Here is a 72,089-nt window from a genome sequence, read left to right on the forward strand (position 1 = left end):
GCACTTTATTAATTCACGTGGTGGGATTCAAGTGGATAATTAATTAGTAATTGAATCCCAGCACAACAGTATATATAGATGCACATTTTAAACATACTCGTGGTTGGGTGTTCGGTGAGTGGAGAACGGGATTGGAGACGGAGGAAATAATAAGTATAATAATAATAACAACAACAACAACAACAACAACAACAACGTAAAGTATCTGCTCACCGTATTTTTGTTTAGTACTAGTCAGTTTTTGTTTGTCTTTTTATTTTGGCATACAGTGCCGTGTCCTGTGTTTGTTTGTACAACCTTTTTATTTTCTGTTCTGTTTATTAAATGCTGAGCGGAACATTCATTCAGCTCCACCAAACCACACTTCTCTGTCGTTCATTCCTTCTCCTGGTTCTGACGCCGCCCACTTCGGCCGTCTCTGTGACAATACTTTACAGAATGCACAAAGAAGAATCTACCAAGGAGAGAATATATTTTACAGTTAGCACATGAACTTCGCATTTGGAAAAGAGGGAGACTGCCAAGCTTGTACCCACAGCTGAACCTGGCAACCCTGCCGCTTACAGTAGAGTTTCATATGAATTAAAACCATGTTTGTATTACTTTTTTGAAGTATTAATGCTATTAACCCTGTAAAGGCACAGGATCGGCCAGATCGCTTATTACTTGGGATTTACTGTGGTCTGCGCAACCAACCAATCAATTCAATTCTGTGTGTCTGTGTGATTTTCTTGATTATTAAAAAGTTGTCTGGACATATAGCATGTTCAGAGCATAAACAAGACCACTTACAGGAGTTTAAAACATCTATGTCCTCCTTAAATGTCTCCCCTTAGTTTAAGAGTGTGCACAGAGCGCGTGCACACACGCACATATATATATATATAAATAAAGGTATGTGCAATTCTGACAGTGTGCAATCTGAGTAGTGTCGTGTACATAAAATCTATTATTATTTCCAAGCAATCCAGCCAGTTAAAACTGGACTCTTATCTTATTGGCTATTCTGACTATATTTCTCATTAGTCCTGGGCCCCCTTGTAGCTTCACAGTGCTGTTATTTATTATCTCTTACTGTACTTGTGATCCTCCTGGTCCACTGTGCTTTGCATTCTAAAAATCAAAGCACATACCTCCAGGAGTTTCAGTCACACGTGTTGGCAGTGCCACTGTTTGATTTTTATGTCTGTGAGCCCCATGCCAACTCAAAAACATTTAAAAAGAAAGAAAGAAGAGCTGTCTAAAGCGGCAGCAAAGTGTTCAGATTTACCTAATGTTCAGGTAAACAATGGATGTACAACAATTCATCCTAATAATAATAATAATAATAATAATAATAATAATAATAATAATAATAATAATAATAATGTGAATTTACAGTTGTCAAATAAAGTACTATAGAAAGGTCAAGATAAGACAGAATTAAATTGAATTATGACAGAACGGGATCAAAATTGCAATACTTAAAAAAGCGACAATGTGCAATACACATTCTGACTACTTTTGGTCTTCAGTGTATCAATTGATAATTTATATAGACATTTGAATGACTGTTGCTGTTTTGTAATTCAGTGTTATTCCCCCCAAGAACACCAATAAAATAAACTGTGTAAGTAGCTATGACATGGTTCAAGTAGCAGCCTGCGTTATGAAACGAGTAGGAGAAATAACACAATCTTGAGAAATATATTGATTTCTGTTTTCAATTATTTTTTGTAATAATCTCACTGCCTTACATAGTTCTGCTTTTTAACTGTAAAACATGTTAGAATGTGTATGCTTAATAACAGCATACCTTTTTAATCAAGTGTCCAGCACTGCACCATAATAAAACTGTAAATCATTTGCAACTGTAAATTCCAAGAACTGTGCAGCTATATAAAGTCTCTCAAATGTAAACATCTAACTTTTATGGGGTTTACGTGCAGGACAATTTACGCATGAAATGGTGATGCGCATGCACGTTTGGGAGAATTACTTGTGTAAATCAGGTTTGTGGCCAAAAAATAAAAACACCAACGAGAGGGATAGTGTAAATCCATTTACTTGTGTAAATACTTCATTTTATTTTCTTTTTCCTCTCCAACAAAACAAATTATTGTATTTTGTTTCTCTGTATTATTCAGTCATTATGGTAAAATAAAAATAAATAAATACAACTAACTGACTTACTTGCAACTTTTGTTTTTTTAGTTTTAATTTCTAAGCCTTTTAGCTGAGGATTTTTCAGTTGTAAAAGTCCTTTTTGACATTGTGAAAGGTTATTACTATATTAGTGAGTTATTTGGAAAAAACACATAGTATGTTGCGTCTCGTCTTGTCTCGTCTTCAGTTATATATCTATATATATATCTATATATATATATATATATATATATAATATATATATATCTATATATATATATATATATAATAATCCTCTGAAAAGTTGAGGAGGCTTGCCTTCTCTAAGGAGTCTCCACTGGTAGCAGAGCAGAGAGCCGTTAACAAACAACCCAGACTTTACACTTTGGGAGACTGCACCTCTGCAGCCATTGCTTGCATTTCTGAATTATATTTGTGTTTGTATTATAAGTAGGGTTGTATTTTTTTCATAGTAAAACATTGCTTATGTCACAGAAAAGGTATTTCAAGATATTTTATGATTAAACATATTTATTAAAGCACGAAAAAATAGCATTGTCGCATTAAAAATTATTATATAACAAATGTCCCTAAATATTTAAAGGCTTACCTAAAAAAAAGTAAATTGTAGAATTATTATTATTACTTTTATGTCCACCTTGTAAATAAAGCTATAATCAATGTCAGTGTTGACTATAGCGCTTTACAAAACACGTGTGTGGCGGGGTACACCAGCCCCTGTGCGTATTTTGTGTTATATGTATGTATGTATGTATGCATGTATACATTTGTGCACGGGGTGAGTGTATGTGTGGGGAATATAGAGGGGGCAGGGATGGAGTTGAAATCCTCCCTGCAAAAACACATAGGAATGTGGTTGGAGCAGTGATGAATAAATGATAAATAATTAAGGCTCCAGCCAGAAGTATATAAATAAGGTGATCACTGTGCTAGTTTGGCTAGCGTTGGATTTAATGTCGGTGGAGATGTTTTGTGTTGCTATGTCCTGTTTGTTTACGTTTCGTGAATATTTTGTAGTTTTTATTTTGGCCCAATTGAGCCTGTTATTTTGTTAAATGTGTTTTGTTTAGAGTTTCTGTCCAGTGTTAATTTTGTTTGTGTATAATTAAACATGCGCATTAGTGCTTTACTGTATATTCTGTGACTGAGTCTCTCTTCTCTTGTCTAAACACTGCAGTGACATCATCCTATCACAATGTGGTAGTCCAAAATTAGTGCTATTTAGGGTCTCGGAAACCAGCTTCGTACAATAAAATATACTCTTTTACAGCACAGTGAATATTAAGCTTCTATAAGTGTATTCCTGGTCTCATAATAAAAATAAATGTTGCCTATTTATCCTCTAGACATCTTCAAGACAAACACAAAGGCTGAATTAATAACAGAGACACATGTATGTTCAACATGCAAGTACTTGTCGACCTTACAGCGCAAGCTGTGCCTACCTCTTCAGTATTATCTTTCCCAGTACAGGTACTTAATCAAAATCCTTTACATAAATAAGGTATCCCTAATCCCAGAAATGACACCCAGTGTTGGTTTTAAACTTTGATGAGCTTTAATGTCATCTGAGTTTTGGTCGGCTGAGTTCTGATTGACCACAGTGGTCGTTTTGGAGTGGTAACTGCACTTCATCCTGAAAGTCTTTGTGTGCTGGAGTTCCTGCTTGTCCTCCTCTGTCACCGTCACGAACGGGCACCAACGGAATGCCTGTCTGAATCCCGACCGGAATCTGTCGTGAAGAACACAAATAGAAAGTAAGAGGCATTTCTTTTATTATGAACATGCTTCCTTTCTTCTCTTATAATGTGATAAACCATGGTAAAAGCATGGCAAACGTTCTTTATGAATAAATTATCAAAAAGTTTAAACAATACCTGTGAGATGCATTCAAACTTGCTGTTCTTCTGAATATGGGCATAGTTTGACTTGTATATTTCAGGGGGGGCTGAAGTGTAAGGCAATATAGTATATGGTCGGGCCTGGAGGTATAGAGACACTGGGGCAGGGGGAGAGGGAGTTTGGCAGAGTGTCCCACCCCTTTGTATATATTTGTTTATTATTATTAGTTGTTGTTAAGATTTATGTATATATGACGGTGAAAAGCCAATGTATTATTTGTATTTTATTTATATTATATTATTTATATAAATATATTATATAATATATTATTTATATAATTATTTATATTACAATTGCTAAATATGCTGGTTTTGCGAGCAACATACTACTTGTTACTATTTGTTGTTTGTTTGGCCAACGTGTCTTTTTGTTAGAAAGTGTTTTTTTGTTTTGTAAACCTGTTTATTTTCTATTATTTAATAAACACTGAGTGCTGTAGCGTTTCAGTTTCGCCCCGCCATTACTTGTTTTGGTTTAATTTCCCTGGTCTGCGGCCATCCCACTCACAGGGATCTATAGAGATGTTAAGCATGCAAAAGAGCCCTTTCTAAGGACTACATTCACATAATGTGATAAAGTTATACACATAACATAGTCTTGGATTGAACTTGTATACATATTTCACTAATCCATTCACTAAAATTACTAACCAGACAATAACAAAACAAATTATTTATTAAGTCAAATAAAGCAAAGATAAGAAAAGCACAGAATAACACTGGGGCATCGGAGATTGTCTATGGGTCCGAGACAAAGTGAGTTTGGGGGGGGGGCTTAGTCACGCTTCCGAGTTTCAGGCTCACCAGAAATAACTTTATACCTTTAATAACTTTAATACTGTAATCATAAAAACATACATTCAGCAATTGAAAATCATACAAGCTCCATGTAATGTAACATTGCTTGCCATGTGTGATGGGGAGCCCCGCCCCTTTGTATAAAAGTGCACTATGTTATCTGTTAGTATTATTTTCATTCTAATTATGGCTGTTTGTTTTGATACTATAACTGTATTGGCTTTATTATTGCTGTTGTTCTTATTGGTATGATTTATTATTGTTTGGTTTACAATCGTGTATTATTTAAACATGTATTCTTGTTTTGTAATGATTTGTATTTGTAGGTGCAGATGGGTGAAGGCTTGTTTCTGCAGGGAGGAGGTTAATTTCCTTTCTCTGCCTACACGTGTGCAATGCAGGTGGTCAGGAGGGAAGTGATTGCAATTGTCTCATTAGCTCCTGACCACCTGCTATATAAGGTCTCGCTGTCAGAGCATGGGGAGAGAGCGTAGGAAGAGTTTGGAAGAGCTCGGGAGATAAAGTAAGAATCTAAATATACGATTGCTACCAACATGTAGGTACTTGTTTGTTATAGTCTATTTCCACTTTGGGTTGTTTTAGCCCATGTGCCCTATTTTGGTTATAACATGGTGTGAGGATGTGAGGGGTGTGGTGTGGATGGTGACATCAGAACCAGGAAACAGTACACAAACACACCGAAATACAGGGCCAAAACTGCAGCGGCAATGCAGTATCTTTATTAATTATAAACAAAACAAAATAAAACACTTTCAAAATACAAAAGGAATTTTTGTATTTTGAAAGTGTTTTATTTTGTTTTGTTTATAATTAATAAAGATACTGCATTGCCGCTGCAGTTCTGGTCCTGTATTTCGGTGTGTTTGTGTACTGCTTCCTGGTTCTGATGTCACCATCCACACCACACCCCTCACATCCTCACACCATGTTATAACAAATATTGTGCAATGGTAATAATCACCCTCTGATTTGATCAATGGGCTATGGGACATGGTAGCCATGGCGATATATCACGACACTGCCACGGTTCTCTTGAAACCTATTTTTGCTAGTTTTTATAAACTAGCCATCGTCATAGTCACAATATGGCACGCCAGGGTATGTGAGGTTGTGGTTTATCGCATCTAAGGTGTGGAAATATCCCAGAATGACACACACCCAGGTTGTGCCATATTACTTATTTTAAGCATTTTCAATAAGTACAGGACTGAACACAGCTATGGTAAGTAATACATTTCTGAACACCACACAGGAAAGTTTTATACAATACAGTAACCTTAAATTTTGTACAATTATTTACATGTAATATTCTTTTGTAAATCAAGGATACAATGATAATAATGTTCATGCCTTGATTCACACAATAATGCCCCCTGATTGGCACACCTTTGATTGAGGCAGTAGTAGATGATGGGGTTGTACATTGTGGAGCTCATGGCCAGCCAGAAGATAGCCAGGTACACCTGCTGGATGTATTTCTGCTTGTAGATGTCTTTGTTGAAGCTTCCCAGGATAAAGTAGGCATGGAAAGGCAGCCAGCACAAGGCAAATGTCACCACGACAACAATCATCATTTTGACAACCTGTAAAATGGCAGAAGAAAAAGAGATATTAGAAGACACACAGGTCATTCTGCTTTCCCATTGTTGTTGCTGGATAGTTGGATACAACACTCAAACAGTTTATATTGGTTTAGTGATGGTCACAAATTAAATATTTATCAATGAAGTTGTTTCACCTTTAATGGAACTACCACAGGTTATAGTTGCAGATGTGCACAGCATATTGCATCACTGCATCAATCAATTCATTTGCACTTTAGAGAGGGAAGTTGAAAAACCTGGCTTGTCTTAAAGTGTACGGAGCCAGGAGACAACCCTACTTGCAGGCAAAATTCCAACCCTATCCTATCTCCTATGGATATAAAGTACATTTTACATATATATATATATATATATATATATATATATATATATATATATATAATATATAATATATATATATATACATTTCATATTTGTAAAATGCAGGTATTGTAAAGCTATATATTTTAAATGTATAAACCTTATACATTGTATATGCATTTTCATTCCATATGGGATAGACTTTTGTCCTTAGCATGTATTGCATTTTCAAATTTACTTCAATTCTATATTTTTGCTGTCTCAAAGGAATTCCAAACTGTTTTTCACAATTGTAGTTAATAGCCTGAACTCTTTTGAGATTTGGATATTTGGTTTCCAGAGCCCCAACCTTGCGCTTTGCTTGGATCTGATTCTGATAGTGCTCGGACGAGGCACCCGGAATTTCACCTCCCCAGAGCGTCACTCCCACGATGCTGTATGTGACCAACATCACCAGCAGGGGCAGCAGATAGATCAGGATTATTACAGCAATCTGATACCTGGAACACAACAGAACAAATACAGTGAAACCAACAGAGGTGTGATGTTCACAGCAATGTTACAATTTTTAATTAAAACTTTTAGAAATTTTAAAACAGTTTGTGTGAACTCTACGGAGTCCGAGAAGTTGCTCTGCCAAACAAATAAACTTATATTGTGGCAAAGTCGTCGGAGGACGCTACATAAATTATAAGTTGGAGTCTACCTAAATCGCGATTTCACGGAAATTGTGAAATTGAGGGGTCACGGCGAAATTCACCTCTTTTAGGTCCTGTGTGCATTGCACTTAAGCAAAAAAACAAACAAACAACATCCACAAATAACATTTACAAAAAAAAATTCTCCAAAGCAGTTAACGTTGTTGTTTACTATTCATACAAAAATTAAGTTTTCATCAACCTATCAGTGCATCTGTACTGCTTTTCTGTGACCTGTACTGTGCAGTAGGGGGCGAGACAAAGTTGATGCTGCATTGTTTTCATTTAGGTTGCTAAAATCTAGTTTTCAGCATTGGAGATAAAATAGTACAAATGGGCGACAAAAAAAGCAAAGTATATTTCGGCTAATGATCATTTCAAGATATTTCCCAAAGAAACTGTACATGCAGATTGAGGTAATTGTTCTGCATATCTTAATGTGGCTTTGGACGGAATAAGATCGATCACTATTTAGCTAAGAATCACACATTAAACAAAAGGCTACTACAGAGGCTGCTGAACAAAATGTAAAATAAACAGGTTTCAGAAAACAAACTGGAAAGTCATTCTAGACAAAAAGCATTCCTGTCTGCAAGTTAAATAAGTCCTTAAACGATCTAGCACAGCCACCTCGCCTCAACCTGCTGCTTACTTTTTCACAGTTGGAATTTTAGACCCTCAGGCTTTGGTTTCCCACGGTCCCCCCATCTGGGCGTTGGACGCTCACGGTCCCCGTCTGGGTGCTGGACGCACGGGCTCCTCCCACACAGGCATTACTTCCGCCTTTATATATTGCGTGGGGCAGATGGCCAATGTGTGCCCATACGCCCCACAGCCGGGGCACAGCTTCGTCGCAAGGTTCTTTAATAAAACCTCCCAATTGCCATCCCCGACCTCCTCCTGCTGTTGCTGCATCTGCTGTTGCAGATTTTTTCTGCCAATCCTTCTCCTCACCTTCCTCTGCTGGGCCGGTTCCTCCTCCTCCTCCTCTTGAAAGGGTTAGATAGCCACCACGTGCCCGTACACCCCGCAGGCAAGGCACCAGCCTTGGTCCTCCAGACCACTGAGGAGCTCCTCCAGGTCCGTGCAGCCATCTCTCCAGCCTTCCTTTTTTTTTTTTTTTTTGTTTTCTTTAAACAAGAAACTGCGGTTCCTGCTCTGGTCTGAGTCTAGGAGGCACTGGTAATACCACGATGACACCATGTGTCACAAAGACGCCGGAGTTGGGGACGTCAGACCAGAAACAGGAACCAGGAAATAAACGACAGAGAGAGGTGGAGTTTGTGGAGCTGAGCGAATGGTTTCGCTCAGCATTTAATGAGTGAACAGAACAGTAAATAAAAAGGTTGTAACAAAAACAGCACATGGCACATGAGGCCAAAATAAACAGACAAACAAAACTGACTAACACTTAAACAGTGGACTAACAAGGTCAGTGAAAAGAATGGTTATATATATAACTTTGTTTCGTTTTCTTGTTCTTAATTCTCTCCTCTCCACACCCGTTCTCCACTCACCGAACATACAACCACGAGTGGGTGAAAACATGTTGCATTTATGCAGCTGTACCGAGACTCGTTTGCTAATCAATCATTCAATTGGAGTCGCGGTACAACTGCACGTGAATTAATAAAGTGCAATTCCCCGTGCTCACATATTACTTTTTACTTGCACGTGAAGTACTGTGCAATCCTCGTGCCTAGATAAATATACATTTTAAACACTCGTGTTACACAGACTCGTTTATATCCCATGTACCAATGACTACACACCAACATTAACACACAACATATAACACAAAATACACACAGGGGCAGGCACTTTGTCACAGGGATACACTCCTGCCTATTAGTAGGTGTCACTGAGCTCTTTCTGTCAAAGCTGCTGATAGGCCCTCTCCCTTCAGTGACCCCCCCTCAGTCCTACCTCCCGAGGGTACTTAACCGTCACGCAGGGGAGATTCATTCTCTTTCGCCTCGAAACCGTGATGTCGACCGAAGCAACTTCGCGGTTGGTGGCCATCTTCTCTTTCAGGGAACCAGGTTTACAATAGGTAAACGAACGTTCCCTTTCAATTCAAAGATGGCCGCCAAACATTGTGATGGGAAACACGTACCAGAGCCATCGCGAGGGAAGAAAGAATGACAGCATATGAGGGATGCTAAATCCTGCCTGACCAAGGTCAGTGGCGTCAGCGTGCAACCTCGAGGACCCTAGTGCCCACAGACGGCAATAAGGGATCTACCACATTCAGGCAGTAGAAACTGGAAAAAGTATGTGGGATAGCTCAGCTAGCCGCATCACAAATTTTAGCCATGGAGGCACCTCGAAAGAGGGCCCATGACGTAGCCACACCTCTCGTGGAATGTGTGGCTAACCTCCCAGGTGGGGGTAAGCCAGCACCATCATACGCAGCCGAGACTGTGTCCTCAATCCAATGCGACAGTCGTTGCTTTGCCAGGGGCTGTCCAGGGGCTGTGTTCTATGGCAGATGAAGAGCTGGTCAGATTTACGCAGCGTTTTCGTCCTATCCACATAACATCTCAATGCACGTACCGGGCAGAGAAGGTTCAACTTCTTATCCTCCTCTAGCACACAGTGGATGATGAAAGGACTCAAGTTCCACAGACTGATTCAAGTGGAAGGCTGTAACCACCTTGGGGAGAAAAGCAGCGTTTGCTACCATCATCCCAAATACGCATACAGGAGCTATGCACAGACAGCGCCTGCAGCTCACTAACACTTTGTGGAGGTGATAGCCAAGAGGAATACTGTCTTCGATGGAGTATATTGGCTCAAACGAGGCCTGCGTGACAGCCTCCAGTACAATCTCAAGGCTCCATTCGGGGAGAGCGGCCCTCCTAGGAGGGTGCAATCGCTGAGTGTCTCGGATAAACCAGGTAGCCAAAAAATGTGCGCCTGGGGACACTGAGTCAGCGGGGGCATGGCAAGCAGAAATAGCCGCTAGGTAAACCTTCAGTGTGGAAGGTGATCTACCAGCCTCAAGCAGGTCTTGCAGAAACTGCAAGATGACAGGCAGGAGATTGGATCATGACCGTTAGTATGGCACCAATCTTGAAAACATTTCCACATATAGGCATACAGTGACAAAGTGGAATGCGTCCTAGCATTCTGCAGCATACCGGTTACCAAAGTGTGCCTCTCGCCTTACTGAGAAGATCCCAGTGAAGCAGGATTTCCCAGGACGGACCGTTCAATAGCTGACACAGGGATGAAAACCAGATTCTCCTGGGGGCCACTAAGAGAACTGACGCCTTCTCCAACCGGACCTTTTCGAGAAAGGCCGGGAGCGGTGCCTGGAACATGCGTCACCTGAAGGGACAGTGGGGTCTGTTGGGCCCAAATCAAAAGCCTAAAGGCTAGGTGATGCAACCCCGGGGACCGAAGACCACCCTGTTGGTTGACATAAGCCACCACTGATGTATTGTCTGTGCGGATCAGCACATGTCTGTTCCGCACCACGGAAAATGCTGGAGGGCAAGGAACACTACCTGCAGCTCCAGCATGTTGATATGCTGACTCCTCTGCCTTCGCAGACCCGAGTTGGAGGCGTGCGGTTGGAAATTACTCCCATTTAGACTCCTTGGCTCAGGGGAGAGGTAACCCTCCACCAGCGCATGGCCGCCGAGCAAGCAAGACACACTGTCAGCCGATGGTGTCTCTCGCACTTGGGATGCAGATGGAACGATTCTTGCAGCGGGTGCATGCACAGTAAACCCATACCGATGCTGATATTACCATGGCACAAGACAAGGGGCATCCTCGATCCATGTCAAAACAGAGAGAGTTGGTGCTGGAGATCTGCTACTCTGTCACCCGACAGGTAAGCGTACTATTAATTGGCTCTAGCATCGTTAAGGGGAGACCCAATCTCAAACAGATGCTTCGTCACAAATAGCTGTGTGGGCCACCGCTCCTTCCTGTGACTGGGCAGATCAACCAGTCATACAGGCAATTCATCACCCTGATCACTTGCTGCCTCAAGGGAGTGAGGGTGGCATCCATGCACTTTGAAATGTGCTGAGGGTAAGGAGAGGCTGAATCACCGCACGGAAACTCAGGACATTCCGTTGTAAGGTGGAGCGGAGATACTGTCTGTGCGTTGGACCCATAGGAACGTAGAACAGGTTCTCCTGGTTCAGAGAGATAACCAGGCCAACAGCCTGATGAGCCAACATGCGGCTCAGCTGTGTATTGAAGCCCTTAGGCAACAATGGTGCAGATGCACCAAGGTCACCGAGTGAAGCAGAATATACTGCTGGTGAAGCGAAGCATCGGGGACACCGAGTGTTATTAACATGCTGTGGCACCAAGCTCCGAGTCATGGACATGAAGTCAGCACAACCTGGGGTACCATACAGCATACACAGGGGTGGATACATAGCTTGAGTGACTGTGTAGGCAATCAGGAGAGCAGTACAGGGAAGCGCATGGTGCTGCACCATGGTGCAGAGCGGCGTTAACCTGGTCCTGGAACGCGTGCAGTCACACCACATGTCAGCGCATAGCATATGGAGCACATAAAGTGGAGCACAGGCTCAAAGAGCTGTGGCGTGTTATGCAGGAACAAAGTGACACATTCCCCATTCCAGGCTGGTGACCAAGCATGCCAATAGGTGGGCTAAAATAAGCCTGCTGATTCAACTCAACAGCGGGACCCTGCAGATCCCGATAAAGGATTCACGCTGCTACTACTTTTTCTTTTCAAACTGCAAGGCAGTAAAGAAAAACACATATACACACACAAAATAGCAATTTTGAGGGTAAAATAACAGTCACCACGGTAGCGTGTCGAGTAGACGGGCTTAAACAAGCTGGTGGATTCAACTCAGCAGGACACAGCAGAGCTGGGTCCCGGTAGAGGAGTCACACTGCCTCTTTTTCTTTCAAACTGCAAGGCAGTAAAGAAAAACACAGATACACAACAACAAATGTGTGTACAAAATAACAGTCACCACGGTAGCGCGTACAACTGTTTGCCCGCCTGCTCAGTGCGCCGAACAGGTGGTCTGAAAAAGCTGGCGGATTCAACTCAATAGCGGGAACACAGCAGAGCTGGTCCCTGGTAAAGAAGTCACGCCACTACTTTTTTTCTTTAAACTGCAAGGCAGTGAAGAAAAACACATATACACAACAACAATTGTTAGTGCAAAATAACAGTCACCACAGCAGCGCATGGGACTGTTTTGTTTTTATAAACAGCGTGCCGAGTAGGCGGGCTGACACAAGCTGGGGGATTCAACTCAACAGCGGGACACAGAGCTGGGTTGCTTTGGAGGAATCACACTTATTGTTACCTGTTTCTAACTGCATGGCAGAAAGAAACGAATACACATACATACAGGCAGGCTGACCAAGCCGGCGTATGCAACACAACAACAGGGTGCAGCAGACCTGGATCCCGGTGGAAATCATACGACATTTTCTCTTTAAACTGCAAGGCAGTAAAGAAAACACATATATACACACCCAATTAAAAATGGAGCCCCGAGTAGGCAGCTGAGGCAGTCCAGCAGAGTCAACTCTACAGCGTATCACGGCAGAGGAAACAGCAGAGGAAAACACAATACAGCGAGCTCTGTAAGTTTTAAATAGATTGCAATTGTGAAGCGATGCAAGCTGGTGCACAGAAAAAGAGTAACACAGCATAGTGGCTGGACAGGAGTGTCTAGCCTGGACTATGGGCAGTCACACGACAGGGGCAGCGCGTAGCCTACAGTGGAGTGGAGTACGGTCTACAGGTAGAGGCAACGAGGCACTGTTGTGCTAGGTCTGAAGCGGTGGTCAACCACTGTGTGCACTGCGTGCACTATGTGACCCGAGCAACATGCACAGAGTACCGTGCACTATGTACAATGTGTACCGTGCAGCACTGCATTCCCACACTAGTAGCTGGTTTATGGTCAATAAGCACCGTGTGAACCGTGGTACCGAGGTAGCACAGGCAGAGTCTTATGCACTGCGGTATTATAAAACACTGGGACAGCTGTGCACAGTGCCTACCCTGACCGCGTGGTCACACGCCCGAGCAGCACATAGCGTACAACAGGGGGACAGGGCCGAAGCCACAGCGGGCGATTGACTTACACACACAGTAATACAAAACAGTTTTTAATACAAAAAAGTTAAAATATTACAGGACAGATGGGGGAGAGCACATTTTCTGTAGATTGAAGCAGCCGTGGTGCAGCTAGTCCTCTGCACAACCACGGGGACACGTAGCTACAATCAAAACAAGGCCCAAACTGCGGCCTACAGGTGGCTGGTGGGCTAGCTCGACAAAAGGGACAAGGCAAGCCCTGCCCAGTGGTGTAACAGTGCTCTCCGAAGCAAGAAAGGGTGAAAAACACACACAATTCTTAACAATAATACTTACCATACTAAGACGGACAGGCAGAAAGAAGCAGCCTGACACGTGGAGCGAGCAGGTGCTGATAGTTAGAAATAGAATAAAAAGGCTACGAATTTTTAAACCACTGATTCCGGGAAAAACGGTGAAGGCCAGCTTTCAGCACCAAGTGCAGGGGAACTAGCAATGGCTTACTCAGCACTTTAGAAGAAAAAAGACTCAATGCAACACAGAGAGGTCTTACCATATCAGTCCTGAGAAGCGAAAGAGAATGAATCTAACCTGCATGACAGTTATGTACCCTCGGGAGGCGGGACCGAGGGGGTCACTGGAGGGAGAGGGCCTATCGGCAGCTTTGATAGAAAGAGCTCAGTGACACCTACCAATAGGCAGGAGTGTATCCCATAACGATGTTTGGTGACCATCTTCGAATTGAAAGGGAACTAGATTTTAGCAACCTAAACCAAAACAATGCAGCACTGACTTTGTCCCACCTGTTACGTACAGTACAGCAGGTCACAGAAAAGTCAGGTTGATTAAAACATTGTTGTCATCTGAACAGTGACCAAGAAAGTTAACTGCTTTGCAGTATGTTTGAAAAAAAAAAAAAAATCTCCAAGTTTTTTGTTTTTGGCAAAGTGCAAATTATACAGGAAGGCGAAGGAATAAAAGAAGCCTATGCTCAGAAGAAAGATACGTAGTTTGTATCACTTGCGTTGTGCAGTAGTTCACAAGGTTTCTTTCCTCCCCTCACAAACTGAGTGTCTCGATTTTCACTCTTGTTATCTGGTCACCCTAGGTGAACCAGGAAGTACTTGAGAGATTGCATGTGTTGCAGTGAAACTCTCTGGTGAGAAACCTTCCTGAAGAAATAAAGAATCGAATAGAACGTTTTGGTACTTTAGCCGATTGAGAAACAACAAGTTCTTGTAACAGCTGTCAGTACAATTGAATGCTTGTTGCTGATGTAACTACATTAGCTTATTGAAGGAATTATTTTTCTAAAGTGTTCAGAGCTATGGTTGATTGACATGAATTTAAATAGCGTGTCAGAAGGAAGAAACTAGTGATTTTGGTAAGTACAATTGAATGCTTGTTGCTGATGTAACTACATTAGCTGGTTGAAGGAATTCATTTTCTAAAGTGTTACGAGCTGAGGTTGATTGATGTGAATTTAGATAGCATGTAAGCTGGTCCAGCTCTAGATCTGCAGGACAGTATAAATTGGCAAACAGTGTCTTAGAACGCCTGCCACTCTAAGTGCCAGCAGTTGAAGGGCCACACATCCAAGGGCAGTCTGAGATGTGGCTTTCAGAGACAGAATAGGTAGAGTGAGGAACTTTTTCCAAATCTCTCCCAATGGCTACTAAAGGCCTCATTCCAACACTTAGTTTAAATTAGCTGTATTTAGGTAACATTACAAAGGTGGTTTTATTAGGTGATCTACTGTTTTGTGATTAGTACCAGGTGAGTGGTTAAATTGAATAGAAGTTGATTTGCAATTCGATTGGTTCCTGCACAGCATTTTGCAGTTGTGTGATCCCATTGAAGTGCATTGAAACTACTGTATTGCTTAAGTATTGTCTTTACATAGTTTAGAATAACAGACAGCAAGCCTATTTAGGCACCAGCACGAAGCGGCAGCCAACCGAACAGCCTCTCGACCTCTCCGCTCCATCTGCACTAGAAGGCTGGCTGTACCACCTCTACGCTCCCCTGCCTCCAGAGCCCGCTCCTTCTCCACCCTCACCCCACAGTGGTGGAATGACCTTCCAATGGATGTCAAGACTGTCCAGTCCCTGACCACCTTCCAATGCTTCCTCAAGACACATCTCTTCAAACAACACCTGTAAAACTCAACTCTTTCCTTCTGGACAATATAGCACTCTGATTTTAATGCACTTTAACTTGCAATTATCTGATCTCTATTTTACTGTATTTAATCCTGCACTTAATCCAATCTGTAGTATTTTGTATTCCACTTGCACTCATATCTAACCCTGATGTAAATATCAGCAATATCTGCTCTTGAACTGCCCCGATATCAAATCATACTGTGTTTTGTATTTGCTCTTATTAGGACTGAAGTCATTGTATTTTGTATCTTTTTCTTAATTACACTGTAATTCTTTATGTATTTTTTGTATGCAACTGTAAGTCGTCCTGGCTAAGGGCATCTGTTAAGAAATAAATAATAGAAGTGCCAATAAATAAAAAGGAGAATTCCAACCATGAGCGTGGTTTTAAACAAGCCCAAAAGGAAAACAGGTGGGTTGTGTTCAGCCAGGAGACTGGACAATTAAAGAATCTGCACAAAGGAGACCAGGAGCTGCTGCTCCACAGAAGGGACACAGAACTGCTTGGATTATCAATGCAAACAGTGGGAGTACCATTCTGAACTGCATGTTAATACTGGTTGTGTTTTTAATGCGTGTTTGGTTTGTGTCAGTGCGCAAGAAGAAAAATAAATTAAAATTGACAGGACAAGGATTGGACTGTTTACAGACTGCTTTATTGAACTGTTTAAATTGCACGGGAAGCTGTGGAAAGATTCAATTAATATCTTCAACTAAAGGGACATTAAATCATTGACTATAAATGTGAATCACTTACCTGAAGGGATTGAAAGAAGTCACTGTTCCCGAATGGTCCGCTGGGAGGTGTGCAAGTTAAATACTATCACAAGAAATACTATACCCGCAGTTAACTTGAGGGGGGGGGGGGGGGGGGGATTGTGGTAACTCTACTACTAGAAAGCTCTTACCTTATCCTCACTGCTGCTGTTGTACATACTGGGGAATCTGGGTTTTTGCACTCTCTAAATAATAAACATGCCAGGTGGCTTATAAAATAACATGTTGCAGTCTGTAAAATTAAGCCAGCTCTGCTATGGAGGACATTATTAAAGCCATTGTGCACACAGCGGCAGTCCAGCAAGAGACCAATAGCCACATAAGGATTAACACACGAAATATTGTTGGAGTTAAAAGTACAAAGAGAGGAATGACAAACTACACCATCCCAGGTCACCAGACCCACGCATCTGATAAGCAGACCCCTGAGGGTGACGTAAAGACCTTTCTTGTGTCCTTTGAGAGGATTACCCTTCGTGAAACATGGCCCCAAGAGCAGTGGGCAGGCTTACTTGCTCCATTTTTAAGTGGAGATGCGGAAAAAACATATTTTGATCTGAATATTACAGCTGCAAATAATTTCCAACAGCTAAAGGCAGAGCTCTTTGCCAGAGCTGGAATCGCAGCAGCTGTACAAGCACAAAAATTTCACACCTGGTCTTACCAAAAAGAAAATTGATTTGCTGCATTTGGCTAAAAGGTAGCTCAAACCAGAGGTCAACAACTCCGCCAAGATGTTGGAAATCCTGGTAAACTCAGGAAATAGGTGGGACATGGAGACCTATGGTCATTAGAAGAGTTCATAAGATTGGTAGAGAGACAGTTGGCCACCAAAGATCTGGTTTAGGAACTGCAGCTGGAAACTCAGAAACCTCAGTGGCAGGGAGCCACATGGAAACCACAGGGTGATTCCACTGCCTCAAAGATTGAAGAAACTCAAAAATCCAGTGGAGAACCATTTGTTTACCATACAAACTCCAAATTCATAAGTATTTGTTACCAATGCCACAAAATCGGTCATATGGCTCAGGACTGTACACAAACTGATGAGCAAATATAAAGTAATATGGGAAATTACCACTGTGGTGTCATAATTATGTCTGGGGTTAATATATGCAAGTGCTTTAACACTCCTTGATATGAAACTAGTTCCAGAGAAGCTATGGGACCATAACTTTGAAACTGGGGTCACCTGTATACATGGGGATGTTAAATATTATCCAACCTCTCCAATACAGGTAGTTCTAGATGGAGTAGAAACCATAATTAGAGTTGGGGTGGTAGCCAATTAACCCCACCATATTAGGATGTGATTACCCTGGCTTCAAGGTTATTGCAGACTTTGCCCAGTCTGCCTGGGCCGCAAGGAGCTGAAACTAGGGAGAACTTGGCTCTGGGTTGCCAGCGTCTTGATGAGTGAGGTAGATGTGTTTGGAGTTCCTTTTGGGGTCATGACAGTTCTCTGTACCTGCCCAGAGAACCTAGGGGTCATCTTGTGGAGACCCTGGGCCAGTCTAGCCAACTGACCCTGAAAACCTTACTGCTGGCCCTTAGGAACTCCCCGCTAACAATGGGACAACCATCGATTCGTTAAGGTAACACCCTTCTGCTACCCAATCACTCACTGAAACTGGAAGACTCCACCCTGCTTCCTCTGAGAGACAGCTCCAGTCTACCAGAAGGGGAAGAGTCTGATTGTGGCAGAGCAAAGCTCTGCCCTTTAAATTGGCAGGGATGGGGTTAACTTCCCCTACCTGCCTGGGTTTATTATGTTCAGGTGGCTGGGGTTGATTAGTTGATTAGGTTGATTAACGATCAATCAGCGCCCAGCCACCTGATATAAAAGGAGGCCTCTGCTTCTCATTTGGAGAGAGGGAGCTGAGGAAGCAGGTTGGTTTTTGGTTGTTTGGAAAACTTGAATCCAGTGAAGGCATTGCCCAGCCTGGAAACTGTTATTTTTGTAAGTTTTGCTTTTTATCTTTTTGGTGTTTAAATTGCTTTGTTTTGGCCCTTGTGCCCTTTCATTTTGTGTTTATAATAAAATAGTTATTTTTTTGAACTGCAGTCTGTCTCTGGGCCTCTATCCACTCGCCAGCCTGCCACACTGATATTGACCTGTGTGAACTGTTTCCATTTAATGATCACAGTTTATTTAAATTTGGGCAGATTAGAAATATATCACAACAAAGATGTTGAGACAAAAATGTGTTTTAATAGGAGAGAAAAGAATGCAGAAAGGAATAGGATATAACCACTAGCAGTCAAGAATTCGGTGAGAACCCAGTGGTTGAGATGCCTAGTATTCCCTGTTTGGTGGATCCAGATATTATAAAAATAGATAGGAAACTTAACATGGTACAATTATGCAAATAATGGATGAAGTGGTTATTCTCACTATAATGATGGGCAGGCTGGTTCTATGTTAAATCCAGGCCAGAAGGCAGCACAGAAATTCCAGACGTGGCTTTTAGGTACAACTATAGAGCACATATATTTTCAAAGTCCAATGCCTCATATCATATGTGGCCTAGTTCCACAAGTTCCATTCTGTAACATCCATGTCACAGAGTTGATCCGCGTTACTCCACATACATCCGAGGCACATCTGCACAGCTCTCTGCCCTCCTGTCAACTGAGAGATACTCCACAACCCAATAGGTGGCACAAAATAACTATCACATAAAAGCTACAATAACCAGTTAGGTTATTACATCGCCTTCAATAAACCATAGCACAGAATCTTCAAGCACATTGGGCCATATCTATGTAGCTTTATACACTCTATTTGAGAAAAAGAAAACTGTTATGTTTCAAAACTTGTAACAACTCAGACAGACTTAGATTTGAGTTCCAAAAGCTGTGTGCACATAAAAAGTAAACTAGTCCAGGACTTCAATCAACTGTGCCAAACAGTTTCAGAATGTGTTCACCACACACTACCCAAAACTATAAAACAGGCACATTGCAGCATTAGGTGGTAATGAATGACTCTGGAAGGGTGGTGGGTAATTCACTGACACACAGGAGACAGGCAGGTGTAATTGGAACACCACATAGGTGCCCAGCTTTATTTCTTTTCTGACTCTTGTCAATGATTTGTTTTAGCCCACAGAGGGCGCTGTTGTCCAGGGCCTGACTATCAACAATGATTGACAGGACCACAGAAATACCAATTATGGTACTTAAGCCAGTTGCAGGCGCGCATAATAAATTGAAAAACAAAAAGAGAAAGTAAAAGGGAAAATAAAACACTAATAAAAACTACAAACAAAAGGTGCTGCACTTCGCAGCTTTACCCCGGTCATCGCTACCCGCACCTAAAAGGGCAGACCGGAGGGAACAGTAGAGTGTTATTTTATAGGGCTAACAATCCCCCCCACCCCCCCACCCCCAAGAACAGCGCCTCGGAGAGGGAAACCTACCCTCCCTCTCTCCCACCTCTCCATGTCACTGCCGTGACCGCGGGGAGGGTGTTGGACAACCGCTGCTCTCTTCCTGCAGCACTATGAACACGCCAGCAGTCAGCACAGATCTCCCCCTGTTACAATGACATTCAGACTTCAACTACTCTGTTTTGCAACTAGCTCACATCTTTGTTCCATTGATAACTGACTTGAAAACACTAGAAGCCCCCCGGCTGTCATTTTGGTGGTTTTAGATTTTAAAAATGTATTACAACCCCCCCCCCGTTTCTGTCCGTATGTATTAAATATTCTCACAAAGCACGAAATGAAGGAGTGTAGAAATAAAGGAGATAAATTGACAGCCACACAGAAAACAATTGTATTGTTATTATACAGTATGGTAGTATACTTTATTTCTTTTATTTACTAGTCCACAATGTGCTTAGCTATAATTAGATTAGTCTCTACTCTGCCTGAGTGAATGACTGACAGTCTTTTGTTTTTCAATCAGCCTTATCAAAGGCTGTTGCCTGCTTGCAGCTGTACTGACTGGAGTTTTACAGTGCAAGCCGTCAGACTGCTGTGGGACTTCTAGGTATGAGTATATCTCTGGTCCTTCTAGTGTTAAGGACCATCTACATGCAACATGTAATACCTATTTAAACTCATTAACAACCTGATGTCATTTTTAAATCACAGGACTGCTTCTAAAAGGTGACAGAAATTTCAGCTAGTAAATAATGATTCTAACAACAATAAAAAGCACACAAACGGCTTTTACAGCAATGTAAAACTTAAAGGCACAATAGTGAATGTTCAGTTTCAGAGATTTGGAAATTTGACCCATTTTAATAGCAATAGCTATTTCCGAATGAATAGTGACAAATAATTATGCTAGCAGTTTGGAGAAAACCAGACAATTCAGGCTAACTTGTTCACCCATTTCATGCATAATTTTGGAAGCGCTTGAACACTTATGGGAGCACTACTTCGCTTTAAAAATCATGGAAAGTTGAACTCAAATGTGCTTTTTATACTTGGCCTCATTTGTACAAATATCACATTTTGTGTATCCTTTCCCAACGTTTCATGTTTTGACATTTCTTCAGTACTTTAATATTTAACCCTAGTTTTTCTCCACAATTTTTTAGACTATCCAGTTACGTTCCTTCACCACAGGAATTCTCCACAACAGCTCAGGGGAACAGTAGCCATTCTTTGGTCCCATGACCAATCCAATTGTCTCTTCAGTGTGGCCAGTAGGGAGAAACAGTCCCTTCCAATTTGTCTCCCTAACCAAAAGGAAGCACCAGAGCCAATGCTCCCTGTGGAAAGCCCAGTGAACATTGGTAACGTTGAACAGCTATAATGTAAACCTGCACTCCCCTGGCTGCATGACTCAACCTGCATGGCTGTTGAGTTTACCAAGGATAAATGTAACATGTTTTGATATAGATATCGCATAGAAGGGTATCATTCTTCCTGCTATGGCATTATAAATTCAAAACTTATGAACATATTCAGTAATAGAAATGCTCTGTTAATTCCTGTTCTAGGGTGATAATCAAACTGCAGTATAGAGTGGTGCCCATTAACCACTTCAACAACATGACGTACGCACATATATCAAATTACAATTTCTCAGTGTAGCGTTTCAGGTTTCATTCTCCAAGGTAGTGCTAGTACTGTGGAATCTGCAATGAAAGTCAGGGGAGAGCCAGGTGACATTTGTATCCAATTGTGTGTCATGTAGAGATTCCAATCTACCTGTGGGCATTTAGAAGACCGACATATACTGCAATAAGGCAACTTTTACAAGAATATATATTGTAAGATGACTGCACCTCACCACGGTTCATTGTCCCTTTCAATGAAAGACCCAGGCACACAAGAGTTGCAGTTTTAGCACTTACACGCACTTTCAATAATAGAAAATGAACACCTACCTCATTCAGAGCACTACCTTCACAGACAGGATCCCCCTGACTGATCACACCAGACAGCTAAGCTGTTTACTGGTAGACAAACACACACGTCAATGCACACTACTCACGTGTGACTGCTTCAGAAACAGGGCATACACCTTCCTGAATCCTTCTCCTAAACAGCCCTATGCAGACTGACTGCTCTCCTTAAATACCCTGCACCTGGCTCTAAATTTCAATAATCACCAGATGCAGGGGATAATTAATAATAAAACAATCAAACAATTAAACACACAAATGTGCATTTGCACATTTTTTTTTTTTGCTCTCTCTCTCTCTCTCTCTCTCTCCTCTCTCTCTCTCTCAAGTCTCTCTCTCTCTCTCTCTATCTCACACTCTATACCATATATATATATATATATATATATATATATATATATATATATATATATATATATATACAGTGCCTCTAGAAAGTCTACACCCCCTTTCAAAATTTTCACCTTTTGTTGACTTATAGCCTGGAATTAAAATGCATTAAAATGTGTTTTTTTTTTTATTTATCTACACATCCTACCACACAACTTCCAATTGAAAAAATATTCTAGAAATTTGTAGAAAATTAATTAAAAATAAAAACTGAAATAGGTTGGTTGGATAAGTGCCCACCCCCCTTGTAATAGCAATTCTAAATTAGCTCAGGTGTAACCAATCACCTTCAAAATCACACACCAAGTTAAATGGCCTCCTGTGTTAAATCGTAGTGATTCACACGATTTCAGGATAAATTCAACAGTTCCTGTAGGTTCCCTCTTCTGGGTAGTGCATTTCAAAGCAAAAACTAAACCATGAGTACCAAGGCACTTTCAAAAGAACTCCAGGACAAAGTTATTGAAAGGCACAGGTCAGGGGATGGGTATATAAAAAATATCAAAGGCATTAAATATCCCTTGGAGCATGGTCAAGACGATTATTAAGAAGTGGAAGGTGTATGGCACCACCAATACCTTGCCTAGATCAGGTCGTCCCTCCAAACTGGATGACCATGCAAGATGGAGACTGATCAGAGAGGCTACCAAGAGGCCAATGGCAACTACAGGCTTTTATAGCCAAGACTAGTCAAAGTGTGCTTTTGACAACAATATCCCAAGCACTCCACAAATCTGACCTTTATGGTAGGGTGGCAAGAAGGAAGCCATTACTCAAGAAAGCCCACCTTGAATCCTGTTTGAAGTATGCCAAAAAAAAACACTCTGTAGTCATGTGGCAAAAAGTTTTGTGGTCTGATGAAACTAAAATGTAACTTTTTGGCCTAAATGCAAAATGTTATCTTTGACACAAACCCAACACAGTGCATCACCCAAAGAACACCATCCCTACTGTGAAGCATGGTGGTGGCAGCATCATGTTATGGAGATGTTTCTTATCAGCAGGGACTTGTCAGGATAGAATGGAAAATGAATGGAGCAAAGTAGAGAGAAGTCCTTGAGGAAAACCTGCTCCCCTCTGCAAGAAAGTTTCAATATATGGCACAGAGCAAGTAGATAATGGCACACGTTTTTATGTTGTTTGATTTTTATTTGATAATTACTGTTTACTAATTATTATTGTTATTAGCAGCGTTTTTGTTTTCATTTTTCAAACAAAAAAAACAAAAACTTGAACATGGGTATGTAGTACACAGGAACATAAAGGGTTAATGATAAACACAGTGTAGGTCATTTATTTGTGTTTTATTCACCATATGTTAACATTTTATAGCAACTACAGGTTTGCAAACATTATTATTATTATTATTATTATTATTATTATTATATTATTATTATTTATTATTATTATTATTATTTTCAAAATATGGTATCTGGGAAGCGGTTTCATTTTTACATCTGAAGTTAAGTGGTTAATATTGATTCCCTGTGTTTTCAATTATTTAGCTGTCTAAATTTATTGGTAACACATGATTAAATATCAAAACTGCACAAGATGATATCTCTTCCACAACAAGAGAAAATACAAACAAAAAGCTCAGAAGAAGCTGCTAATTAATTAATACCCATTGTCACATCTTCCAATGAGTCTGTAAGCGGAAGGTGGAAGTACTCACATCAGCTGATGTTTACCGCCATAGTCATCGGGCCAGTCCACCAGGCAGATCGTCCGCGGATCATAGAAAATCGTTATGGAGTAGAAGCACTGTGGGAAGGTGAGCGAGAACGCTAGCAGCCAAATCACTGCAACCACCACCTTTGTGATGGTGGACGACAGCCTGGGCTTTAGAGGGTGGATAATAGCCATGTACCTGAAACAGATAGCCAAGAACAACTTACAATCTGACAAGACATTGCAGGCTGCCCCTACATTTAGGCAATATTCTTTTGTGAGCAGTAATTTATGTATACATGCATGCAACAAATATACAAGCTATATTGGGAAAAACGAGAGCACTATAAGGCTGCTGGAGTTTAGATAAAGCCCAGGAAGGGAGTCAACCTTTTAGAGGTCCTGGAAGTTTAACCCTTTCATATGTGCAGGATAAATGTTTGGGTAATCTTGAGTTTCTGTTCAATGCATACCTTGTGGATATATATATATATATATATATATATATATATATATATATATATATATATATATATATATATATAACTTTTGACTACAACTGCATATATATATATATATATATATATATATATATATATGCAGTTGTAGTCAAAAGTTTACATACCCCAATGGAATATTCTTGTATATTAAAAAAAAAAAAAAAAAAAAAAAAAAAAAAACAGGCAGAATTTATTTTATTTTTCGTGCATCTTTTAACGAGCTGACATGATGCCTAGGCTTTTTACTAGGTGGCTTTACTTTTTTCCATTACTTAATTAAACCAATTATTGGCTTAATTAGAAGAGATTAACACCTGTTCAAGATCTTTAGCACATCAGGAGAATTTGTTTACTTTATTTCTCTCCACTCTGCAGCATCCTTCCCGTCGCAAGCGCTATGACATCAGCACAGATTGTTGCTTACAGCTCGCTCCCAGTGTTGCAAAGTCTCACGACAAGACAAGCCCAACCCATGCCAGTATGGGTGTTTCTACAAATTCCAACCCACAACTCTTAACAATCAAGTTCAATTCCGCTTATTATAAGCGAACTTGAAACACCTTGCCCCACATCGATTGCACCTCCACGAAGCACGTCTACATCCGGAAAACCCTGAAGGCGGGACCACAACGTCTGTCAATCAAAGGCTCATTCAGCAGTTACTGAGCATTCTGGCTCCAACTATAACCTTTCAAGTTACCACCCCTCACTGCCACTGCAGGCATCCAGCAGGCCCCTGCAGTGACCTCTCTGGCCACTATGGACGTCCAGCAGGCCCCCATAGTGGTCCTTTCTCTGTGAAATGCTTTTCTTTCGGATCATCAGCAGTTTTGAGCATAGACTGTTTTCACAGTTAGAAGCGACTGCTCCCACGATCCATCCCAAGATTTGACACTTGCCTCTGTTGTCTAACAAGCAATTGTAACCTTTCTGGTTACACCCCCTCGTCACTACAGGCACCCAGCAGCCCCCCCCCCCCCCCCTCCCCCAAGAGTGGTCCCTTCTCTGTCAAATGGTTTTCTTCCAGCTGCGGGCTTCAACAGGGCCCTGCAGCCCCCTTCTATTCCTTACCTCAAATGTTTGTCCAGCAGGGCCCTGTTTTTGCATTCACTCTTCCGTCCTTCCGAGTGGTCTTCCAAACATAACCTTTTAGGTTACCCTCCCCTCACTGCAGGCGTCCAGCAGGCCCCTGCAGTAACCTCCCTGGCCATTATGAGCATCCAGCAGGCCCCCACAGCAGCCCCTTCTCTGTGAGATGATTTTCTTCTTTCAGCTCATCAGCAGTTTATTCAAAATACTTACTGTTTTGCCATTTCAGGGACATCATATGTGAGTTCTATCCCGACCGTCGGTGCGAGTTTATTGGCGATCAGTTTAGACTTCTCAGTTAGATTCTGAGGTTCCCATTTTTTTGAATACCACAAAGCCTTTTCTGCCACAGCCACTGCCCATCTCCAACAATGGAACCAGAGCATCTACAGGGGTGCTCACCCCACTGACCCTCCACCCTGTCCCCTCATGTCCCTCCCTCACAATCCTCCTCCTCTTTTCAGATCAAAAAACAGTCAGGGCTGCAATATTGCATACTCAGGAGGTCTGCCAGATTTGTAATAACTTCAACGAAGGAACCTTTCCTATTCCGCCTGTAACTTCCTTCATTTCTGCTCACCATAACTCCACCACACCCAGCATCAACAGTTTAATACCTCACGAAAATTTCTCCTTGAAATAAGCAAAAAATTGAACATGCCATATTCTTAATCAAAATTGCTGGGAAAAACGTATGGCTGGCTAAAGCTGATATATCAAACACATTTTAAATCGTGCCTATTGAGCCTGCACTCAGGAATCTCTTCGGAGTACAGTGGCTTTTCAAATTTTACTTTTCTGTACACCTGACTTTCGGCTGCAGAAGCAGCCCCAAGACATTCGATACCCAGTCAGAAGCGCTATGCTGGATCCTCCTTAATAACGACTGCAGTCTTTTTCTGCTGCATCTCCTGGATGATTTTCTTCAATTTGATTTTCTCCTGCCCAGAACATAACGATACTCAAATCATCATTTTCAAATGTTGGCATCCCCCAAGCATCAGAAAAGACCTTGGGTCCTCTCACTTCCATCGAGTTTCTAGGCTTCACCCTGGATTCCCAATCATTTTCAGCCTCGGGAGGGGATCATATTGCTTCTATTTCTACTTTTCTGTCTGGTCCCCCTCCTACCAAACACAATCTTCTGTCATCTTCATCACCATTCCTATACCCAATCACTCCTTGTCATTGTACGAAATGCATCCAGTTGCTGTAGCTGCATTCCTTTTGGGGGTCTTCCTGGGACCAAAAATACATTCTTCTCCACTCAGATAATTCAGCTACAGTCCAAATTAACAAAGGTCATTCATCCTCCCACCATATAATAAGAATATTCAGAAGGATTATCTGGATATCTTTTACTCATCAGTTCATTCTCAGAGCTCAACACATTCTCAGAACCTGAATGTAATCGCCAATTCTCTTTCTCATTTCGAAATGCAGAGATTCAGAGCATTAGCTCCTGAAGACAATCTCCTGCCAACTCAGATTCCTCCGTTTTCAGACCAGACATTCATGTGAGCCACCTGCTGCATTCCCTAATTCTTCAAGCTCAAGAAACAACTCTTCTCAGCATCACTCCACGCTCACTGCAAATATACTGGTCGTTTTGGAATTGCATTCCCTTCCTTTCATTTTCAATGCCTGTAGTATCATCCTATATTATGTCCCTTAAGAATGGAGCTATAAGAGTTTCCTCCATCAATATTTCAATTTCTGGCATCCACTTCTTCTACAAACTCATTTTCAGCATCCCAGCTCTACACCCGGCAACTCACACATTTCACTAATCCTGAAAGGGCTTCAACGATCAGAATCTCTTTCAACTCATGCTTCCTTACCTATCACCATCAACGTTCTCTCTTGGTGCCTCTCATCCGCTCCGGCTACTCCTCTCAGTTTTTAGATAAACCTTAAAGCCCTTTTCTCTTAGCCTTCTTAGGTGCTTCAGAGTCTACATTGCTCTCAAATTCAACCGCCAGATTCACCCCTATATCTTGAACCTAACAATCACCTCATCTGATACCTTTTCCTTCCTGCACAAAATAAGTAAAACTGACCAGAAAGATTAGGGAACCCTTTCCTATTTAGTTTATAAATTAAACTAGCCCATATGACCCCCTTCTTTCTTATCCATCTCAGTCTTTCTCAAGGTGCATCACCCTCAGACCCTCTGTTTATTAATGAAAATGGAACAATCGCCACCCGCCATTGATTCTTCTTTCACCTTTGCCAGACTCTTTCCAGGTCTGGATTCACAGCTGATCAGTTCTCCGGTCATTCCTTCAGAATTGGAGCAGCTTCTTTAGCTTCTTTCCACGGAGTTCCAGGCTCCCTTATCAAACAGTTACTTACCAAGTTTACATTAGAACAAATATTACAGATCCTAAAAATGCTTTTACAAAAATGTGCTCTTAAGCGTTAATAGCCTGCCTAGGGCAATCGAATCAGCCATGGATTCCCAGAGGTTTATTTCCCAAAAATGGGTTTTGTTTTCCTCTCCTGCATGATGATGATCATTTGTTAAAGGTTGGCTAAACCTTCAAGTGGGCTATATTTAATACTAATCCCGGCATTGAGACCAGCTTGTTCTTCAAGTTAGGTTTGATGTCAAATGAAAGTGTATATACAACATAATTCTTTGTAAAATCACATACTCCACATTCTCCACAATGAATAGTTGTACTAAAACATTTTGTGATTGGTGTTTGACCTGAACTACTGAAATTAAATTTATAATTAAAGTTCGGGAGGAGGGTCAGACACCAATCTCTGTGTCACCAAATTGAATCATTCAGTTTACACATTAGCTAATTATTGTTAGCACTATAAATACCCTTTTCACTTACCTCTTCAGTTGCGTTTCGATTTCATCATAACCCACCACCTCCCCTTCTCCACCTTTCTTAAAAACAATTTCTATGTTTTATCAATGGGGGTTCTCCGCCTCGTCCACTCGGTCAGGCAGTGAGCTCTCAAACCAAGTTAGGTTTGGTGCCAAATGAAAGCTATATACAACATAATTCTCTGTAAAATTGCATACTCTGCATTCTCCACAATAAATACACTGAACAAAAATATAAATGCAACATGCAACAATTTCAAAGATTCTACTGAGTTACAGTTCATAGAAGGAAATCGGTCAATTGAAATAAATTCATTAGGCCCTAATCTATGGATTTCACATGACTAGGAATACAGATATGCAAAAAGGTAGGGGCGTGGATCAGAAAACCAGTCAGTATCTGGTGTGACCACCATTTGCCTCAAGCAGCTCGACACATCTCCTTCACATAGAGTTGATCTGGCCTGTGGAATGTTGTCCCACTCCTCTTCAATGGCTGTGCGAAGTTGCTGGATATTGGCGGGAACTGGAACACGCTGTCATACACGTCGATCCAGAGCATCCCAAACATGCTCAATGAGTTACATGTCTGGTGAGTATGCAGGCCATGGAGGAACTGGGACATTTTCAGCTTCCAGGAATTGTGTACAGATCCTTGCGACATGGTGGCGTGCATTATCATGCTGAAACATGAGGTGATGGCAGCGGATGAATGACACGACAATGGGCCTTAGGATCTCGTCACGGTATCTCCTCTGCATTCAAATTGCCATCAATAAAATGCAATTGTGTTCGTTGTCCATAGCTTATGACTGCCCATACCATAACCCCACTGCCACCATGGGACACTCTGTTCACAACGCTGACATCAGCAAACCGCTCACCCACACAACGCCAAACACACTGTCTGCCATCTGCCCGGTACAGTTGAAACTGGGATTCATCCGTGAAGAGCACACTTCTCCAGCGTGCCAGTGGCCAGCGAAGGTGAGCATTTGCCCACTGATGTCGGTTATGACGCCAAACTGCAGACAGGATAAGACCTGGTGAGGACGACGAGCAGGCAGATGAGCTTCCCTGAGACGGTTTCTGAGGCCGGTTGGACATACTGCCAAATTCTCTAAAACAACGTTGGAGGCGGTTTATGGTAGAGAAATGAACATTTAATTCTCTGGCAACAGCTCTCGTAGACATTCCTGCAGTCAGCATGTCAATTGCACCCTCACTCAAAACTTGAGACATCTGTGGCATTGTGTTGTGTGACAAAACTGCACATTTTAGAGTGGCCTTTGATTGTCCCCAGCACAAGGTGCACCTGTGTAATGATCATGCTGTTTAATCAGCTTCACCAACAGGGATGTAAACAAATTTGTGCACAAAATTTGAGAGAAATAAGCTTTTTGTGCGTATAGAAAATTTCTGAGATCTTTTATTTCAGCTCAAGAAACATGGGACCAACACTTTACATGTTGCGTTTATAATTTTGTTCAGTGTAGTTGTACTAAAACATTTTGTGATTGGTGTTTGTCCCGAACTACTGAACAATACATACATCAGCTTTGTAATGGCTGTTTATCAGCACCTGATATACTATTTTAAAGTCTGTTCTTTTGTTAATGTGGGCCATTGTTCAGAGAGGTCATTCATACTGCACATAGATTATCTTTCACTTTCAAATATGAAGTGGATTTAAACAATTCCTTAAGTTTTTAATGGTATTTGTATCTATTGATTTTTGTTCATCTTTTATATAGTTCTCATGAGAGTTGAGGTACTGTATAATTGAACTGGCTACATGTCACCTAAGATTGTACTGGCTACAAGTGGTAGCACTGAAGGGTCATCTAGTCAACTAATTGAATAGCAAAGTGAAAGTAGACCTCTGAAACATGTGAAGTGGTTGTGAAGTGATTGTGAAGCAGATGGTTTCAGATGGATGGAAGTGTAGTTTTAGTTGCAATCCATGAACATATAAATTACATTAAAAAATATTCAAGCAGTTTTAAAATCTAGTTCATAAACAGCAAAGTCTTATGATACAGTATATTCATAAACAGAGCACCAAACACAATTTATTCAACCTATTTGACTATATTAACCTCAAATTAGTAGCTGTTCTGCCCCTACTTGCTGATGTATTAATACACCAGCTATCTTAATTGAAACATTCCTTTACAAATACAGTGAAACTCACTCAGTATAACTTCTGTTAATGTTACCCTCTGCTTATTATCAACAGATTATCACCACTTTGAAATGTACTGGACAAAATGGGAATGGCAATGACATTGCTTACAGTAGATTGTTGTCACAGTTCAGTTAGTGTGGTTAATATCAATCACATTAATTATGTAAAACCACTCACTTAGATCACCTTGGGAAAGGTTTAGATGTAAGTAAGTGGCTATACGTTTATGAAATGTTCTGACATATGAATTATGGTAACATTATGCAATTTGCAGCACTACAGGGTATCCTGATTTCCATTTCAATTGAGCTCTCATTTACTTAATTGCACCAATTATTGGCTTAATTTGTCAAGATTAACAGGTGTTCCAAATCTTTAGCCATTGATGACAGATACCTATAATACTTGCAGGATTGGAGCTCTCCAGGACCAGGGTTGGAGACCCCTGCTTTAAGCCATTGACTAAGGCAGGGATAGATAACCTTGGCTCTTCCAATCCATTCCACTGCAGGACTTTGTTTCAACCAGATCCTTAATTATTTAATTGACCCTGTTGAGGTTAAAAATTAATTAAGGGTCTGGTTGGAACAAAGTCCTGCAGTGTGATGGACTGGAAGAGCCAAGGTTGATTACCCCTGGATTAAAGCATCACAGCCCCTCAATCAATCAACAAATCAATCAATCAATCAATTCCTTTATTGAACCAGGTCAGAAACCAGCTGAGACAAGAACAGTGATGACCTGGACAAGAAGGAACTCCAACAGAGACATTAGCATCAATCATAAAAACAATACCATTGATGTAACAGCATAAGTAAAACAATACAATCCAGCCCATTCAATCTAGATTTAACAATCACAAGTAACAGTCAATAGTAGATGCAGATTATGACCAAAAATGTTAACAGAATCCAAATTAGTCCATTTCAAAACCCTCAGTAAAACATTCAAACAAGTGCCTACAGAAAGTAAAACAAACCCTTGGAACTGCCAATTTTATAAACGCATCAGATCTAAACCAATAGTTTGAAGAAAAAGTAAATAAATTCTAGATATAAACTGGAACTTCCTCTAAGACCCTCCAGTTATTTCAGGAGTCTACAGCAGGGGTGTCAAACTCAGTTCCTGGAGGGCCGCAGTGTCTTCTGGCTTTTGTTCCACCCGAGCTCTCAATTACTTCCTTGGTCTAATTATTTGATTAATTGATCTAATGTAACACTTCTTTCCAGGCTTCGAAATGTTCTATAGGTAGTGTACCTTGAATCAAATAAATTTTTAAAATCATCATCAACTGTAAAAGACATTGACAAAATATAAAATATGTCCAATGGAATAATTAGATCAGTTAAGTTAATTGAGAGCTTAAGTTGGAATGAAAACCAGAAAACCCCTGATCTACAGCATTTCCAGTGCAGTGATCTATGTCACTACTAAACATCTCACCCAAGTTGGCTTCCAAAGGAACTTTTAATTTAATAATCCTAGTACAGTAACTAGGTAACAGTAACAGTGATCTCTAAATATTCAAATATTCTGCTTGAAATGTTGTTTAAAAAAATTACCGTGTTAGAATTCATCCATATAGAATTCATAGATTGTATGAAAAATATATCATGCAAAGCGAACCAATGCAGAAATTAGGTCTGAAATAAATAACATTCTATTGCATAGAGGAGTGTTTCTCTTCTTTCTTAAATAGGTAATTTGATGGCTACTATGGAATTCCATGTGAATCAACCAGAACAATGTGACTTAACCCATTCCACACACCCACCACTCTCTGTGAAAAATAAAGAGACTCTTACCCGCTGTCCTCAATCCACTCAACTTCCAAACGCGTTCTGTGGTCCTCGACTATGTGTCAAGTTCATTATTAGATTCTATTTTTTTTTTTTTTTCAGTTACCTCAGCCTATCCTCACTACACAGCCTTTAGCCCTGGGATTAGTCTTCTCTAAATGATCTCCAAAGATTTTTTGAATGATACTCCCGAGGTATGAAAAGCTTATTTCCTTATTGAAAATATGTTTCAGCCACAATCTGACCATCTTCGAAAGAGGGCTGCTAGTATGCGTTCGGTTGGCAGGTGTTTCCATATCTAACACTGCACAAATTACTGTTTTATAAGGAACTGTTTCAAGAGCTGCAGATTTCCACCTCCGTGAAGAAACTGCAGTCAGTAATCCTTGAGGAATGTATCCTACCAGAACAATTTCAAAACAGTGCAGGCCGTCACCCTATTGACAGTGTTATGGCAAGCGGTTTTCTTTTTTCAGGCCCTGTATTTGCTATGCTGGGTATACAAAGGTGCATGTACAGTGCACTGCAAGTACAGTACCAGCCTTTACTTGGTCTTACAAACACACAATCTGCTTGGTCATTTGCCAGGTTTGCAGCCCAGCAGACGTTGCATACTTAACATGACGGCACAATATCAAATTTACTTTTTAGCGACAGTACTTCAAAGATAATTAAGTCTATCACCCAGTATAACAGCTGATAAGTCCATGAAAAAAAAAAAAAAAACAGTTATCAACCCTGATAGCTCTCTTTTTGTTTTCATCAATGTTCTCTCTATGTCACCTGTTTCCTTAAAACGTTGTTTAAAAATGTTCTGTCATGAAAAAGTCAATCACCATGATCTACATATAGTACGTCTCCATCTGCCACTGGGATTGAATTGAAAATTATTTGAAATCAGACTGGTTGATTTCCATCAGCAGCAAACAGAGATCAAATCCATTTCAATTGGGACTCTGTTGGTCCCTGTGACAGGGTGAGGAGCCCTGTACATTATTTGTTTGTTTATTTTTAGAACGGTGTCTCCCCTTCTGCCCCTATATTATTTTTTATTTGTTTATTTGTTATTTAATTTATTTTTGACAGCGAGAGTCGTGTGTGCGTGCGTGCGTGTGCGTGCGTGTGCGTGTGTGTGTGCGTGTGTGTGTGCGTGCGTGTGTGTGCGTGCGTGCATGTGCGTGCGTGTGCGTGTGTGTGTGTGCGTGCGTGTGCGCGTGTGTGCGTGCGTGCGTGTGCATGCATGTGCGTGTGTGTGCATGTGTGGGTGCGTGCGTGCGTGAGTGTGCGTGTGCGTGTGTGTTTTGGCAGAGGCAAAATTTGGCAGCTTGTCCTTTGCCAGAGTAATTAAATAAAAAAACTTGTGCAGAAGTTGGCCAGCTCCCAAACTAGTTGATTAATATGTTGCTAATCGGGAGATGGTCATCTGCATAAAACCCTGCAGTTTTCCCTGCTCGAGGTGGGTGTGTACCGAGGAGAGTACGGGAGAGCGAGAGGAGAGAAACGAAACAGAATTTAAAAATAATATATAGAAACAGTGAAGGCGACTGCTAATAAAGTTGGTTTGAAGTTCAATATTCGTTTGATATTTGCAACCATATCACCTATTCTTTTCAAAACAACTTTATTGTGAAGCTAACCAGTGAATATTTTCACAAACTGTGCTTTACCGTGAATCCTATAAATAATTTGTGTAAATCAACAGAATATCACATATTTGCCAATATCAAACAACTCAATGGACTAGCTTGATTTTAGCAACCATATCACCTACCTTTTTAAACCAACTTTAATGTGAATATTTTCATAACTTTGACAATATCAAATGAATATCATACTTCACACCTACTTTACCATGGTGGGTTAGGGTATAGGTTAGGGTAATTTAATGAAATGATACAAAATATAATAATAATATCTTAATATTGCTAATAATTATTTCATTAGTGCCTTGCTATGAATTATATTTGCAATGACGTATCCACAAGTTATGAAGGTATATATAAGACATTATAAAAGCAGCACATTTAATCAATTTGTACCTCAGAATTCATGATTGAATCTTTTAAGTTGTCCTTATAAAAGCTTCACATATAAAAAGATAGCAAAGTGTAATAATGCATAGTAAAAGCGTGTTAAATCATAGGTAAGCACTGTAAACTACAGAGAGATATGGTAAAGAATATAACAATACAAATAAAACATGGCAAACCATGGTAAACTATGGCAAATGCATAGTATAAACACGGGAAAAGCATGGGAAATTATGGTGACTTATGGTGCAAAATTAGTGTGGTCAGCTTTTATATGGGCAGGGAAGAGATGTTGCGGCTCTATTTTAACCTTGTAAATAGTGGCTACAAATAACTATAAATAACTCCTAATCTCACTTATTTTTCATTTTTCACACTTATTAATGATATAGTTTTAAAATGAAAATACGCATTTGCTAAAACCTTCTTTCATTAAGAATAAGAAGTTCTATGCAGGTAAAAATGTATCCATATTAAATTGTTAATTTTTCCGCAACATTACTCATTTGTTAAACTGCCTATTCATTTCATTCTTCGACAATTTTATTAATACTGTTGCTCATGTCATCGCCTGTACGAAGGTCACCAGTAATATAACAGGAGAAAACTATTGCAGATTACAGTTGAAGCCTTTACCCTCCACTAAAACTGAGGAAATGAAAGGGAAATTAAAGCCATTTTGAAATCGTATATTTTAAATACTGGTTTTACTCGATTACACAGTGACACTCAAACTTAAAGTAATTTAATATTTATCCCTTTTGAAGAAATAGCTCTAGGTAAATAAATGTATGCATGTAGGAAAATACAGGCTGCAACCTACCTAATGCTGGTAAAAACAGGAGCCATTAGTTTTCAGCTACACAAATTAGACACAATTGTTCACAAATCAGCATCAGTTTGTAAAGAGGGTACCTAAACCGAACAAAACAACCCAGAATTAATTGCACTGATGAATTGGAGATGTGTTTGAGGACTGTGTCAACAAACTGTAGTCAAATCAAAATAACTCGGGCTCCAACTAAACAAAACCAAGCAAGCCCTCAATCTCACCTCCAATGGAGTGCGGATACAAAGCACTAGGGGAGGTATTCCATTGACTAAATAATCCCAGCTCTCACAGCTAGTAAAGAAAGGAATTGGATTATTATTTTACAGGCTAAATAATCACATAGGAGCCATTCTAGATCTCCCCCTACCCCTCTCACTACAGACAGAGCCGATGCCGGGCTAGAATATAGCAGCAGCAGCAACACATGAGCTACAATTGCTAATGCGGATACACACCACCGCCAGTATATACTACAGTTCATAAACTTCACACACAGAGTACAAGTTTCTCAAAACCCACTACCACCGCTTCCACAGCTAAATGTTGGTAGGCGTAAACAAGCAAACAAAAATGTAAATCATGTTTTTAAAAAAGAAAATGTTTTAGTTACAGGACAGCTTCTGATTCTCAGAAACCTTGCTTTTTTTATTAAACACTGTAGATGCCATGCATTTTACTACCAGCAGGGGCCAGCGGTTTAAGTGAATTTGACATTCAACGAATATTGGAAAGACCACAAAATAGATATAGTGACCCTGCCTTTTACAGTTCATAAACTAGAAGAGGAACGATGAGTCTTGTTTACTATAAAAGTGATTCACTGACAATAAACCCACTGCAGAGAATACTTGAAAAACAGAACATTTTAGGGTATAAAATAATTAATTAGTTAATTAATTAAGATTCATTAATAATCCGTAGGGACAATCTGATTCCCAGGAGTAGTATAGCTGTGATTATTAATAGGATGTGAGGAGTTCAGGCCATCGTTACACCAATAAATCATTTAAATTAATCGTAACAGTAGCCACCAGTAGCTCATAAAAGTCGCGATTACAGCTAACATGGTAAAGTCGACACAAGACAAGTTAGTCCCAAACAATATTGGTGGCACCATAATGGTTCTATTTAGAAATTGATTGTTTGGGTTATACACATTGCATACCTGTCAACAGTTTTCTAAATAAGGGCACTTTTGTAAACATAAATCTTTGTGGACTGAATTGAAGTGAATACCTACAGTATAGTATATAAGACAAAGGCATACCACTATCCCACTTACTACTTGGTAGAATGTTAGACTGATACGGTGATACGGTGCTCCTTCTAATTGCTTATAAAAAGGAAACATCAATCAGAAAAGCAACCGTGACATGCATCACAATCCAATTCTCTCTTGGCCCCTGTGGTTCTTATTGAACTGTAGTTGTAGGTGGTAACAGCCAGCACTTTATAAACAACAGGTCCTCTGTAGTTGATTTTCTCCCTGTGGAAGCCTCGCTTTCACTTGGGGCTGAAGACCCAAATAAGCTTCCTGGTAATGAAGCGGTGGTCCGAGCCCTGAGGTTGTAGTTCTGCTTCTGCCATACACCAGCAGCCTGCAATTGGTCCTGGTCAAAGCGATGGGCTACCTCCAGCCAGTCCTGCAGCCTCCTGGCGTACTCAGGACCTGGGGGCATACTGGAGGTGTCTGAAGGCCTGCCAAAGATTATCTCTGCTGACGTACGGAGCTCATGACCCAACGTGAGCAGAGCTAGAGTTCAGGCAGTGGAGTCGTGCACAGCTGGAGTGCAGGCACTGGAGTCCTGCACAGCTGAATAGCAGGCCATCAACACAATAGGCAAGTGGGTGTCCCAGTATTTTTGGTGGCTGGCAGTGGGCAGCCAGCTGCAAGGCCAGCGTGCGATTGAAACGCTCAACCAATCCATCACTCAAAGTTGTGCCCCCTGTTCTGAATGGATCTCCTGGGAGATCCTAAACTGGCTGAAGAACCCCTCCAGCAGTGCTTCGGTGACCATCTTTACCTCCTGGTCTGGGTGGTGTACTGTCTGCCTAGCCACTTCTATGACCAGGTTGCCCCTTCTTTTCATAGAAGTCAGCTCCCTGGTGACTGTGCGGAGTTGGGCAGTTGTGGGTTCCAGTCGGACCCCCTCTGGAAGCACATAGGAGTGGACCAGGGTCACCGTGGAGCTGGTGTCCACGAGAGCGGTACAGGGGTCCCCCTTAATCTGGACTGGAACGTGACAGAAGTCCCCTGCGGTGGTTCGCCTACCACAGCCGGTCTGTGTGGATAGCTGTCAGCGGCTTCAGGAGAGTGGGGGAGTCACTTGGCAGTTGGGCCCCATCTGTGTGTGCTGCAGGTGGATGGTTGTAAGTATGGGAGACAGAATGGGGGGCCCACGTTGTCCTACTTATGCAGGCTCCTTGGTTTTTCCCGGCGACAAGCGGGTGAGTGGGACTGCAGTGGTGGGGCATTGCTATTGTAGGTGCCCAGGTTTGCCACAGTTCCAGCACAAGTGCATGTGGGGGGCCTGTGTGGATACGGTTCGGATCAGGGAGACCAGGTCAGAGATCCAGGAAGGAGCAGCATGGCTGTCTGCAGTCTCCTCCTGTTCTGCCTGGGTTTGACATGCAGTAAGCCTAGGGTGGTCGGTCCATTCTCTCCCCTCTCGCTGGTTCCCCCAAAGGCCCAGTCATGCTCACCCTCCTCGAGCACAGCCTCAACCCATTCTGCGTGGGCCAAGGCGAGCTCTGGGGAGGTTAGGGCAGCGAGCCAGACCTGCAAGGCATTAGGGGTCAGGACACAGACAAAGGACTCCATGGCCAAGTCCCCTTGCGTGGATGGCAGGTAGTCGGAGTACCACTGCCGGGCCAAGTACAGGACATCTGCTGCAAGCACACCCAGCTTCTATCTGGGGGCCTCTGATCTGTGTGATACCTCAGATACGTTGGCACAGGCCCACAGCAAGCTCTACTCTCCCAAAGCTGCGGTCCAGGGCTGTGGCAATAACATCATAGCTGTGTAGCTCGTCTGGGTCCAAATCTAGCAGCACCTACAGTGCTTTCCTGTTCAGGGCTGCCGCTAGCTGGCCAGCTTTCTTTGTCGGGATCCAGTCATTGTTGAGCACCGCCATCTTGAATTTGGCCTGGTATGGTTCTGATGGGGATGTCCCGTCATAGTAGTCTGCTTTTACCATACTTCAGCCTGCCCCCTCCATCCTGTCCTGTCACACACTCGCTCCATTTCCCCTCCCACGGTCGGTGCGGAGCCCATCTTGGGGACTAGATACCTGGATCCCCACAAAAGAGTCACTTAACTGTGCCAACACACTTTCGAAGCTGTCACTGTGAGCTATATCAATAAACCAGAGATATGATAAGGCGTCACCAGTCAGGCTGGTGATAATGTCTAAAGTTTTTTCCTTATCAGACCATCATTCTAATTTTGCCATTAATTCAAACTGTATTAGGAACATTCACCAGTCGGCCTAACCATCATAGGTAGGTTTGATGATGCAGGCCCCTTTGTTTTGATCCAGCAGCTCTGATGTCGCTCCTGCGCACTGTGATGATGCCACTTTCTCCTGGACATTTTTTTCTCCATGGCCGCTCAATGCCCTGTGCTTTGCCCCACTTCAGCTCCACTGTGAAGTTGCCTCCTGTTTGACGAGTTGTGACACCTCCTCTGCAGCTCCGTCTTCACTATTGAAGCTGATGACACACTGATCTCCTGTGCGCGTGGCAGATCTCCTGATCACAGCCTCTGCCATCTTGGCTTTTCGTTCTGCTTTGCCCTGTAGGCTCCCGCCTTGTATTAGTTTCCTGCTGTTCTTGGTCCTAATGGCGTTTGTCTTCCGCACCCCATTGACACTCAGCTCTGCTACAAGGTCCTCTAGCTTGCAAAGTAGCTCATCTCCTCCCAGTGCCGGTGAAACTGTCATCTCCACCTGTACCTGCTTCATTTTCTGAGGCAAGTGCTCCATAATCCCGCTTCTGGCACCAATGTAGCGATTTTGTCAGGTTTATGAAGCAGGACTCAGGGAGACCGTGTGGAATTCTCGATCTTGAAGTTTATTGTTAATAAACAGAGAATTCCTGTCAGGGGCTGGAATTCACGGCACCAAAACAACAAACCCTTCTATTGCTATCTTTCTCGCTATTGTTCAAGTCGCTTCTCGCTGTCACTCTCTTTGCCACTCTATCTCATTGTCTCCCCCCCATCACTCATTCACTCACTTATATATCCTCTTTTCATTTCCGGCCACTGTCTGGCTTAACCAATCAACCCATGGTCTGCAGTCTCTCTCCTCCCGCTGCTAACTGACGATGTGACCTGTTCCCCTTATAATACACGTAACATAAAAGGTAGACAAGACAAACGGAACAGACAACAAGTCCTGCAACGATGCAATTGTCCAGGTCGTTACAATATAATACATGGATGAAGGCTATATTGGCATCCTGAGCCATTCTAAAAAAAGCATAATGCCACATCAAAAAGTGATAATTCCTGTAGAAGAAAATATACTTCAACTTTGACCCATTTGACTCCATCACTTTCAATTCAAACACAAAATGTCTCGTTTTCAATCACTTGACAACAACCACGGAACAGAAATGTTCATTAATGATCAACAAAATGAGAGTATGTTAAAAAAAAATAAAAGATGTACAGCTGGTACGTTCGTATCTCAGAGAAACTCAAGAAACGGATAAGACATAGAAGGTCTGTACAGCACTGAAACACTTTGTTTAAAAAAAATGAACTGTACTAATGAACCTCGTCTTCCTTAACATTAGCATCACAAGTGTATCCATGTATTATAAAACATTTAGATGGGTTTCTGTGACAGTTTATAAACTACTCGTAATTTATGACATCACAGAAACTCTACATGAAATTATTTTCCTGTAACTCACTGAAGCCCATATATATATATATATATATATATATATATATATATATATATATATATATATATATAGTGCCTATAGAAAGTCTACAACCCTTTCAAAATGTTCACCTTTTGGTGTCTTATAACCTGGAATTAAAAGATATTAAAATTGTTGTTTTTTTTTCATTGATCATTGATAAGTGTCCACCCCCCTTGTAATAGCAATCCTAAATTAGCTTAGGAGTAAAAAATCACATTCAAAATCACACACCAAGTTAAGTGGCCTCCATCTGTGTTAAACTGTAGTGATTCACATGATTTCAGGATAAATTCATCAGTTCCTGTAGATTTCCTCTGCTGGGTAGTGCATTTCAAAGCAAAGACTCAACCATGAGCACCAAGGAGCTTTCAAAAGAACTCCGAGATAAATTTGTTGAAAGGCTTGCACAGGTCAGGGGATGGGTATAAAAAAAATCAAAGGCCTTGAATATTCCTTGGAGCATGGTCAAGAGGATTATTAAGAAGTGGAAGGTGTAAGGCACCAACAAGACCCTGCCTAGATCAGGCCGTCCCACCATACTGGATGACCAAGCAAGGAGACTGATGAAAGAGCTACAGACTTTTATGGCCAAGACTGGTCAAAGTGTGCATGTGACAACAATATCCCAAGCACTCCACAAATCTGGCTGTATTTTACTCAAGAAAGACCACCGTTTGAAGTATCCAAAAAAAAAAAAAACACTCAGGAGATTCTGTAGCCATGTGATAAAAAGTTTGGTGGTCTGACGAAACTAAAATTGAACTTTTTGGCCTAAATTCAAAGTGTTATGTTTGGCACAAACCCATCACAGTGCATCACCCAAGGAACACCATCCCTACTGTGAAGCATGGTGGTGGCAGCATCATGTTATGGGGATGTTTCTCATCGGCAGGGACTAGGACACTTGTCAGGAAAGAAGGGAAAATGAATGGAGCAAAGAACAGAAAAGTCCTTGAGGAAAACCTTCTGCCCTCTGCAAAAAAGCTGAAACTGGGACAGAAGTTCACCTTTCATTATGACAACAACCCAAAGCACACAGCCAAATCTGAACTGGAGTGGCTAAGGAACAAAAAGATAAATGTCCTTGAGTGGGCCAGTCAGAGCCCTAACCTTAATCCAATCGAAACTTTGTGGCATTACTTGAAGATTGCTATCCATCAACGCTCCCCAAGGAACTTGGCAGAGCTTTAACAGTTTTGTAAAGAAGAATGGTCAAATATTGCCAAATCTAGGTGTGCAAAGTTGGTAGAGACCTATCCCAACAGACTCACAGCTGTAATTGCTGTCAAAGGTGCTTCCACCAAGTATTAACTCGGGGGGGGGGGGGGGGTGGACAGACTTATGATTATGATCAGTTTTTGTATTTTTAACATATAATATTTTTCTCAATAAAAAAACTTTTTTCCCATTAACAGTGTGGAGTATGGTGTGTAGATAAGTGGAAAAAATTCTCATTTAATGCATGAAACTCTGAGACACTGACACAACAAAATGTAAAAAAATTTCAAGTGGGTGTAAACTTTCTATAAGCAAAGCCTTGAGCTGCTCGCAGGCAGCTCCTAAATAGAGATTCCCCCCGAGCCCTATTAGCTCACACACACACACATTGACCAGTCGCTCAGACTCTCGGTCACACATAAGCAGCTGACCGACGGAACCAAATACAAATCACAGTGCAGCACGGCACAGACCCCATCTAAATACAGCTGCACTGTGCACATGGCACCCCGAGCACTGCCTAGACACAAAACGCACTTTGCACACAGATTCATGCAGGGTACCACACAAGCGGTGGGAAAGACAGAATAGCACACACACACACCTAGTACAGATCGTTACATAGCTCCCCCCTCAAGTTCTCTTCGTTCCCGAAGAGTCAATGTTACCTTTCCGAGTGATCTGGAGATAGCCAGACACCTGCTGTCTGTAGCTGGTCCCTGGAACTGTGTGCCCGGTCTGCTACTTCAGGAGGGGCTTGGGACCCATCCCCGGCTGTGCTGACAGGTCTCTCGGGATGTGGCCGACAGGTTGTGGGCACGGTCACGGCGCTGTCAGCTGCTCCTGGGGGTTGTCGTGTCCTCCATGCTGTGATCGTCTGTCAGGGTGAGAGGTGCAGTACATCTCTGCTGTCTCCTGCTGGCTGGATGAGCCCTGCATTCTGCCTTGGTCGCCGTGCTCCCTCCGGCTCCACTGTCCTGTTCGGATGGGTCCTGCCATTCTGCGTCGGCGCGCCATGCTCCCTCTGGTTCCACTGCTTGGCATGGACTAGCCCTGTTGTTCTGCCTCGGGCGCAGCGCTCCCTCTGACTGTTCTCCATACAGTGAGCCGACCCAATCCAGCTACCCCTCTCTGGAGATGCTCTGTTCCTTTGCCGGCATGCACTCAACCTCCGGACACTTTTCACAGCCCGCTGGAATCACTGCTCTCTCTGCTCACAGCTCCAGACCCCGGGACACTTTTCAGCGCCAGTCAGGGTCCACTACTCTCTCTGGCTGCATGCCGGCTCAGGCTAGGTCCCTGACTTCCTCTCTTCGTCCCCAACACTTACATTCCATCCCACTCTGACACCAATGTAGTGTTTCAGAGGAACAAACAAGAGCCAGATAACCGCAGCAAGATCTCATTCAGATGTTTATTCATTCAAAGTCAGGACACCACAACACAGCCCTGAGCTGCTCGCAGGCAGCTCCTAAATAGAGATTCCCACCGAGCCCTATTGGCTCACGCCCACAAGGGCACATTTGAATACACAGTGACCAATCACTCAGACCCTCGGGCCCAAGCAAGCTGCTGACCGGTGGAACCAAACACAAAACCCATCTACATACAGCTACAGCTATATATATATATATATATATATATATATATATATATATATATATATATATATATATATTACAGGAGGTGAAACCATCGTATGGTTATATGAGCTTGCCTCACACATTGAATGCATGCATGCCACAGGGTTCCCTTGGGTCATAACCCCTACTCGGTAAGTAACCGGGACAGACCGTACATTACTTTTGCAGAAATTCAAGTTTTGCTGAATTAAAGAGATTTAACAGTACAGTTTTCAGCAACAATCTGTACCGGGAGTTATGTCCAAAAAAAGAGTCCCGGCAAATACAGGACAGTTGACAGGTCTCTGACATTATATAGAACCCTACACCGTATGAACAAAACATTGTCCCATATAAAATAACCCTCTTTTTAAAGCTGCACCATTGCAATATAAACTGAGCAGTAGAAGATGTAGCTTTTCCTTTTTATTTGTTTTTGTGCTCTCCCCCTTACATTGAATCATTGTGCCAATCAGCATAACGTTAATAGCACTTGTGGTAAATTAATTTTGTAATATTGCGACTGCAGAATACTGAGGTATAAAGATTCATGTTTAGCTATTTTACAAGTGTGTACTTTTCCGTTTAAGACAATACTTATTATGCATTTTCCTTATCCTTCACCTTGATCTCTGTACAGTTGCAGACTGTTTACGCATCTCCCCAATTCATCATGATGCAGCTTTTGATAAACCATGATATTCAACAATATAGGGCTTCTAAGCACTTAGTAGTCATTAATTAACTTTTATTTTTGAAAGAATATTCACCGTTAAAGTAAAAAAATAGACAAAACGTGGATTCTTCTTCTTCTTCTTCTTCTTCTTCTTCTTCTTCTTCTTCTTCTTCTTCTTAGTTTACTCTCTAGATGTGTCCTTTTGCAATACTTTTCCCGTAAATTTACAAACATGTACTGCAAAAAGTAAATAAATAAATACGAAGTTTGTTAAGGGTGTTACTTTTGTAATGTTATATGTTATAATATATGTTAAGTGCTAATTACTTAGCGTAGTTCTTTGGTTTTATTTTTGTATACTGTAGTAACAGGTGTTTTAGCTATTTTTTTTTTTTTTTAATTAACACATGTCAAATGTATCACTTCTGTGTGTAGCTGATACTTTGCTGTTTGTCTCAGGGTGACTGCAACGACTTCAGTCGCGAGTAGATGCAATTACAATAACTACAGTTAATCAATCAGAGTTCTGTTCTGACTGGACACTAAAAAAAGCCCCTCGTAGACATGATAGAAGTAAACATTTGCATTTTTTGCAGTATGCAATCCATTGAAGCTAAAACATTTAATAATAATAATAAAAAAAAAAGATAGTTGGATTCACTTCACTGTTAAAAACATTTAAGAAGAGCAAACTTTCTTGGCAATAAGGTAAAAAAAAAAAAAAACTCGCAAAAAGATGTAAGCTTTTCTTAAATATGTTCACATTGCTTGTAACAGAGGATGTTAAACAGGTGGCGCAGTAGTGTCTAACAGGGAAACACGCATTGAAGTTGTTGCTTACCTGTCAATAGCGATAGCCGTCATAGAGTATATGCTTGAAAAAATAGCTGTGATGGGAAAGAAATTTATGAATCTGCAAAACCCAAGCCCGAAGTACCAGTCGTTGTGGATAGCATAGACGAAATTGAACACAGTGTTGAAGACTGCCATCGAAGCATCAGAGAACGCCAGGTTGACAATGAAATAATTGGTGACCGTCCGCATCCTCTTATGAGCAAGGATGATCCAAATGACCGTAACATTGCCGATCACTGAGATTATCACGATCAGGGCATAAGCTATGGCCCAGAGTGTCACCTGCCATGTCGGCTGAACGAACTGATTAGTAGTTGTCTCATTTCTCGCCTCCTCTTCGAAAAGAGAGGAATTCTGTTCTGACTGCAGTAAGGTGGATAACGTTGGATCCATTTCCGTTTGAAGAAAAATCACCAAATCTAAATCGTTGTCTTTTGAACAATTTAATCTACCAAGCCAGGGCTACCTGAATTTGAAAATACATTTTTAATAATAATATCCAGTTTGCAAAACATCAAAGACAACATAAAGCCCACAAATTGAAGGAGAGACATCCATTACCAATGAAAAGTACTGCGGTTTTTAGTTCTCATAGCAATTGAGCCAACTTTCAAGCACCATGCAAATAGTTCTCACAAAGCCTTGATTTGAAGGGCGCAGAGCACGGAGTTGCATACACAGAGCACAGCACAGCCGACCACTGCTGCGGCAACGCTTTACTGGGGAGCTCGTTTCCAGATTCACTTGGTCTTCCTATCTGATGGATTTTAAGCCAGTCCTGCCGGGGAGGAGCAGAGGTGTAATGAAGCGAGAGAAACAATAAAATTGCAGTCAAGCAAGCTGCCACAGCCCTTCAGACAGAAATGCTAATAGCGTCATTCTGTTCTGTAATCTACAGTAGCCACAAATTACCAAAATAAACACAACAGTAAAGAAAAAGAAAATAAATATGAATACAAAAATGTGTTTAAAATTTAAAGATCTACCTTTAATTATTAACCGTTTGGTTTATTCATATCAAAAAGAGTCAGTTTACCTCTATTAAAAAAAATAAAAAATCACTGTATTATAGGTTTTTATGGTACGCTTACATAAGTTTAAGGCTATGAGAATCTTTTAATAAACAGATTTAGCTAATGTGTTTTATTGATTTATTTTACCTTAATTTACTTGAATTAGTTCCCACTGATTCAACATGCTTATTTATTATTCTAGAAACCAATGCCTTAATGTGTGTGTATCTATCTATCTATCTATCTATATATATATATATATATATATATATATATATATATATATATATATATATATATATATATATATATATATATATATATATATCTAATTGCCAGATATAATAGACAGATTCATCTGTGTTTTATGGTTCTCTATCAGGACTTTCTTTCACTTTTTAGGAATCCGGGTCAGATGTTAAATTTTTTTGGTCAACAAAATAGGCTACAATTTAAAACCAGTGGGTCATTATAATCGAATTTGTATAAAATCTGGAGTTCTAACCAAATGCAATCCAGAACATGTGTAGGGATCCCCATTAGTCGAAACATAAGTATAACATAAATTATTAGAATAACTTTAAATAGCTATATAAGAGCCTCACTGTACTTTTAAAAAGTTTTATCTCAATAAACTTTTACAAACATATACAGTATTCACAATATTTTCGGGGTAATTAAATATACCTATTCATGTGAATAGACCCTATACATGGATAGTAACCATGTTGTCTATTTTGATTTGCTTTCCAATATACAAGAATGTGTGTGTGTGTGTGTGTGTGTGTGTGTGTGTGTGTATATATATATATATATATATATATATATATATATATATATATATATATATATACACAGTGGCTTGCAAAAGTATTCAGACCCCTGACCAATTTTCTCATATTACTGAATTACAAATGGTACATTGAAATTTCATTCTATTTGATATTTTATTTTAAAACACTTAAACTCAAAATCAATTATTGTAAGGTGACATTGGTTTTATGTTGGGAAATATTTTTAAGAAAAATAAAAAAACGGAACTATCTTGCTTGCATAAGTATTCAACCCCCACACATTAATATTTGGTAGAGCCACCTTTCGCTGCAATAACAGCTTTAAGTCTTTTGGGGTAAGTATGTACCAGCTTTGCACACAGTGTCGGAGTGATTTTGGCCCATTCTTCTTGGCAGATTTGCTCCAGGTTGTTCAGTTTGGTTGGATGACGCTTGTGGACCGCAATTTTCAAATAGTGCCACAGATTCTCAATGGGATTGAGATCAGGACTTTGACTGGGCCACTGTAGGACATTCACCTTTTTGTTCTTGAGCCACTCCAATGTTGCTTTGGCCTTGTGCTTGGGATCATTGTCCTGCTGAAAGGTAAATTTCCTCCCAAGCTTCAGTTTTTTAGCAGACTGAAGCAGATTCTCTTGCAGTATTTTCCTGTATTTTGCTCCATCCATTCTTCTTTCAATTGTAACAAGATGCCCAGTCCCTGCTGATGAGAAGCATCCCCACAGCATGATGCTGCCACCACCATATTTCACTGGAGGGATGGTGTGTCTTGAGGCATGGGTAGTGTTAGGTTTGCCACACACATAGCGTTTGAGGTTGGCCAAAAAGCTCTATCTTGGTCTCATCTGACCACAAAATCTTTTCCCACATCGCAGCTGGGTCACTCTCATGCTTTCTGGTAAACTCCAGACGTGCTTTCAGATGGTACTTTTTGAGTAACGGCTTCTTTCTTGCCACCCTCCCATACAGGCCAGTGTTATGCAGAGCTCTTGATATGGTTGACTGGTGCACCATTACTCCACTCCCAGCCACTGAACTCTGTAGCTCCTTCAAAGTGATTGTTGGCCTCTCTGTGGCTTCTCTCACAAGTCTCCTTCTTGTTTGAGCGCTGAGTTTTGAGGAATGGCCTTTTCTTGGCAGTGCCTGGGTGGTGTGATGCAGCTTCCACTTCTTGATTATTGATCCAACTGTGCTCACTGGGATATCCAAACACTTGGATATTATTTTGTATCCTTTCCCTAATCTATGCATTTGTATTACTTTATCTCTAACTTTTGTAGAATGCTCTTTGGTCTTCATTTTCCTTCAGATTCACAGCCTTACCAATGATCCTTCAACATTGGGGTTTTTATCCAGAAAATGTGACAGCAACTTTAATGGTTCACAGGTGGAGGCCAATGGTAAGGTAATTGTGTCCTCATTAGGGCAATTTCTTTCATCGGTGCAAACTGGGAGCTTCCACAGCACAGGGGTTGAATACTTATGCAAGCAAGATATTTCAGTTTTTTAATTTTCTTAAAAATATTTCCCAACATAAAACCAATGTCACCTTACAATAATTGATTCTGAGTTTCAGTGTTTAAAAACAAAATATCAAACAGAACGAAATTTCAATGTACCATTTGTAATTCGGTAATATGAGAGAATTGGCCAGGGGTCTGAATACTTTTGCAAGCCACTGTGTGTGTGTGTGTGTGTGTGTGTGTGTGTGTGTGTGTATATACACACACACAGAAGGTGCTTATAAAGTAAGTTTACCACATCAGTGCACCATACCATTGATGGTATGATTAGAAACATACTTTCTAATCACCCTGTATATAGAGTCCTGGCCAAGGAATATTCAATATTTGACCCAGACAGAAGAACTGCGGTTTTAGCACTTTTCTGCACACTTTTATCACGCAGAACAAAACAAACAATATAAACCAAAAAAAAGCCTAACTCCACTAAGTTGTGTGAACTAAACTTTTACTATTCCTTACACACAGTCTGCACGTTATACACAGTTCACACAGTTAACAGTTTCACCCTCTCAGGTCTCTTCACAGGTCTTAGCCTTTACACGACTGCTAACACACCTTTTTGACCTGCTCAAATACCTGAAAGAATAGGAGCTCACTAAAAGAGCAATGTTCTTGTATTAACGGTGTGCTATAAACTCAAGTAAATATATAGAATGTTGTAAAATGTCAAGCACTCACTGCTGTTAAGCTTATATATTTATTATTATAACATCCTTTTGAAAAAACAATGAAACACATTCACACAGACGCGTTGCGGCCACTGGTCTTCATCAGTGCATTGACAGCAGATACCTGGTGAGTGCTTGACTTTTTACGACATTCTGCTTAAATACGTGCCTGCTTAACCATAGGAAGGTGTTCCTCTAATTCTAAACCTCAAGGCATTCAAGGGGGTGTAGCCCTGAACCCACACCCATATATATATATATATATATATATATATATATATATATATATATATATATATATATATATATATATGCATGCATTACTGTAACATCAGCTTTTGCTGACATCTATGATAAAAACAGGTTAGTTATGAAATAAGTCACAGGGCATTCAAGGCAGAACAGACACAGAGCACTTTTCAACATTTATTTGTGACCAAATTGTTCACAGAAGTGTCCTAAGCCTGTTAAAACATTGAACCCATGAGGACTCTCAGAAAACATTTATTTTCTTTTCCGTGCACCAAAAGGACTTTGCTGCCCTTCCTCTGATATATTTTGTTGTTTGGTTTGATTTTCACGCTCCACAAATTTCACACAGCGCCTACTGCTCTCTGTACTCCTACTCACCTCACCTCTGGACTGTAAGTGCGGCCGCTAAATAGCCCGATGCAGAGGTGGAGCTCACTGAGACCCTCATTATCATGATTGCAGCACATTATTGTGTGTGTTTTGCAATGTGCATTGCTCTTGAGCTTTGTGGCTGAGAGGACGCCCTGTCAGTGCAATACGTGAAGGGTGGGGGAATATTGGGTTGGTAGGGAGGGGGTTAAATTACTCTCTGCCGGAATACATATGAGAATGTGGCTGGAGACTTAATTGAATGATTGATGGTTAATTAGGCTCCAGCCACATGTATATGGGAGAGGAGAAATCTGTTTTTGTCTGGTGGAGGAAGTTTGGGTGAGTAACCTGTGCTGTGCTGTGCTGTGCTGTGCTGTGCTGTGAGCCGATGCCCAACCTGACAAGTGTTTGTTTGAATCTTTTGTTTTGGTCCTGTGCCATTTTGTTTCTTTACTGTTAAATACAAGTGTGCAATAGCACCTTTAAACTTCAGCTTCTTGTGTCTAAGTCTCTCTTCTTGCCGAGAAAGAGCCTTGCCATTGATGCTACCCTTTCACATACTCCCTCCACCAGACAAAGAATATCTCCTCTCCTATATACTGTCAACATTTATGCCTCATAAGAGTGGACACAGGATGGACATTTATCCTGGTGGGTTAGATGAATTATATATTCATGCGCTAGGCTTGAGTGAAATGAATTGAAGCAACCCAATAAACCTTTTAAGAGGAACAAAAAAAAAACAATCAGAAGACTATAATAGTTCAACAGTCTCCATCAGAGAGTCTATAATTATTAAGAATAACACTCCCTTTGTTAAGAACACATTCTCAATTTAAAAACATTTTAGTTTACAATATAGTCATATCTTTTAAGAGAGCTATCCTATTTTAAGCATTTACTAAAATAGTCCAAGCCCTCAATTAAAAAACTTTAAGTTTAAAATACGATCCTATCTTACAGGTGCTCAATTCTATTAAAAGCTTATAAAACAGTACTGTGTTATTCAGGCATAAAAAACAATATCCACCCATCTAAAAGTAATAATGAGAGCATAGTACATACAGAAGACATATTATTCAGGCAGGTAATTTTGCTTACCCTCTTATTTTAAGGAATAATAATTCAGAACAGGCAGGTGATGTCAGAATAGGACAGAGAGTTTTCAGGCAGAGTTTCTGATTCAGGATTCAACTGCAAAGGCTGGTTTCATCAAATCATTTAAAAGACATCACCAGACTGCAACAGCCAGATCATTATATTGTAGGTCCAAGCAACACCATGGTCTTTCAGTTAACGAGAGTTTGTTAGTCGATAATCTTGGAGGTGTTTTTATTCTCAGAAAACTGTTAGTTGAAAAGTACCCATGTTCCTTTTTAGTTTATTAAAATTTCCTTGTATGTTTAGGAACATAAAAATGGTTATTTTGAAAGCAAGCAGGTTCTTTTCTTCTGGGGTTCACTCAGTCAGGGTAAAACCCTTGCTTTAGATCCCTTCTTCTCCATGGCAGATAGCAGGACTCATCCCAGGCATCCAGTATTTTGCCTCACAGGCATGCTGAATCTGTGCCAGCTGGCTCCTGTAATGTACTGAAACTTCCTCTGTGTTCTCCCTACATTTTATCAATCATAATTACAGCCAATTGGTATTTCTACTACTAAATTAGACAAAGAGCCCACATAGACACTTGTGCCTACTTTGTATATATTAAACACCAGGCCTGTCCTAAGGATCTTAACTAGCCTTGTGACAGTACCATGAGGGGTTAAATTCTCCCTGCTAGAACATATGTAAGAATATGGCTGGGACCTTAATTGAATGATTGATGGTTAATTAGGCTCCAGACACATTCTCACATGTATTCTCCTCTTTGTCAATCATATATTCCAACCGGGGGACCCCTACCCCCCCCCAGCACCCACAGCACCCCCCCCCCCACACAACACAAAACACATTAATATAAACGTCCCGAAGGTGGGACGGTGTGTCGAATGTAGAGGCCGCAGTGCAAAATAATTGCCTGGCCACTAGACAGTCTGGATTTTGTAGCCGCAATTGTTTGTTGTACGTCTATCCTTACATCAGCCCCTAAATGTTATTACCCAGGTCTATACTAATACAATTAAAAAAGAAAGGCATTGACTTTTTTCAGAATTGCAGAAGATCATTAGATCTGGTTTTATTCCACATAGCTTTAATCAAGACGGAAATTGCATATTGAGTGGAATGATGAGTAAACATTAAATTACTAATTTAATGAGAAACCTTGAGCACCTGACAGGCCAACTCTGTAGCGGGCTTGCTTTGCACGGCTCCCCTATGCATAAAACAGCATATAGGTATAAATCATGCATTGAAATGCTACAAATGTACGCATATGCAAACGGGGGAGTTCTGACATGGGTTTGATCACACTAATGATGATAAATAATGGGACACACATCAAAAAAATAAAAGTGGTCAGAAACTTTTGTTCTAAATATTTTGGAAGTCCTCTCTGTTTAATGTTCTAATCTGGAGCAGAAAGAGCCAGTATGTTTTTTGGAAATTGTAAAATGGAAGGGCACAGCTCACAATATTGATGAAACTATCAAACCAGTGACCACAAAAAATGTGACTGTGACCATTAAAAAGACATATGCCACAAAATGAGTTCAGTCAGGAAAACTCATGTGATAGAAAACAATATTTATTAAAGCTTAGACAACAAATACTGTGATACATATTTTAATTACACCTTTGGACTTGTCCTTCGAGGCCCTTCCCATAATTGAGTTTGCTGATAGTGGAGAAGCTGACTGTAGGGAAGTCAGGGGTAGGGTGGCAGGATAGCTGCCCTCCCCTTCAGACGAAGCAGAAAAACAGGTGGAGGCTGAGGAGGAGGAGTCAAACTCTGACGAATGGATTGAGGTCATATATAAAGCCTTTTCTAGCTGATCATTGGATGAGTTGTTTATGGAATGGAGAATGAGATACTTGCCATTTGACTGAAGAACATTCTGGTAATGAGGGTGCCTAATATGCTTGATGTTTATGCTTTAAATCTAGCTTAAACATGAGTTTCCTGCTTGAACCATCGCTTTGCTAAATATCTGTGAAATGCTAGGTATGGTTTACATCAGGGCTACCCAACCAGTGAGCCATATGGGACTCATTGCACTCCACAGTATGGTAATTTCGAAGTATCCCGTTTAAAGCTTTTAATGGGTTGGAAAAGATTGAAGGGCAAGCTGTAGGTAAAAGCGAGTACTGTCAAAATGCTGCAAAATTGATGTTTGAACATGCAACAGAAAAGTACTAAAGCATTGTCTTGGTGAAGCCTCTTCTATAAAAAGATTTTTACGAAACTAAACCTTTTTTTTCCTTGATTATATTTCTTTTGTTACATGGATCCCATGTACAGTAAAAAGTGTGTGTTTGGCATTTAGTATTTGATGCAGTCTAAATGTTATGCCAGAGTACAATAGGATGCCAGGTGCTCTGAAAAGACATGCTGCCGGCTGTGTGTGTTTACTGGGAATGGCAGTGGGAGACTGGCTGGTTGTGTGTGTTTACTGGGAATGGCAGTGGGAGACTGGCTGGCTGTGTGTGTTTACTGAGAATGGCAGTGGTAGACTAGCTAGCTGTGTGTGTTTACTGGGAATGGCATTCGGAGACTGGCTGGCTCTGTGTGTTTACTGGGAATGGCAGTGGGAGACTGGCCGTCTATGGACCCCTGACCGACCATTGGGTGCATCTCAACAGGGCACCTGGCTTCCTACTGCACTCTCACACAATATTCAAAGTGCAACAAAAACTAAAAGAAAAACAACCAGAATGCCAAATACACACTTTTTCCATGTGCAGGGGCTTAGTCCTGCCAGAGGCCCTGTAAGAACTCCAAAGTAATTGGTATAGCTCTTCTAGTCAATGATGGAAATCTCTGCTTCACGTGTTTATAAAATGTTAGCTTATAATGATAATGTAAGAACTGGTTTTGTTTTGGGCAGTTTTTGAACTTTTATAATTATTTTAAAGTTTAAAAACTACACCCAGATCCAACTCCAATTTCTGATTGCATTTAATAGTTTCATTTATAAAAAGCACTCAGAACCTTAATAATATTGTTTTTTTTTTCTTTCAATACAGTATATAGGTATACTTATAAGTAGAATGCACAGTATCATATTGTAAATAGTTCAAATAAGCATAAAACAAATTCAAATACTGGACTCTTCTCCCCATTAGAGTGACCCATATGCCAAACTGAAAAATGTCTTTAATCAAGTTTTAAAGTAAGCAATCGTTTAAAAGTCTAACTGTATAGCAAATATGGTATGTGCAAATTCTTGCCCGAGGGGATTACAGCTACTGTAAAGAAATTCAAAGCACAGGTGGTTTGATCAGCAATGGAAAGACATCATTGTATTTTCAAAACTGATCTTACCAGTGCATACAACATGATCTGTCGGTGCCACTTACTCTGTGTCAAGCAGCAGAAACATTTTCATTGCTCTGGCCTTCAGAAGTTGAAGAAACCTTGCATGTAAAAGCAGCGGGGGTCAAGGTAATCCCAATTGTTTCTACTCATTTGTATTATACTTGCACTCGTATCTAACCCTGATGTAAGTATCAGCACTGTTATCTGCTCTTGAACTGCGCCGATATCAAATCGTACTGTGTTTTGTACTTGCTCTTATTAGGACTGAAGTCATTGTATTTTGTATCTTGCTGTTAATTGTACTGTAATTATTCATATGTAATTTGTATACAACTGTAAGTCACCCTGGGTAAGAGTATCTGCTAATAATAATAATAATAATAATAATAATAATAATAATAACTGCTTGTGTTTTGTAGGCACAATAAAAGCGGATCAAACTTGCATCAAAAACTCAAGCCCAGTTAACAATTGGTGCAACCTTGACCCCCACCGCTTTTACAGTTGTGCCTATTTGCTTGGTGCTGGCCAAAGTTACCCCAATGGTTTCTTGAAACTTGGCTTGTGTTCTTGATATCTCCACTTTAAATGGCTGGGCACTTTTGATAACTCTGCGTGTTTTCACATTTCCAATGTGTTTTTGTTTTAGATTATATAGACATGTACACGAGAGTATTACATTTGGAGGATATATGAGGATGTCTGTCTGGGTGTACATGTGTCCACGTGTACGTCACACTTACATTTTACAAATATCTAGAAAACCCCTTATTAAATAGTTATGAGACTTCATATTAAACTTGATACGCCATGGTAATTTGTCAGCCATGCAAGGGATGTATGTTACTGACTTATAGGATACTACAGAAAGGAAAGTGTCCATTTAAAAGCCATTGCAATCTCATGCTTGTTTAAGCAGATGAGGATTCAGACCTGTTCCATCTCTAGAATACTGATAAACAGTTTGTGAGAAAAATAAAGATTCTTCAGTTAAATGTTCTTCCTAAATGAATTAAGCCTGAGTTGATTAACAGATTCTAAACCCTTTCCCTACTACTTTACTAGAACATGCTGCACTTTCAAAGAATCCAACATTCAAACCTTCTCCGCACTGCCTCTGTCAAGGTACCCAAGAACAAGGAACACAATTTAAAGCTATATTCCTGTCAAAGCACATAGGAAATGGCTCTCATTTCCATTGAAATGTTAAGACTACACTAGAGAAATAGCTCGGCACTCCAGATTATACACTAGGAGGAGTATTGGACAGAGAAACTGCAGCCCAGAAAATTTAAAGTGCTTTTGGACTTTGCTCTTACTTGTGGCAAATTAATTTTGTTAAGAAATGCACTTCTCATTTGACATACAAATCTAAGATATAAGTACAATATAAATGGGATGGAAATAGTGAACGAGGATCTTGGGGTTATTGTGGACCTCAGGTATCTTGCCAATGTGGTTAGGCAATTAAAAAGGTTAGGTTATCAAAAGTAGAGAATGAAAGTTTGGGGATGACTATATCATGCTCTAGTTAGTTCCCTTGTAAAATATGGTGCCCAGTTATAGTGGTTACTCACTAAAAATAATGACTTGTGAGATAGGACTTCGACGTGAGCTATGAGGACAGGTTAGAGGAATTACATTTCTTCAGTCTTGAATAAAAAGGATAGGATAACAAAGAAAACCCCAAAATAGTATAGATCAAGTTAATCCAAGTCACTCCTTCACTTCCATACACAGAGTAGGACTAGAAAATGGAAGCTGCGTAAAGGTAAGTTCAGAAGGTAGGAAGAAGTTCACACAGAGTGACAAATACATGGAATAACACTTTAGTAGTAGCACCTAAAACTCCAAGAACATTAAAATACAATTTGATTCTGTCCTATTAAATGAGATCCCCTTATTAGAGACCAATGGTGTGCTAGGAAGGGACTTGATGAACTTTCAAAGAACTGGATAGCCTTAGTATGTAGTCTGATATAACTAACAGTGACAATTCAACTGCATTTTAAAGGAAAACAAATATTCAAATAAAGATCATGTTATATATTAATATTGTAATCATAGTTAGAATTATAATAATAACAGTATATGTTTACTGTGGTATGGCCCCTGATTGCTCCTGTGGTAAAAGCACGACATGTGGGGGGCACAGGTTTGAGTCCTGGCTGTACAAAGTGTGGCTCTGGCCCTCCCTCAGATTAGGAAAGCAATTGGCTTGGAAATGGGATCAGATGAGGTCCACTGCCTTCAGTTTTGAGCTGTGTGGGGAATTTCTGTGGTGAGGGGGAAAATTACTGTATATATTATTTACAACTAGTTCACTAAGAAGCTTTCTGCAATGACAAATAATAATCGTCTTTTGAAAAGACAAATATTTAGTGTAGGAGAATTTTTTTGGTTTTTACAGCATGACCTTTGCATTTGTTAGATTTTACCTCTGATCATTATATGGGATCATTCTGTACTTAGTCAAGGTCAGAATTTAAGAATCTCTACTGTATTGACTTGAAAATATTAATATGAATTAATACATATTGATTCTATGTCACCGTTCCCTTAACACGTCACTGCTAAATATAGACCTGTGACAGGGTCACCCCTGCCCCTAGGTGTATTTTGGTTATTGTGTGTATAGTGTGGTATGTAAGCATGGGCATATGTCTCTGTGTGTATGACAGGGAGGAAGTTAAAATCCTCCCTGCGAAAACATGTGGAAATGTGGTTGGAGCTGTGAATTGAGTAAGTGCTTGAATAATTAATTAAGGTTAGCCACAGGTGTATAAATAAGGTGATCACAGGTGTTAAGGGAGTTAGTGTGAGTCATGAAAGAAACTATTATCTAAAACCAATTGCAACCCATGATGGTTTTACACCAGCACGATACTTGTTTTGTTTCATTTGTCTTTTTTTGGCCACGGTGCCGTTTTGTTTCTGTTTTGTGAAAACTGTTTGTTTATTAAACCTGCGCACCAGTGCAATTCACTCACCACTCTGAGTCCTGCACTTCCTGGCCTGTCATCACAACGCATGCTACCCTGTCATAATACCAAATGTCACAAACTGGCTAGTTGAATATTAAGAGACTGAGTCGTGATTGGAGATAAACCATAGATCAAGGCTTCAAAGGCAGTGGCTAAATTATTGGGTCTGGATTAATCCCACATACTGTGTCCTTCTGCCTGTTTCAGGTTTATTTTCTTAATGAAATTATAAACCTTACAGACCTGCAAGTCAATAGTTAGTCTGTGATTGACTGCACATCTTTTTCAAATTATATTATCACAATCCAATTACTTATAAACAGCTTGCATGAAAACCCTACGTAATCTGATGACACTGAAATTCTTTGTTTTCAAGTCCTTGTAAGATCACCTTGTGACAAGTTGTATGTGTGTGTGTGTGTGTGTATATATATACACAGTATATACTGGATAAATCAGGATATGCAAATTTCAGCATTACAAGAGCCAATTAAATCGCATGAATATCACTGTGACAAAGTGGTTAACAGTATGCAAGTGCAGGTGATCAATAAACAGACAGACAATTATAATCCAGGGGCAATGTTGTTTAATGGTTGTATTTTAATCCAAATGCTTGATGGCTAACAACATTAAATAATAACAATGTCAATGAGAAGCAATACAGCGGTGTGTATTGATCATTTGTAATCCGTGGGTCGGCCCCGAAATAATAACAGTCCCGTTTTAATTCACCCACACGTAACACAAACACAAACACCCGGTGAAAATACAGTTCTTTAGTGGAAACAACGTGCAGTGTTGTCTAGGTTTGTGCTGACCCTTACTGACAGCTCCTGGATCGTGTTTAGCCATCTAAATAATCACAAACAGTATTATTCCACCACAACAATAAACCAAAAAAAACCACTCAAGATTTTCCCCACACAAAACACAGGTCCTTCCAGGTTGTTCTCTAACCAAAACAAAGAAACAGATTACATCGTTTCATCCATTATTTATACAGTCACAAATATTTGCAGCTGCTCCTCCAATCCGCTGCTGACACATAATTTTCCTTCCTGGTAGATGAGTTAATGCACTGAAACTCCATCCCCTTTCTAAATGACCGACTTCCTTTTAACCCTAGGAATGAAGTGTCAGGTCAAATAGTCCAGGGTATTCTGTTCCCGTTACTTAGCGCCCTCGCAGTTTGGGAGGGAGATATACCACCAAGAATCATTGTCTTTCTTTCACAATCACCAAAAGGCTTCTACATTCACAACATTTTAAAGGTCAGAGTGCAGCAATTGCAAACACGTTTCACACTGTTTGGGGTTCATCGGTGCAGTGTAACTGTACTTTGACTAGTGAAAAGCTCAGGAGAGTAAGTAAATACAGGTAGCTTTCGACTTGCTGCTCGAAAAAGCAGTACTTTCACACAATTAATGTACCACCATTATCAAATCTTTGATGATCCACAAGACTTCTGGAACAATGTTCTCCGGACAGAGAAGTCAAAGGTAGAACTTTTTGGCTTCAATGAGAAAATGTTTGGAGAAAACCAAACACAGCATTTGAACAGAAGAACCTCATCCCAACAGTCAAGCATGGTGGTGGGAGTGTAATGGTTTGGGGCTGCTTTGGTGCCTCAGGACCTGGACAGCTTGCCATCATTGAGACAACCATGAATTCTGCATCTAGAGGAGAATGTCAGGCCATCTGTCCGTGAGCTGAAGCTGAACCGAAAGTGGGTAATGCAGCAAGAAAATGATCCTAAACATACAAGCAAATCTACAAAAGAATGGCTGCAAAAGAAGAAATTCCACATTTTAGAATGGCTAGTCAAAGTCCAGACCTAAACCCCATCGAAATGTTGTGGCAGGACCTGAAGCGAGCTGTCCATGCAAGGAAACCCTCAAATGTCACCGAGTTGAAGCAGTTCTTTAAAGAGGAAAGGGCCAAAATTCCTCAAAACGTTAGGTTGTTACTATAACCCTTGTTCCCTGAAAGAGAATGACAACCATTACCGAATGGGAAAGAGCCCTCTCTGACCGTCAATCACTGAGCATATATAAAAAAGCTGCCCTATCAGGGACCTGCTGTGAGGGGAAAGTCCCTCCCACCTCCTGCTGAAGAGGGACATCCTCACAGTAACATATCACCACTTTCTTTCGAAATCAGAGGTCAGCTGTGGACACGACCTCAAAGACTCTTTCAATAGAATTGCAACCATTACAGAATGGGAAGCTGTACCAAAGCTGTCATGGCTCCAGATTACCGACAGTACAGCCTCACGGCGATAGATACAGAGCCCACATGATGCCTAAGGGCATGCCGCCTGCAACACCCTAGAGCTCAGAGAGGGTCTCGCTTGGTTTGCCATATCAAGGCTGTAGAAATGTGCAAATGTCTTACTACCTGTCCATGTAGCAGCATTGCATAGCTCATCTAAGAAGGTGCCATGAAGGAGAGCCCACAAAGTTGCCTGGCCCCTGGTAGAATGGGCCGTAACGTCCCCCAGTAAGGGGGAGTCTGTCTGTTCATACGCCAAGAGTATAGCATATGCCATCCAGTGCACTAGACTTTGCTTCGATAGGGTCTGACCTCTAGAGCGGGACCCATAGAAGACAAACAGCTGGCTGGACTGTCTCCAGGATGCCGTCCTATCCAGGTAACAGTGCAGAGCTCGAAGTGGGCAGAGAGTGTGCTGTCTGCGGTCCTCCTCTGACTTGTGTGGGGGAGGTCTGAAAGTTTCCAAAACAACTGGTTGTTCTTAATATTACCCGCAAGTCATTTCCAGTGAAAGCCATACATGTGTCATCGATGGACAGCGCACGAAGCTCACTTACTCGTCTAGCAGACGTAATGACTATTAAAAACGTCACCTTCAAGGAAACAGGGCGCAGTTCTGCGACGCCATGGGCTCAAATGGGGGACCCATAAGGACCCGCAGTACCAGTTCTAGATTCCACTTGGAGACCATACTTTTCATGGGAGGATGAAGCCTCCAAGCCCCTTTAAGAAATTGAACTGCCAGAAAATGTGTCCCAGGCAACACAGGGTCAACTTTGTCGTGGCATACTGATATTGCTGCCAGGTACACCTTCAAAATGGATGCTGATTTTCCTGCGTCAAACAGATGTTGTAAGAAGGTTAATATTGTCTCAATAGGGCAGGTCACAGGATTGTGACCTTCGGCAATGCACCAGTCTTGGAAAACTTTCCATTTGTATGAGTATTGGTCTCTAGTGCTCGGCGCCCTAGCAGACTGTAGTGTTTCTACCACTGCATCTGGCAAGCCTCATCTGAATAGATGGCTCTGTTCAATGGCCAGACCCAGAGTTGGAGCTGGGCTGGGTTTGGGTGCCATAATAGCCCCTCCGCTTGGTTCAGGAGGTCCTTGTGCAGCAGGAGCTGCCACGGATGACCCAACAACATGTTGGAGAGGAGAGAAAACCAGGGGCGCCTCGGCCATCTGGATGCAACCAGCAGAGCCTGTGCTCTCTCCACCCTGATCCTCTCTAGTATAAGGGGTATTAATGGTAGTGGAGGGAATGCATACAAAAGCCCCTATGGCCAGGGGTGAGCTAGCACGTCTACTCCCAGGGGACCCCCGTCTCTCTCCATGGAGAACCATAGGGGGCAATGAATGGACTCGGCTGTGGCAAAGAGGTCGACCCGTGCAGTACGGAACCTCTCCCAAATCTGTTGCACCACTTGGGGATGCAGTCTCCATTCTGAGCCGTCTTAATAACACTCGAAAGCATGATTTTAAAGTGGATGTAAATAAATTTACCAACAAATCAGGCAAATTCAGACAAGAAAGAATGACCTGTCTCAGTGAAGTGAGAGAGAAAATGGCGATATGTTACTGTGAGGACGTCCTTCTTCAGCAGGAGGTGGGCGGGACTTCCCCCTCACAGCAGGGCCCTGATAGGGCAGCTTTTTTATATATGCTCAGTGATTGACAGTCAGAGCGGGCTCTTTTCCCATTTGGTAATGGTTGTCATTCCATTGAAAGGGAACCGATATGAGAGACTGACCAACATTTACAGGAAACACTTAGCTGAAGTCAGTGCTGCTCAAGGGGTGCCACCAGTTACTGAATCTAAAGGTTCACATACTTTTTCACACATGGATATTGAATGTTGAATCATTTGTGGATAAATAAATGTTGAAAAAGTATCATGTTTTTGTGTCATTTGTTTAATCAGGTTATCTTTATCTATTATTAGGACTTAAGATCTAATAACATTGTAGGTTTGAAATATGTGAAATATGTGAAAATCCTAAAGGGTTCACAAACTTTTTCTCGGCACTGTATATAGGCAAACCAGAATTATTCCAGATTTGCTTTGTTAATGAATTCAGTTTTCAGCAATGACGATGCCTGTAAATACATTATTAGTTCAAGTTGTTGCTTCTTCGATTGTGGGAAGCACTTGCTTTGAATAGGATGAGAAATCCCCATTGGGGTTGATTGAAAATGGATCACAGACAAAAACAATTACATACCTGAGAATGCTGAAGGTGTCAAAGTGAGCATTGAAATTGTCTTTCAGCTATAACACATCCATGCCATCCCGCAACACATTTTTTGGGCGGTAGGTCATTTGGCCCACCATTAAATTTAATTGCCAACCACTGTACCAGTATAAGCATCAAGTAAAATAAAAAATAAAATAACTATTCAAGAAAAAAAAAAAAAAACATTTTATTGTCCACAGGTTAATAAACAGCAGCAACTCCCTGATAGAAATGGATCGAGTTTTAATTTATCCGAGCTATGTGGATAAATGATACTCTGCCATACAGTAGTGCTGTAAAACTGAATCACTGCAGTTTCTCCTAATCTAATTAATTTGTAAAAAAGCAGAAGTTGGCTTATTATTATTATTATTATTATTATTATTATTATTATTATTATTATTATTATTTATTATTATTTAGCTTTTCATCAGACAGTGGATTAGCACCCTCTGACAGAAATACAATGAATCTTGGTTGTAAATCCCCTCCCGACCTGTGAGGGCGCTAAGCAGCGAGGACAGAGTTCTTTTGACAGGCTGGCTTGACAGTTCTTTCCCCAGGTCGAGAAGTCGGTCTGTCTGGAAGAAGGTTGCAAGAACGTATTGACCCAGAAGGGAAACGATGTAGCAGCTATAGATTGTATAGCTAGCTACATTTGTTTACCAAGGGGTCATGCATGACAGCATATAACGGGGATGGAGAATCATAATCTGTTTCTTTGCTTTGTTTACGAAATTTAACCCGGAAGGACCCATGCAGTGAAATATCATGAGTGTTTGTTTGTCTTGTCTATAATTGTTACTTGTATTTTCATAGATGGCTAACACGTTCCGGAGCTGTCGCTAAGGGCCAGCATTGAACCCGGAACAGCACTACACTATTGTCACTCATTAAATCACCCACCATGAGCACTACAGCGCGCAGCCAGGACTGGTGACCGTGTTTGTATATTGTGGGAGAGATACTTGTGTTTAATGTTTGGGACTGCAACCCGTTATTAATAACCCATACTGGATTACAATCTCTGTCTATTTTATTCCTGCACTGCATCACCTCTGCATCTGTACACAATCAACCACTTTGCACACACCCTTTACCAGCACTTTGAATGTTTTTATCCCATGCAGGGGCAGACAATGGGGGGGGGAGGCGGTGGTAGTGGGGTATAGTAGACGTGGTCATACATACTGTATATATGTCACATGTATGGAAAACTACTTAACAAGTTGGGCTGAAACTTGGTATTAACATTACACTTGGTATTCACTGTATTAGATTATGTGGTTATATGGGGGGTCTGTCTGTAAATCTGACTGTCTGCATGATACACTTACATTTATATATGTATCTTGAAGAAAAGATTCCACATACTGTGTATTTTGATGTACTTTACCATGATAAAAACTGCTCCTTTGCTTGCCTAATGACATCTCGTTCTGAAATACCATTAAAATGTTCCTGAAACTGTTAACTTATATGTCTTAATCAATAATATTCTGTACATGCTGTTAATTTGGAATTTACAGCTGTGGCTTCCGTATTGAAGGTTTGGCTTGGGAACCATCGCCACACCTTGTAAATCAATATGACTAACTGTAAATTAGTTGAATAGCTTTGACACTGCACAGGCCTAAATGTGAATGTCAAAGTGTTAGTTAGAATAACTGGGCAGAAAACCTGGTTACAGAAACCCTTCCATGTTAATACAATTGATTTTAGCTGAGTGAGTTGGAAGTTGCTAAAGTAGATACTCATTTCTGATCTTGCTTGATATACCTGGATGCCACTGCTTGGCCCACTGTTGTAAATTATGTACAGTATATTGATGACTTGCCATCTGAATGCATGTAAATTCTGTTTTCACGAGTCTTCTTGCCAAAGCCAGTCTGGTACTGTTTAAAATATTATAACAGCTGATAGACTGGTTAAGTATTCCATGTGTTTTAGAGTTTTCCAGCATGTCCTGCAATCCGGTTTTCAGTTGAATGTCAGAGTAGTGGTAGGAAGCATTGATCACAATTCACAACATCTATTTGCATGGCTTGCGGCCAGACCACAATGCTCCAGACTAAGGGGATGCTGCTTTGCTGGTTATGAGGTCCTTTCTATGCTGTGCACTTTGAGGTCCCCGAGCATGCCTGGTAAAGGTACAGCCACATGGTGTGCAGATTGAGTCATACAGTCGGGAGCCCAGGTTTGCATCTTGTCTGAACAAAGTTGCCGAACTTCTCTGGGGATGCACAGGGAGTGTCACATTAGCTCTGGACTGGGCTGGTCAAAATTGGACAGTAGGGCTCTGTAGGGCCAGTCTCCAGAAGCCCGTAGCTTGCTGACATTCTTTTGAGTGTAAAGTGACCATTGGTTTGGTCGTGGAATCAGAGGATGCCCACTGGCCTTCAGTTCTCCTAAGTTGTTTTGGAGAATTGCAGTGAGAAAACATAATTGGACATCTAAATTGGGGAGAAAATGTTCACGCTGAAAACTGTGATGATTTTATTTGATGTTATTTATTTAATGGGTTGACTATGTGAATTAACTGTGTTGGAATCATGTGTAGGTGAAGGAACCAAATATTATAACTTGGTTAACCAACGATCATTTGGGTGCGGTTTTACAATGTTTAGTAAGGAATTTGTGAAAGGAGGGGGGAAGGGTGGAATGTTTCAGTACACCATTAGGTTGGGTCAGATGTCCAGGGGCAGTGGGGGGATGGTAGAAGAAGGGCAATGCCTGCTTGCTTGCTAGGTCATAAATTCCAGGCCGAAGTGAACATAACAACCGCAACGGAGGGGGCAATCATGCCCCACAGCTATCCTCTATTGGTTGAGTATATGAGTTTAGGGGGTAGGGATGGATGAATTGTCTGCTGTGTTCCAAATCCTGATAGGAGCAGGGAATTTTATGTAGGAACTATATAAATCATGTATGTGCTTTACCTCGGCAGAATACATTAGTTACTGATGAAGTGACTGTTATTCTCCGGAGCGCTCTGTATTTTGATGACCACTGCAATAAACCTTTGATGCAACGATCGGTGTGATTGATTGTCTCTGAACATCTATGCACTTTATTTTGCGACCCTACATAGGTGACAGGGACACTAAGTATTTTAGGTTTTCCGGTCAAAATAAGTTTACACATTTATCTAATTGTTTCTGCTCTGGAAGTTTCCTGTTTGATTTACAAAATCTTTTCTTATGCTAAATAGCTTGCATGGATTCACCTGGTGATTTCTTATCTGATCTGAACCTCACGTGCAGTGGCTGGATGTGATGTTCCCTTTCAATTCAAATACGACCACCAAAATTACTTTGGGATATGACTGCCATAGGTAAGTATTCACTGAGCATTTTATGTCAGAGTTGCCGATAGACCCCTCGTGCTCGGTCCCGGCTACCGGGGGATTAAACAGTCAACCCGCGGAGACCATTTTCTCTTTTGCCTCTCACCTAAGGTAAGGTAAACGTCTGTATTATTGTACCTCGTGTGTTTTTGAAAGAGCTTTTTCCTAGTTGAATGAAATTTCAATGTACCATTTGTAATTCAGTAGTATGAGAGAATTGGTCAGGGGTCTGAATACTTTTGCAAGGCACTGTATATATATATATATATATATATATATATATATATATATATATATATATATATATATATATATATATATATAATGGAAGTATTTTAATTCTCACCTTCATACATAAATGGTGGACACTTGTGGATAAATTATTGTGAACCGTATATTTTACAACTGAGGAAATATCAATGACACACAAAACGTACTTCTAAAAATGAGGGCAGGGAAGATTTTTACTCCCTCCCTGTTATTGGTGGTTATAAGAAACATCCAATAGTGTGGAGGTACTTTAACACCCCTTACCATTAATACAAAAATACTACAAATAAAGATAGTGGTGTGGTGTACCCATCACAGGATGTTTCTTAAATGATTTCTTCTTCAGGCCTTACCGTCCATACAGCCCATATGTCACATTTCACTTTTTTTTTTTTTTAAACTATATATGGATAACTACTTAACAAAAATTTTATGAAAATTGATATTAATTTATTGAGAATATCAGACTTGCCCATCTGTATAGAATAACTAAAACAGAGGTCAGAGAACCACTGGCAAACTCAGACCACAACATGGTCTCATTTGAAGTGTTTTTTAAATCCTCAAAAGTAAAGACTAAAGCTAAGGTTTACAATTTTAGAAAAGCAAACTATGAAGGCATGAAACAGAGACTAACAGAAGTAGATTGGAGTAAAATAGAGAAAACACCCACAGAAGAAGGATGGTTGTTCTTCAAAAATGTAGTACTAGAGGCGCAAAACAATTATATCCCTAAAGTAGACAAATCTAAATGTAAAACTAAATTGCCAAAATGGTTTAATAGATCAATTAAAAAAAATATTCAGCGAAAAAAGGCACTTTACAGAGCATTAAAAAAGGACCAAAAAGAAAGTACACAGAAAGAGTACACAGAACTGCAAATGCAAGTCAAAAAGGAAGTTAGAAAGGCCAAGAGAGAAATAGAAATGAACATTGCTAAGGGAGCTAAAACCAATTCCAAAATGTTTTTCCAATATTACAACAGCAAGAGAACATTCAAAGAGGAGATTAAATGTTTAAGAGATACAAATGGCAAAATCGTAGAGGAAGAAAAAAAAAATAGCAAATATGTTAAATGATTACTTTTCACAAGTTTTTACAAAGGAAGATACTGACAACATGCCCCACATGTCATCCAGTTCCTATCCAGTTTTAAATAACTTTAGCATAACTGAGGCAGAAGTGTTAAAGGGACTAGGAGCTCTTAAAATAAACAAATCCCCTGGGCCGGATGAGATCCTCCCAGTAGTACTCAAAGAAATGAAAGAAGTAATTTACAAACCGCTAACCAAGATCATGCAGCAGTCTCTTGACACAGGGGTGGTACCGACAGACTGGAAAATTGCAAACGTAATACCGATCCACAAAAAGGGAAACAAAACTGAACCAGGTAACTACAGACCAGTAAGCCTGACTTCTATTATATGCAAACTTATGGAAACTATAATAAGATCCAAAATGGAAAATTACCTATATGGTAACAGGGTACTGGGAGACAGTCAACATGGTTTTAGGAAAGGGAGATCGTGCCTAACTAACTTGCTTGATTTTTTTGAGGATGCAACATCGATAATGGATAATTGCAAAGCATATGACATGGTTTATTTAGATTTCCAGAAAGCTTTTGACAAAGTCCCGCACAAAAGATTAATTCTCAAACTGAACGCAGTTGGGATTCAAGGAAACACATGTACATGGATTAGGGAGTGGTTAACATGTAGAAAACAGAAAGTACTGATTAGAGGAAAAACCTCAGAATGGAGTGTGGTAACCAGCGGTGTACCACAGGGATCAGTATTAGGTCCTCTGCTATTCCTAATCTACATTAATGATTTAGATTCTGGTATAGTAAGCAAACTTGTTAAATTTGCAGACGACACAAAAGTAGGAGGAGTGGCAAACACTGTTGCAGCAGCAAAGGTCATTCAAAATGATCTAGACAAGATTCAGAACTGGGCAGACACATGGCAAATGACATTTAATAGAGAAAAGTGTAAGGTACTGCACGCAGGAAATAAAAATGTACATTATAAATATCATATGGGAGATATTGAAATTGGAGAAGGAATCTATGAAAAAGACCTAGGAGTTTTTGTTGACTCAGAAATGTCTTCATCTAGACAATGTGGGGAAGCTATAAAAAAGGCTAACAAGATGCTCGGATACATTGTGAAAAGTGTTGAATTTAAATCAAGGGAAGTAATGTTAAAACTGTACAATGCACTTGTAAGACCTCATCTTGAATATTGTGTTCAGTTCTGGTCACCTCGCTATAAAAAAGATATTGCTGCTCTAGAAAGAGTGCAAAGAAGAGCGACCAGAATTATTCCGGGCTTAAAAGGCATGTCATATGCAGACAGGCTAAAAGAATTGAATCTGTTCAGTCTTGAACAAAGAAGACTACGTGGCGACCTAATTCAAGCATTCAAAATTCTAAAAGGTATTGACAGTGTCGACGCAAGGGACTTTTTCAGCCTGAAAAAAGAAACAAGGACCAGGGGTCACAAATGGAGTTTAGAAAAAGGGGCATTCAGAACAGAAAATAGGAGACACTTTTTTACACAGAGAATTGTGAGGGTCTGGAATCAACTCCCCAGTAATGTTGTTGAAGCTGACACCCTGGGATCCTTCAAGAAGCTGCTTGATGAGATTTTGGGATCAATAAGCTACTAACAACCAAACGAGCAAGATGGGCCGAATGGCCTCCTCTCGTTTGTAAACTTTCTTATGTTCTTATGTTCTTATATCACACTTCTTTATTGTATTTTATATATTTGTTTACGTAAACTTAAATCCATTTTACTTCATACCTACTTGCATGTTTATGCACCTGGGAATTTATTTTTATTCAGAAAAGATTATTTCCCAAACGCAAAGACTTAGTACTTCTCATGGTATTGTAAGTTTCATAGCAGTTAAAAAAATAAGACAGTTATAACTGATAAACAATGTAAAATGCATAATTCAAATGTTCCTTGAAAATCTCTCAAATGAGAGGCCGCAATTCTGTATAAAGTGAGGAAGTATATAATATATATATATATATATATATATATATATATATATATATATATATATATTATATATATATATTTATATATATGAGTTTACTGTGCTATATACTGTACTGTTTAATGAATAAATCTTACAATGTGAGGGGATTCATCTTGCAAACAATTCAATGTAACTTCACTTGCCCTGTTCATGTCCAAACATGTCTAAGCAAGGCATTGCAGTTGCAACATAACCAACTTCTAATTCCCCTTCACCTGGTGGCCTGTACTGTAGGCTTGGGGCCACTAGATCATAATTAGCTTTATCTTTGACAGCATTAATATTTTAGAGACATAATTGTGATTGTTCAAATCCTTTTATTTAATTTAATTTACTTAAATTTAAATAATGTGTTGCCAATGTGAGAAGCTAATTTTAACAGAATAGTGTGCTGCTAATTACAATTTTGATTAATGATATGTTGGAACTGATTAAAAGAGAATTGGAATTGAAAAACAGAAATTGACCCGCTCCTAATGGCAACATCTCTGGAATCCATATTTTGATTATGTTTTCATTGAAAGATGTTTCTAACCTCGACAATTCACAATTAAGGTCTTTCCTTGAGAGAGGCTGTGACAAAGTGGCTGAGTGGATGCAGGTGTAGGGGTGATGCAGTGCGGTAATGAAACAGAGAGAGAGGTTTAATCCGGTTTGGAAAAGAATACATTATTATTTTGTTTTGTATCCAGGTCTGGTGACCGATAACAGAGTAATAATAAACAATAACGGGTTTGCAGACCCAAACAATAATAATAATCACACATGTGTCCGCCCCACAATTACACACACACGGTCACCAGTCCTGGGTGAGTGCAGTAGTGCTTGTGGTGGGTGATACAGGTTATATCTGTGACAGTAGTGGTGCTATTCTGGCTTTATTCTGGATCAATGCATTATTGCAACAGAGTCTCGCCCCCTTCTTGGCTGGCTGACTTCCTTGAACCCTAGGAAAGAACTGTCAGACCAGCCTGTCCAAGGAGCTCTGTTCTTGCTGCTTAGCGCCCTCACAGGAGTGAGATTTACAACCAAGAATCATTGTATTTCTGTCACACATGCACAGGAGTGACTGGAGGGTTTTCAGGTCAGGATGGAAAGCCATGAGACTTGTCAGCACTATATAAGAAAGCTATTACATTCTTAAACTTCATATAATACACATTGATTATACATTAAAAATGAGATGCCAAAGTGAATCAATTCCTCATGTCAGAATTGATTATGCAGATGAAAATGGTTGTACTAGTTTAACCTGTTGTAAGAATTTATGATTGTATAGATTGATACAATAAAAAAAATGTTATTATAAAATTGACATTTACTTTGGTATGTTTCCGTGAATCTTTGCAGACATTGTACTGTCATTGAATTCCTGTCATATTTATATTTTCATTTCTTAGTGAAGTGCGTGTCAGTGTTTGTTTGTATATTAACTGGAGATCTTTCAGTCAACCAGAGTGAGGGCTTTGTATGCTGTATGGGATGATGTATCACAAGGGTTTTGTATGCTGTATGGGATGATGTATCACAAGAAATCTATCATACTTTATTCTTGTATGATTGACGTCACCTGCTTGAAATGTAGTTCAAGATCACGTGACTCATTAGTCACCATCATGTTATATCTGGGAGCTTCTCATCATTGCTTCGGTTGTGTACAAGTATGAGTAGTTTTTTGAGATTTACGATTATACTGTAAATACAGTATAATCATAAATCTCGAAAAACTACTCACTTCTAAATCTTTTGTAGTCATTTTTGTATTACTTTAGTATAAATACATGTTAATTTGGATTCATATGTTGTTTTTTTCTGACTTTGTGTGAACGAAAAGACACACATTTGCCCGTTTTCCCATTGGAAATAGTGATATTTTGAAATATCACTGTCCTGGGCACAAAAGCAAAGTTTGTGGGGAACAATAGCCATTTTCTATGCTTTTGAGGCATAAGCAATTAGGAAATAACACTTACTACCCAGGAACAAAAATTGTGTTACATAGTGTAATTTGATCTTTTTATGCATCATACAAGTAGTTCATCAAGACTGTCACATGCATCTTGATCCATATTGTATTGTTACCTGCATGTTGTGATGAGTATCATTTCATGACATTAGTTTACTAAAGTCAATACGAGCCTTGATAGGGTACTGTTATAGGTTTCTAAGTAATATATTTAGACTTGGCAACAATTAGAATTCAATGTCTGTTATCACCTATTCTAATAAAGCAGCTTTTGATCTACTGTATATAATTATTGTTCTTTGCAGACAATGCAGCAGAATGTCCCCAGCGTGCCACAGTCCTCCATTTTAAACCAGTGCTGCTCCCTGGTTTCTAAAACAAACCTATGCCTATCAGCTATTGGTATCAAATACCATTAAACTAAATTAGTAATAGGATGATTGTTTACCATTCACATAACCAATAACAAGAACCATTTCAATATAACTAGTGTAGTGTAATAATAACTAGTGCAGGGACTGGTTAGTCAATCAATTTGGTATATACTGATTCTTTTTAATATCAAATAAAACAGTCTGTGATATGGAATGACCTTTCAATAAAGCTGCAATGTAAACTATCATAGAAGGGCTGGAAGCAAGAAGATGCATCTGAAACATGGTTGTTGTGATGTTGGTAATGTAATTCACTATAGATTTTTAGTAACAGTGTAGAGTGGTCTTCCAGTAGGTTTATATGTATTGCTGTAGCTGGCTTGGAGTTTGTTCCTTATGTCAGTATCAAAAACTGGGATTACTGTGGATGTTATCTGTGACAGTAAGAGTTGAGATGATTTTACTGTTATATCTGTAAGGAAATTTACTGGCCAGCTGTTATTATTGAAATACATATACTTTTATTGAACCACGTTTTTCATGCCAGTGAAAGTACAAATTGTGTTTGAAAAAGCAAATTCTATTTACTGAAGGTATATAATACTCTTTACAATGTGCTTCTTTCTGTAATATTGTATTTCCGACCAATGTAACAAAACCGAACATTGTGTCCTTGCTAAGTTTATCTTGAGAGGATCCATTAACATTTAGAAGAGATTTGTTATCAGGCTGTATGATCTGTATGGCCAATATAAACTGAAAAGATAAGAGGGTGTAAAACTGAACTGATTCACTAAATTTGATTTTTATACAAATAATAGGGGAAAATACAAAACAACAATTAAAGGATATCTACCTTAATTTACATCCTTTTTCTACCACAAAATCAAAAACATGGCATAGGTCAATGGTTCTCAAACCACCTGAATGTTTGATTGATTACTGTCTTGTTAGAATATGTTTTGTTAAAGGTTTTGCTGCTGATTTATTATCCAAAGGTTTTCTTTAGGTTGTTCTGCAGCAGCGTTCTGTGTTTTTTCTTTTTTTCTTTTTGGGGATGGGGTGGGTTTACTCCACAGTAAATCCCAGCGCCGGAACTGGTTTCAGTGAATTTATTTTGTTAGTTATTTCTTTCCACATTTTTTATTGTTGCATCAAGGTTGGAGTCTGCAGAAGCCATAGCTCTATCTTATTATATTTGCCTACTACTTATTTCTGGTCACTATAACACTCATGTATCTTTGCTAGAAGGAAGTTCAAAATCTTGACTTTCGTCGTTGCAAATCTATAATGAGATACAAATTGTGATCTCTCCTGTATAATGAGCAGCAATTTATGCTGTTCATAACCCTCCAGTGAAAAAATTCTACAAAGGACGGAGGCTACAGAATTTACGAACACATAAGTAATATTAATACAGGGAGCCCAACGTTTTTTAAAATAAGTGACATTCCTTTTGTCACATTTGATCTTTTTGGAGGCATGACGGTGTACAAGTGCATAGAATTACAAGAAGCAAAACATCCATTGGGGGGAAAAAACAAAGCAGCAGGAGACACAAAGATTTAATAAGCAAACAACTTAATAAAATCGAACCAAATAAAAATGCTTTGGTGTTTTTTATTGATTTAATTAAACATAAAGAAATGGTAATCGACTTAAAAACAGTTTGTGATGAAAATCAAAATGGCAATTATAGCCTATTAGTGACCAAGCATTTAAAAATGTGAAGGGGGGGGGGGGGGGGGGGGGGGTTCACTACCTTGTGAGATTAGTGGTTCTGAGCGTCCTACTAATGGGAGACACTGTTCAAAGGATCTCGATGCAACCCAGTTCCGACCCGCGATGTGCCGGGACAGTAAAATCAATAGTGATTTGAGAACACTTTATAACACAAATCTTTCTACACAAACACAACAAAAATGTTTACTACTAATCATTCAACTTTATAATAACAGTTGCCTGCTGCAATTAGAACAAACTGTTTCATCCACTATACCACAATCCCAGAGGCGGGAAACCTATGCACTGGCGCGGTCCTGTACAACCCAAT

General features: G+C 40.3%; 1 protein-coding gene across 1 annotated transcript; it reads right to left on the reverse strand.

The window, feature by feature from the left end:
- Positions 1-3,487: 3,487 nt before the first annotated feature.
- LOC121321678 (neuromedin-K receptor-like) lies at positions 3,488-44,881 on the reverse strand. Its single transcript, XM_041260667.1, has 6 exons — positions 44,475-44,881; positions 23,904-24,098; positions 7,119-7,269; positions 6,252-6,448; positions 3,693-3,877; positions 3,488-3,495 (listed from the first exon to the last, which is right to left on the reverse strand). The coding sequence occupies exons 1-6, from the start codon at positions 44,879-44,881 to the stop codon at positions 3,488-3,490; spliced, it is 1,143 nt and encodes a 380-aa protein (XP_041116601.1).
- Between the last annotated feature and the right edge of the window lie 27,208 nt (positions 44,882-72,089).

The sequence above is a fragment of the Polyodon spathula genome, chromosome 10, assembly GCF_017654505.1.
Source record: "Polyodon spathula isolate WHYD16114869_AA chromosome 10, ASM1765450v1, whole genome shotgun sequence".
In the NCBI taxonomy this organism is placed as follows: Eukaryota; Metazoa; Chordata; class Actinopteri; order Acipenseriformes; family Polyodontidae; genus Polyodon; species Polyodon spathula.

Coding starts and splice junctions, on each gene's coding strand:
- LOC121321678 (XM_041260667.1), bottom strand. CDS start 44,881: ATGGATCCAACGTTATCCACCTTACTGCAGTCAGAACAGAATTCCTCT. Junction 24,099..44,474: donor ACGGCTATCGCTATTGACAG/GTAAGCAACAAC, acceptor TATCTGTTTCAG/GTACATGGCTATTATCCACC. Junction 7,270..23,903: donor GGCGGTAAACATCAGCTGAT/GTGAGTACTTCC, acceptor GTTGTGTTCCAG/GTATCAGATTGCTGTAATAA.